We start from the raw sequence: 60652 nt of genomic DNA on the forward strand, positions 1-60652 counted from the left end.
TCTAGTTTACAAAATTATAAGGGAACATGAACATTGCCAGAGTTAGTTAGAGCCACTTGACCCCAGTAGGGAACATGAACATTACCAGAGTTAGTTAGAGCCACTTGACCCCAGTAGGGAACATGAACATTACCAGAGTCAGTTGGAGCCACTTGACCCTAGTAATCTCTAACAAAGAAAAACTTGCTCTTCCAGCTGTTACCAAAAATCGGGAGATCAATTATGAGTTTCTTCTTTTGTGCTTGCAAAAAATAATACCAACTTGTGTCTTTAAGGCTACACTTTAGCTGGTGTAGATGCTTCACCTTATGAACAATAGGTTTTGCTCATATCTATACCTTAAACCGTATTAGCTAGCAAGTATTCTCCACCTGCTAGGATCGAGCTGACCAAGAGCTAAGTGTAAACTATCCAATATCCAAACAAAAAAGGGTTACTGGTGGGAGCGAGACTTAATGTGTGTATGTTAGCAAGGTACACAATAAAGGAAGGTAGGGGATAACATACAAAGAGCTGAGGAATGTCTAGTACTTCTGCTAGTTAGTAACAGGGAGATTTTTCACATATTTTGTAGTTTTTAGTCTTTCTTCATTACATTCTCAACACTATAAATTATGAGAGTGGTGTTTAGGTGATAAAATAAGGCAATTACATTCAGGCTTTCCTGGAAATTTGACTATGCTTGCCTCACAGTATATCACTACTAGAAGATAACTAATGAGTAAGATTTTGTCAAAGAGCCGACTAAACTGAGTCAACCCGAAAGGAGACTCAATCAAGACCACTTCTCCTATCCTCTCTGAAAAATTAAGGATTAAACCCTATCTCCATTATGCTGTGATCCAAAAGAGAGAGGATTTTGATCCCTATAAAATTCCTAAGAGTCCAAGAAGTAAGGAGCTTCAGAGATTTTTATCCACCTAACTACCTATATTATCTTATTTTATTTGAATTAATTTGAATTCTTCTTCTTCTTCTTCTTTATTCACCTTTATCTCTCTCTCTCTCTCATTTTTTTGCTTATTTAAAGCAAGAAATGTTCTTCTTATGTTTTTTTTTTCTTCTTTCATTTTTACATAAAATCAAACATGATATTTTTTCTAATAAATCTGTTATACTGACTTGAGCCTCTGAGAGTTAATACTAAAAAAACTTTGAGTGCCCTTAAATGTTTCTGTGGTTGTATGTGCTTACTAGAATTCAATTCATGTTCGCCAATTTCTAGTTAGACTGTGAGACAAAGGGGAAACCATTTTCCTACATAAAAAAATCAAATGTTACATTAGGATTTGGTTGATAACCTACACACTAACTCAACTAGATTTTGGCATAAACATAAATGTACCTAGGGAACATATCTGTCTCCACAAATAATCTAGAAGAAATCAAAGAAACCTCAAATTATTAGCAAATATCATGATAATCAAGAGAAGATAAAGTTAAGAAAATGTTATTATCAAGTTAATTGCTAATAATATAAAACTAAAGTAGTTTTTTTTTTTCCTTTCCTTTCCACCGTTGCTCATCTTGAAAGGGGGGGGGGGTCGTTCCCCCACAATCATTTGATTTTTTAATAAACTAGTTTTTTACTTTTAAATTGACTGAAAATAACGAATAATTCTAAAAATGAACGAAAAGTAGTAGAAGACAAATTTCAAAAGGACTTTTTTACAATATTTGTTAATTTTCTCCTCCAACTGCTTTTAAATATTCCCGAGGGGGCCAAAATAAATTTGGATTAACAAAATTCGAACATATAAAAACAAAATAATCAAAGTTCTAGTATAATATTTGTCACTCAGTCAAAAAATACCAATGCAGTGATGTACAAAACGACATTATATTATGAGATGCCATAAATATGAGGTAAGAAAAGAAATTTTAACTTTGAATTATTCTACTAAATTTAATATGACATGTTACATTAGTTTCACGAACCACAAATATAAAATAAGAAAAGAAATTTTGCTTTAACATATCACATTAAATTTTTCTTTACATTTTTCATATTTATTATTGCAACAACCCAAATAATTTTTCAAGTTTGTCATTGCATTTTCACACACAAGTACGTCTAAAATCTTAAAAACTATTGATCACATAAAAACTTGGTGTTTATGATTTCTCATGAATATACAACGTTAAAATATTTTCATTTACATATACTTTCATAAACGATTTCTCATGAATTTTCTAAGTGATGCTTCCAATAAATTTTACAAAATTTTATCAATGTTGTTGATTAATTATGGGAATTTTGATGATGAGTTCTAAAATTTTCAAGTGAAATTTCTAGAAAATTTAAAACCAATGAAGTATATTTATATATGGTTTAACCAGACTTTACGAAGCCAATGAACTCGTAACAAATCGGTAACTTATGCTCTTAAGAGAGATAAATATGATAAACAAATCACTTGCCTTCCTATTCTAAAACTAAAGGATGACAAGTAGGCTACTTAGAATGGCTTCAATTGACTTGTCATCTGCACGAGCGAATCCTCAGTGACTGCTTTGCCTTTTCACCCTCAACCTAAAAATGCTTCCACCCGTGAACAAAAATAACAAGCTTGCATGCCTTTCGATCACTTTACTAACTTAGCAACGACAGTGAAAGCAATGGGTTCAAATACTCATGAAAGTTAAAAAGTGTATTCATTTGGGTAATGACTGCCTTGCAGATCCACATTTGTATTCATGTTTTTAACAAAAGCTTGAAACTTTTTACAATGCACTAACAATACTAACTGGGTATTTATAAACAGGGTATGAAGCTATACAGTACTTATAGTCAGCCAAATGTAAATGAAGACGAATTCGTTCGTAATCTGCCCTTTTTTTCGCCATGGGTACTCTTCAAAACTTGAGCAAATTTCAACAGATTAGCATCCTGATCAGGTTGCTTTCCAAAATCAATAGAACTTTCTCTACTCAAAGAAAACCTCTTGTATGCATCAGAAGATACCAAATCACTATTACTCCGACGACTTTTCACATTCCTAATTTCATCCTCATTTACACTTCTCAATCTTTGGATATCTAGAGAATGTCTATATGAACTCCGAGGCGAAACTGGATTCATTACCGTCGAAGTACCCGAACTGTACCACGGTGAATCGCCATCTTCAAAGGACCCTATTTTATCCACAGATGAACTACGTTTAAGAGGACTAACATCTTTCCCTCGTACAAGTTTCCTTAACTTATGGAAGAATTTGGTTTTGTTTGAAGAACTGATCTTGGTAGAAAATGATTTATCAGCAGAAGAGTCATCATGGTGATTTTTAGAGTCTGTGATACACGATGCTTGAGAGGTCAACCAGTGGTCAGAGTCGATATTCATAATGTTTCCATGCCCTTCAGTATGTGCATATTCAAGTATTAACTGCTTGGCTTTCTCTTCGGAATTGGGACTCAAAGTTTTGCTAAGGTCTCTTGCAACTGTCTTACCGGCTGGGGGCTGATAATTCCGCAGCTCATACCGTAAGCAAGCATTTATCCACTTCAGATAAACCAACTCCTCAACACCAGCACATTTATCTGCATGTAGTTTCTCAACTTCCTTAGACAGACTTGTGTTTTCTTCCCTCAAACGTTGGCTCATTTCGTTCAGAGCTTCTCTCTGCAAGAGAATGTACGGATAGGAGGAAAATAATTCAAGAAAAAGCAGTGGTATAAAGAAGAAAATGAAGAAATTACCACAAATTGACGGATTACCTCTCCATCTTCCAACACAGAAATTTCAAGCATTTGGGTGGACTCCAACCTCCGAGCCAATTGCGAATTTTCCAGTTGCAATTTCATGTTAGACTTCCTCAAATCTTCCGCTTCAGCCTCTAAAACCTTTAGCCTTTGCAATCTTGATTGCGTATCTGGATCTATTGCAGCAGCTTTGTGTGCTTGTTCTTGCAACTTAGTGACCCTTTCCTGAACGGCTAAGATTTGTTCCCTGTTCTGCTCAGCTTCAGTCCTCAATTTCTTCTTGAGCAGTTTAATTTTTGTTTTTGCAGCTTCAAGCTCACTAACAGTTTTTGCATGATCAGCCACCTGTGCTTCTAGTCTGCGATTATCTGCCTGTAAAGATTCAATCTTGAGATTAAGAAGTCTACCCTCCATATTGTTTAGCTTTAATCGGTTTTGGAGCTCCATCACAATGGTTTCTTGCTCTTTGAGGCCATAATATTCAAGTAACTCGACCTCAAGATTCTTCTCCCGGTCCTGAAGCATTTGAACCATGTTTTTCAGGTTCTTGACTTCTTGCTCACAATCATCCTTCTCTGAACCTCTGCATGGTCGGGGATTTTCGACATCTGACTTAGGTGTCACAATGACTTTCTTTGGATGATAACCAACATTGGGGCCACCAAAGTCTATTTCCTTCACTAGTTCATTGAACTCTGGCAGGAGGTAACTGTTATTATCTCTACTATGTCTACTACTAGGTGAAAGACCAACCATGGAATTGTCAACTACCACCTTCTCCATATAAGACTCTTCCTGCAATAAAGAAAGCAACAAATGATAGGTTTGCTGAAGTAATTCCCAGAGTAAGCTCATGAAAATGGGCACGATAGCAAGTAGTAATCGACATCATTCTCGATTCTAAACCAATTATATGTTTTTATTCTTCGAAACTCTCGGGTATGTCATTCAATCAATTCATAAATCAATTTGCAAAATTCATTTGAGCCTCAAGCCTAGCATTCAACTCATTGAAGTGTGTCACGGACACCAATTTCAATTGGAATAAAACTTCAATGTGTTAGGAACAAAAATTGAAATCGGACTAAACTTACATATCTTTGGCTAGCAACTGAAACAACACTGCAGGAACTAGGCACTGACTTTAAGTTGGGGACTTCGTCTTCATGTTGGGCCCTTACTCCTAATTCAAATTCACTTCCATGATCTGAAAAGAAAAAAATAAATAAACAAAACATTATCGATACAAGTACAGAAAAAGCCAAATTCATAAACAAGAGAATAAAATAACAAAGCGGCAACTCAAACCTGAAAAACCCGATGATGGAGGAGGCAAGGAAGGTTTACTTCCTTTTTTTCTAAGGCGCACAACAAAAATCCCTGCTAAAGAGAAAACAAAAGCCACCCCAAATTTCACAAGAAGAGGTTTCATGTCTTTCCTCTCTCCCAGCTTCATCATTCTGAAACACTAATTATAGCTTAATCACCGATCAACATAAAAAGAGGTATCATAGTTCTTCTTCTTCATCATCCATCTACACAGCCAACATCAACAAAATAAACAATTAGATGAATATTACCAAATAAAACAACACATGATTAACCAGACATTAAATTAATTACACATCCACAGACCAAAACTAACATGATCAATATAACTATAGCATATGCCCAAAATTTCATATGATCCATCACAGAACAAATTAGAAGGCACATTTAAAATAAATATATAAATCAACTTATGCTGATTACAAGGAAAACACACACAAAATCAAAAGAAAACAAAACATTTTATGCTAACTACATATAAAGGAAGTAATTCATACTTGCTCAGAAACAGAAACATCAAAAACAAAAACTAAGCAATACCCATTTCAATAAACAAGCCAAATAAACAACGAAGATCATGAGAATCATATAACCCGCATCAAATCAGTCAAAAGGTGCAACAAAAGCAAAACCCACATGAGTTTTAATAAAGACGGGCATAGAAACAGAGCACTCACTTTAAAGAGAGGATTGATTCCGAAGCACCTTGTGTTAAAATAGGGAATCAAACAGAGCAGCAACAGTAACAGCTTTGTCCTTTGATTTTATTTGTTTTATATATTCAAGTTTGAAATGTGATTTTTTAACTGGGTGTATGTTTTTGTCTCTTTTAAAAACACAAAACAAGTTGACAAAATTCAATGAATTAAGAAGTCTTCAAACAGCAATAATGACAAAGACGGACACTAGTTGTTGTTGGGTTCTCTGTTTTAAGGTCATGTTAAGTTGCCAGATGGGGTAAAGATTTTGTCCCATGAAGATTCTGATTCCAAGTCTAGACCAAGAAGAAATGGACTATGAATTTTGGATTTTTTAAGATTTTCAGATTTTTAAGATGATTTATGTATTTTTATAATAATCAAAGAGTTTTTTTAATTTTAGATATTAGATAAAGCTTGGCTGGAAATAATGGAAGGCCTTATTATGCGCCTTTTCTTTTGTACATTTTATCTCCATTGCCAAACTAATCGTTGCTGGGCAACAAACAATTGAATATTGACACCTGCTTTAGGTCTCGGGTTCGGATTCAACCCAACTAATTTTCCTTTTCTTTATATGTTTTTGCCTCTTCTAAAATAATGCTTTTAGAATCATCTTCAAAATCAGAAGAATTAAAAAGAAAAAAAGTATTTTCATTTTTTGCGTTTTTTTATTATTCTAATATACAAAATTGAACCGAAAACCATGAAGCCACGTAGAGGCATTTAATTGAACCGGTGTGAACAAAAGAAAGTTCACGTAGAAAAGCCCCCGTTTAAGCTTGATACACGTCAATAATTCCCACCAACCTTTTTCACTCCCACGCATTAAAGAACAAAAAACTTCCACGTATTTTCTAGAGAAGAAAAGATTAGAAAACAAATAATAATAGGAGAATAAAAACTAAAAAGACACAATAGTATTATTAGATTCTCAGGAACATGTCTTAAGATTTGGAAACCACGTAAATATCAAAAATTAATATAAGAGTAATTTAATCTTACTTAATATAAATATCTACGACTGCCAAAGTCACCAACTTGTGTGACTAATAAAGATATGAATTTGACATCATTAATAACTTTGACCTTCCGTGTCTTGAAGTCGGATCACCATCCTTAAATACTTGATCAAGATGTTTCTGAAGTAGTTGATGGTTTGAAGCTTGACACGTCCAATAATTTTACATCACTCAATCTCGCCATACAAATCAATTTTGGAATTGAATTCTTATTACTCAACCAAACATGTGGAAGTTAAAATCAAGGACAACGTAAAGGGTGATAGCATGCTGAGATTTGCCAACCTTTTACATTTTCACTTTTTCCTTAAAAGTGTGTTTGGGTGTTGGGTAAAATGCTTAGATTGGATTAATTTCGTAAAGTCTAAATCTAATCTCATGTTTGGTTATTAAAAATAAATAAATCAGGATAGTTTATCCTGAGCTCACACTTTTTCGAAAAATCATTCAAATTGATCGAATCAAGACTCAAAACATGTAAATCGGATAGTAGTCTGTCTCATGAATAGTTTTTGTTACCCCAGTTTACTGGCAAATCAATGTTAGTTACAGATGATCCACTAGGTCTCGTCAATATGTCCCCTTCATTCTCTTTCTCTCAAAACATTTTTAATCATTAGGCCGTCACTGAATCTCTCTGTTTTCACTTGCTGATGGTTAGCTCAGCGGCAATATTAATGGGGAACGCAGAGTAATGATTTCTTATTATGCGGAAGTAAAGCCCACATTCCTGAATCTTCTCCACTAATTGCTTCAACGCATTCTGCATACTTTTCATCTCATACTTAACAAAACCACCTTGTCGACGTGACTCAAACAACAAGTAGGATGGAGAAGATATCTCGAAGCATGCACAAAAACAAGTAGAGAGAGGGACACTAAAAAAATTAAAAAAAAAAAAAAAAAAAAAAAAAACTCAAAATTTTGTGGCTGCTCAGCTCAGGCTCATCAATTGTTTAATATTTTTGGTGCATGGTTGAACAATTGGGTATCTGGTTTTCCCTCCTCTTTGCTTTGCTTGACCTTTTTCGGGTCCAAGAAGCTAGGTTGGTTTGTTGAAGATAGAAGCCTTGCCCACATCCTGTCTGTTATCACAACCCTGTTCTGCCTTTCAGTAATTCGCTGCAAACCATGTAAGAAACATAGAGAAATCGAGTAAGAGCTCTACTTCTAACTCGCTAAGTATGGTATTTCCTATTGAAATAACTCATCAAGAGACATTCATCTCTATTACTTTTAGACAAATTGGTCAAACCAAGTTGCCAAAGGAAAAGATTAAGACTGGCCACTTTCCAGTCATCATAGGATGATCTGGAATAATAGCGTGAGCCTAGAAGCACAAATTCAGCATCACTTTACACTGAATATTTGGTTTTATAAGATACTAAGAATAGCATATAAGCCAGTAGAAGCATGAATATTTGCGTAAGCAACAAAGTACAAAAGAAAAGAAGATGATTGCTTCTAGCAAGGGAAGAACTTACGTAGAATGGTATGTAAGCATGTCTCCCATTAACAGGACCAACTGTGAAGCCCGTGTACCCTGCCATTGCACCATGAATGGCACTGTGAGCAAGAAGTGTGCAGTACACATTATCAGACGCATTGCTTGGAACAGCGCGGATCATGTAGGTGGGATCTGCCAGGCAAGAGAATTGTTAGTCGGTTACATTTTCGTTAAAATGGCTATATAAACTTTAACGGAGGAATGGAAAATATGAAGGCAGAATTCAACCAACTCACCTATATATTTGAGATTTATAGTCATCTTTCGCTTTTTACCGAAGTGATCCTGCAACAGCAAAAATTAAACGGGTTAAATGACAGGGCAAGAGATCTCTAACTACCATAAATTTCTTGAAGCAGCACCCAGTGTTTCTGAGACATGAGAAACACCACAATTCAAAATAAACTAATTTATTCAAGTATCCGTACCCTTATCTTTTGAGATATCCACAACCCAACATCTTGAAGCAATTTGTTTCCCGAAGCATCTTGCTGGTCCATGGTGTGCATAATTTCGGAAAGAAGCTCTTGCCCTGCGCCTTCAGCTATTACAATGACCATGTGTCCATTTTCTTTTAATCTTTTCTCAATGTATTCAAAAAGTCCACCAGGTCCTTCAAGATAAAATGGTGATTCTGGAATCAAGCAGCAATCCACATCTCGGCTGGCAATAGTAGCATACATTGCAATGAATCCTGTATTGAGTGTATAGTGTTAGATTCTAACAAGAATTTGGCAGAGTGAGTTCAAGTACAATAACACTGATAGCTGATAATCTTGCAAACCGATCTTATAGATTAGTTGTCTTGCATGACACTCAAGACTAAAAAACTTCAAAATACAATACAAATGCCTGCAACTTACCACTGTAGCGGCCCATTAACTTGACAACACCAATACCATTCTCAAAGCTTTCTGCTTCGACATGAGCTGCACTAATAGCTCGTTGAGCCTCTTCAACAGCAGTGTCAAAACCAAAGGACTTGTCTATAATCTGAACCAGGAAATGAATGGTTTTCATTACAAGAAGTCCTTACACAGTAAAATGCTAGTTTTGAACCATAAAATGAAGTGAAGTGAAACTCAAAACTCCAGAAGTTGAACATAACAAGAGTAATACCGGAATGTCATTATCAATGGTCTTAGGAATTCCAGCTACTGCAACTTTGAGGCCCCGCCTTCTAATTTCCTGAAAAGAAGAAAAATCATGTGAATAAATTAACAACATAAATAAACTAAAAACATTAAGTAGATAACTCCATAGATTATGCATTCTGCAAAAGATGAGGCCCTTTTCTCAATCAAAAATATTACCTCAAAAATTGCAGAAGCCCCTTTCTGAGTTCCATCTCCTCCAAGTACATAAACCTGATAGACATAAGTGTTAGACTTCTTGAATCCATTTACCAGAGCTAGTTGCTGGGGCAGAGGAAACTCGGCAAGCTCTACTATTTAAATCCTATTACGTGAATTACAAATGGCAGGCAATATACACCTGATTAATGCCACGGTCCTGTATGCTATCAACAATCTTTGAAGTATCATGACCCCCACGAGATGTCCCAAGGATGGTGCCACCACGCTTATGGATGCCGTTCACTATTTTTGGTGTTAAAGGAATTGTATTTCTAGCGTAAAAGCCTCTGTATCCTCCCTGCAAGCACAAAATGACCTCTTCAACTGATTCTCCATATCTACATATACTGTTTATGAGCAGGAATCGCAGAACCCAACATATAAATTGTGATTTGAACACGCACGAAACAAGAATGTGCTTACCTCTATTCCAAGAACTTTATGGACTCCATACATATAATATAAGCCGCATACTATTTCCCTAATCACTGTATTTAGACCAGGGCAAAGACCACCGCATGTTACAATACATGCATGCACATCATCTGATTCAAAATAAACCTGAAAAACCACACACAGTAAAGCATGTTATACTCGTAATCAGCAAACATGCCGAAACAAGAAAATTGCGGAATCCAGAAAGGGAGTTCAAACCTTCTCTCGAGGTCCAACTCGTCTAAAATGTCTCCCTCTTGGACTATCCTGGTGAACAACAATCTACAAAAAGGAACAGAAAAAAAAAAGAAAAAAGAATGGGAACTGCAGTGATCAGTCTCTCAATGCCATCACGTCATAAAACTAATAATTTCTCCCCTTCAAATGCATAAGCAATTATGTCAAGAAAGCCTTATACCACTAGTTTTCAGCAGAATTTTCACCAACTATTTTGCAAAATTAAAAGAATTGACAAACGGTGAAAAGCAAAAACTAACTTACGTTTTGGGCAACAGAGTCATCGACATCAACAAAATGCTGCCTGTCAATAAAGAAAAACCCGTTTTTTTAATCAGATCATTAGCTTTCTGAATATCATCACAACTCATTATCATCAATCAAATACAGGCAAGTCTCCAGATTCAAGTAAAGCAAAACTTACTTTACAACTGAATATGAAGGATTGTCTTGCAATGGATTAGGATGCGTCTGCACCAAAACGTGAAGATAAACAAATCAATTAATTTATCAACAGTTATTCACCAATATTTTGTGATTCTGTATAATTAATTGCGTCCAAACAGAGCCTTGCGTAAAGAAAGACATGCGCACTAACAATCACATAAATAAATATATATATGCTAACCCAAATTTTCTTCTTCTTTTTTCCTTTCCAGAATCTCAAAATATATATATATAATAATGATAAATCATAAATAGCGGGAAAAGGTTAAATTGAAGAAAACTAACAGAATAAACTAAGGAAATTAACAGAACTAGTTAGTTTTTTAAAATTTTGTTGTTGTTATTATTATTATTATTCTCATTAAGATTTTTGCTCTCAAACAAAATAATTAAACACTGATGGCAGTCCAACAGCGGCAAATGAAAACATTCGCCAAATAGGAATTAATCTCAACATATAATTATACAATTAAATCAAAATTTGGCTATTCAAATAATAACTTTAAAACACTTAATAAGTAACTCAACATAATCAGATTAACTGATTTTAAGGAAAACAGTTTCTAAAAGAAAGTTTCAAATTTCACTTTCTTTCATTTCTTCGGTTTTTCTTTCTTTCATTTTCTCAGCAGCCAAACCGGCAGAAACGTACCGGAAGATCGGAAATATAATCCGAAAAATGTGGAACATCCTCAAGAACATATCCAGCTTCTCCGGTGATGATTTTGCGTTCAGAATTCACCGAAGTCGCCATGCTGCCGTTGGAGTTTGTAGCACACGGAGTGAGACTACGGGACGAGGTAACAAAAGAACGTCTGTGATTGGGGGTCGCAGAGTAAGCGGACGTAGGATCGAAGCACCGGAACTTGAGAGTCACGAAAGAAGCAGCAGTGCTAGAAATGGAGGAGGAGTCCATTGAGCGTGGGGTTGGTGGTGAGAGTTGTGGAACTCTGAGAAAGACACAGCATATTTGTAGCCGTTGATCAGAGAGAGATATAAAATTGGAATTATTTTTATTTTTATTTTAATTATTTGTTCGCCATTGGTCACTGTGGCGGGTTCTAGAGTCAAGGGAAGAAGGAAGGTGCATGAAGAAGAAAGGAAAGCGAGGTGGTTACTTTGGTCTTCGGTTGACGCCTTGGCGGTTACGGTTAGGCACTTGAATGACAATTTTGGATTTGTTTCGGGGTAACAGTGTCCCCATAAAGTTTGAAATAATTTACTATTAAAGTAAATAGGATAAAAAAATTTTCATTTTTAATAAACAGAAAATTCGCCGACTAAACATTAATTTTTTTTTTCAATTATTCGAACCAAGTAGTTACTGCTAATCGTACCATGGTCAAGTTGAATACAATAATATTTACGAGTATAAAGATTTTTATCATTTTATACAATTAATTAATTTTAAAAAAAAACCTCAAATTGAAATGAGTTGATCTTATGGCAAACAAATCAAGCATGAGAAAAGTCATCACTTTGAAGTGGCACGCCAACCTTGAAACGGGTCCGAATCAGAATTTAGAAAAGGCGGAGAGTAGTTTTAACTTTCCTGAAAAGTTTGGTATAATATAATAATAGCACGACATAAAATAAAAAATTAAATTACAAAAAAAAAAAAAGAGAGAGTACGTAACAGTTCGTGCCTCAATCTTTGGAAAATATTTTGTTCTAAATTAAGTGCGTCAGCGTGCATGTGCGCGTCCACAATCTTTGGACCGGCTGCTGAGTGCTGACCAAGTGACCATTGAGTCCCACAGCGGCATGCCTGAGTGACGTAATACGGCACCGTTTTCATTTTAAATTTTTGGACGTATTATTGTATCGTGTTAGTCGAGAAATGAGCACACATTTTAAATGCGATTTTTGGTCTTGAAAGTCTTACTGACAATAAGAACAGTAGTACATCAAAATTGAATACATAATATGAATAAGTAGTACGTCAAAATTGAATACATCTGAGACGTTCATATGATTTTCTTTAATATATATATTTTGTTCATTGTCATATAAATTAGTATAATTTATACATAAGGCAAAGCCAACTGAGCTAAGAGTTTGCATGACAATTATTTTTTCTGTGTGTATATTTGGTTCGATTTGATCCTACAATTTGTTAAGCTTTCTCTCAATTTATTTTTTGATGTTTCACCAAATAATTTTACTAACTTTGTGTTAAGTATTCTAACTAACTAGATAATATTCTAGTACCATGGGTTAATTACCACATATACTTTTTGATTTTTTTTTAGGGGGATTGATTTGTTCCTATAGTTCCATAATTTTTTTTGGTTTCATGGTTCCCCAGTTCTACCTAATTATTTTGCTACTTTTTATTTGGTATTTAACTAAATGGGTAATATTTCAATCTTCTAGTTTAGATATCAAACATGATTTATAGATTCTTGATTAGTTCCTACAATTCACTAAGCTTTTTCAATTTATAATTTTGACATTTCACCTAAAAGTTTTACTAGGTTTGTGTTGAGTGTTCTGATTAATTAGTTAATACTCCAATACTATGGGTAAATATTACATATGCTTTTTAGGTTCCTTTTTTTTTTTTTTTGGTTTGTTCCTATATTTCATTAGGCTTTCTCATTTCAGGGTTATGTTATTCCACCTAATAATTTCACAACTTTTATTTTATGTATTACTGCTAACTAGGTCAAATTTCAATACTTTGTGTTAGATACCAAATATGATCCATAAATTTTTTTTATTTTTTTTTTTTTGTTCCTACAATTCGTTAAGTTCATTCAATTTATGGTTTTGATGACTAATAGTTGCAGTAGGTTAATGTTGAGTGTTCCAACTAACAACTTAATATTTCAGTACAATGGGTTAGATATCGCATACGCTTTTTAGGTTCTATTTTTTTTTTTTTCCATTTGATTTGTTCCTATATTTCATTAAAAAAATTTGTTCTATAGTTCTCTTGTTCCACCTAATAGTTTCAATAGTTTGTGTTGAGTATTTCGACAAATTGGTTAATATTCCATTATTATAGGTTATATTCCATATATGATTTATAGATCTTTTTTTCTTTAATTTGTTCCTACAATTCATTAAACTTTCTGAATTTATTGTTATAATGTTTCACCTAATAGTTTCACTCGTTTTCTGTTGAGTGTTCCGACTAACTAAGTAATATTCCAATTCAATGGGTTAAATGCCACAAATGCTTTTTAGTTTTTATTTTTCGTTTTCTGTGTTCCTATATTTTCTTCAACTTTCTCATTTCAATGTTATCATGTTCCACCTAATCATTTCACTACTTCTGTGTTTTCCATCCCAACTAGCTAGTTTATGTTTTGATATTGTGGGTTATATAGCAAATATGATTTATAGATTCTCTTTTTCAGTTGATTTATTCCTATATTTCATTAAAATTTTCACTTAATGGTTCTCATATCTCACCTAATAGTTTCACTACGTTTGTGTTCAGTATTCCAACTAAATAAGTAAATTCCAATATTTTGGGTTAGCTACTGAATACGATTTATAGATTTTGTTTTTGGATTTATTTGTTTCGATAATTCATTAAACTTTCTCAATGTATGGCTATTATGTTTCACCTAGTTTTGTGTTGAGTATTCTTAATATTTAGGTAATATTTCAATACCAAATATGTTTCATTTAATTTTTTTTATTGATTCCAATATTTCATTAAATTTTCTCATTTCATAGTTTTCATGTTCCGCCTAATAGTTTCATTAATTTTGTGTTGCATATTCCAATTTACTTTATAACATTCCAATATTATTGATTAGATACCGAAAATGATTTATAGGATTTTTTTTGTTTGATTTGTTCTTACAATTCTATAAACTTTCTCGCTTACGGCTATGATATCCCAGCTATAGTTTCATTAGTTTTGTATTAAGTATTTTTTTGGGTTTCAATTAGTTTGAATCCAACAATTTGAAATACAAATATGCAACCCAAGAGGGGGGGTGAATTGGGATTCTAAAATATTATTCAATTTATTAAAGAAAAACTTAATGCAATTATAAATCAAATTCAAAGCAATAACAATTAAGATGATCACAATATAAAAAGATAAGGGAAAAGGGATTCAAACACCGAGATTTTTACGTGGTTCGGCCAACCTCGCCTACGTCCACGCCTCTAAGCTTTCTAGGCTTGAGGATTCCACTAAGCAAGCCTCCAAGGCTTCAAATACTTACACTTGACTTCCAAGGTGTCAATGGACCTTTACAACAAGAGATTATCCTCAATCTCTTAACCCAAGTGTATCCCAACACTTACAATCACTCAAAGTAAAAGATTACAAATTGTTTTGCCTCTCACAACATATAAGATTACACAATGATGCTTAATATGTGAATAGATGAAGCAAGAATGTGTTTTAAGCTCTATGAAGATTGTATTCTCGAATATTAGCTCAAATGGTCGTGTTGTGATCAGCCTTCTTTGAATTTGAATGAGCTTATTTATATCTGGAGCTGAAAATCTAACCGTTACAAACTGTCGGACAGAAAACGGTTCGCCGTTAACCCTAAACGGTTAACCGTTTCGGTTGGTCAAAGTTACCGTTGGGCCAGATTTCTAATAAACGGTTTGCCGTTTATGATTAACCTTTAGCCGTTAACTACCAGAGACCTGCAAGATGAGCATTTGTTATCCGTTTACGCTAAACGGTTAAGGACTTGCGTGAAGTAACGTTTCTGAATATTATCGGTTATCCGTTTGAAATAAACGGTTCGCCGTTTGTCTCCAGTAACCTGCAAAACAATTTAGCCTTATCAGTTTTCGTTAATCAGTGCCAGAGGAGGACAACCTTCAATTCTGGACGTTATCGGTTAACCGTTTAAAATAAACGGTTCACCGTTAAGTTCCAGTAGCCTTTCCATTCTTGGTGATTTCCGTTTTTCATAAACGGTTAGAGCTTTAGGTATTATGTCACTCTCTGGTGTTAATCGGTTAACCGTTTAAAATAAACGGTTCACTGTTAAGTTCCAGTAACCTTCCCATCTTTTGTGTTTTCCATTTTTCATAAACAGTTAGAGGTTTAGGAAATATGTTGCTTTCTGCCTTTAATCGGTTAACCGTTTTAAATAAACGGTTCACCGTTTATAACCAGAATTGCAATTTTAAACTAGTTTTTGCAGAGAATCTCTTTCTAATTTGAAAGTCCATCTTTTATGAGGAAAGAATGCAATGATTATTAAGGCTTTCGTTTATTAAGAAATAGCTCCAATATTTTTGTCAAAAAACCATTTAAAATTTGTTATCATCAAAATTAATATTATTAACATATTCATGTTAACACAATTTATCCTATTGTTGGCATGGTGCAGGCTTAAACGTGGGTAATTGACTCCTGTAGCATAAGCTCGAAAATGGAGGCAGGCAATAATAATTTTATTTTGGCTGTGGAAATTTAAATTGATGGCCACATTTTATTTTTTAAAATATATATCAACCTCAAAATTTTAATTAAAATATTATTACAACAATAACTTAAATACAGTTTACCAGCAAAGATAATTTCGTTTAAGTAAAGGAAATATTATTATTCTAATAAAGAGATATAAACTATTTAATCGACAATGATACATTAACTAACCACCAATCGAAATGAAAATCAATGAATGCTAATAAATGGCATGTTTACCTACTCAAGAGATAGAATTGGAATCAAAGTGATGGGTCTCATCCAAACTTGCGAACGATTAATGGAGCTCTTATTCTCGTGGAGAATGTGAGAATGGGAAACGCTTGTTATCTTAAGTGACAATTCTACCCCAACTCAATTTTTTAAATTCTCATTTTGTCTTTCTTTATATTTTGTTAATTATTGCTAACAATAATTTTTTAATAATAAATATTTTGTTAATTATTGCTAACAACAATTTTTTAATAATAAATATTTCAATAATAATATTCACAATTATCATAACAAATAATAATAATGATAATATTAGACTAAAGGTATTGTAGTAATTTATAGTAGTCAATTCCTATTATAAGACAAAATAAACATATTAACAATAATATAATTCATTCCAATTATGTTTCCGTTAGCTCAAGTAAATATTTTTATTTTGTTTGTCATTCCTCATTCATGTTGCATCCCTTTCTGATTCTATTTTATTCTAATTTTAGTCCATTTCGATTACTTATTAGTAAAACACCAAAATTTTAATAAAAAATAAAATTCACATTAGAGAGAGTGTGGAAGGTAAACTTTTTGTAGGGTGTGCATATGATATTGTAGGAATTTGAAAATTCACAAAAAGCAAATTCTCTTATTTATACAAATAGCTTTATAATTCAAATTTTTACTTTTTATTTATAAGTTTTGTTGTATTTCGGTTACACTTTATTGTATAACAAATTAAAGGTCCGGCTACCTTGCAGCCATGACTTTGTATCCCTATTTTTTTTTTCTTTTTGTGATCAACGTAAATAATTTAGATTGCCATTTTTTTTGTTTAAGCAATTATAATACATGACTCATGCCCTATCCATGAGAGCCATGGCCCCTTAAAATACAAAATAAAGCCTACAATTATTCCCTAACTTTGGCAAGACAAATCCATTGATTTATTTCACAAATACATCAATATTCCATGATTTCTCAATTATTGCCATCAATTCCCAAATATCCAAGAGCATGTTTGCAAAAAGACAAAAAAGAGGGGTAAACTAATAACAAAGGTAATATAGCTATGACCAAGAAATTATTTCACATTAGCAAATTAAAAGAACTAATAAATGCAAAATAGATCACTTTTGAAATGTGTTATTATTGTGTAAATTTTATTATACTTGTAAGTACACAAATCTATTGCAGAATAAATTTATGGTGATAAGTGTCGATCCCACGAGAAAGTAGATTTAATTATGTGTAAGGTTAATTTTTTTAGTGTACATGTGAGTTAGTTTGAAGTGATTTTTTTTATCTTAAGATTTAAAATAAAATAGCAAGAATGAATTATAGATAAAACAATGCAAATGAAGTGTTTGAGTCTCACACTTAACATTTCATCACGAGCTTAATATTTCTTTTTTACTTCCAATTAATTTATGAGGGGTATTTCTACTCCTTATAATCTTCATTATAATAAATATGGTATCAAGCGTTCGGTGTGCCTGAGTATAACAATCTTCCACTAAATGTGGTGTCAAGAGTACGTTGTGCCAAATGATAATAATTTTTTTTTACCAATAATACAATAAGACCGCCTACTAAATAGTTTAAATGCATTGTCTATCAATATTGAGTCAAGACAAACCACAAAATATTAGAAGGAAATTTCTTTCTAATAAATATAGTGTAAAGTGCTCACTGTTTTAGACAATAAGCCGATATATTGTACAAAATCTAGATAAGATATACTGTCTGTCGACAATGACTTAAAACAACCATGTAAATTAGAGAGGAAAAAAAAAACTTACCAAAGCTTGAAACTAAATACTATAATAAGCTCGTTTAATAAGCCAATTTCATAAGCTTATATAAAGTTCAATTTCATAAGCCTATGGGCCTCAAATGCTGTAATAAGCTCATATAAAGTTGTAGACACGAGCTCCTCTAGACCTCGTGAGAAAGCTCATCATTTGACGACGGCGATTGCTACAAATGGAAGCCGTGAGCAGCTGAATAAAATAAACACACAAATAAGAGAAAAAAAATATATAATCAAAATGAATTCAACTTCAAAACAAAAACTTAAACTAGTATAGTATAAGTTGTTGTATACCTGAAATCCGCAGTTAGATTAGTATAAAATTGTTGCTACTCCGTATAATCTTTTTATTCTTGTTTTAATTATAAATAGGATAACAAATTAACGCAGACCTGAACTCTGTCCGCCCCAGGCCCCAGTCCCCAGTCCCGACTCCCGACATTCGCCATTTAGGTCCATTTTGCATCAAATATAAAAACTATGTTATTATTTGATAAAAGATAAACCTTCAGGGAGCTAAATATTATTAACCCTCATTCCAGTTCCTTGCTATTTGACACAAGCCCATCTTTTTGTTTAGCTCTCTCTCGTATTAACAGAAAATAGCACAGAAAGGAACAATCGTCGGGGTTTCTGTATCAAACTGGAGAAGCAGTCACTATGTACAGAGCCACAGTTTCAAGACTTGGATCTCTGAAGGTCAGTATTGGTTCAACCCTTTAAGCAAAAACCCTAACTTTCAGCTTGTTTCTCCATGCAATGCAGGAGCTGGCAACTGGAAAAAACGAAATTTATTGCTTTTGATGACTGGGTTTCACTGAAATGTTAATTTAAATTTATTAAACGATGAAAAAGAAAAAAAATGAAAAAAATCCTTTTCCCTTTTTTGGCATTTTCGTGGGTTCAATCTAGGATATTGAACTGGGTTATATGTGCGCTTTTCAATTTCTCTATTATGCATGTAACTTTTTTATTTTTTGGGGATTATAAATGTCATGCTTGTTTATGATGCTTAAATATCTTATGCATTTTTTTTGGTTTTGTGGGGGTGGGGGGGGGGGGGGCGCTTTGAGGTCTTGGTACTGTAGTTTCAAGCTTGCATTTTTCCCTTTTGGCTTCCTGGGTGGGGCATTATTTGTTGGCTACCTTTTAAAATCTTTCAAGTTATAATGGTCTTTTAAGTTAATTTTGCTTCTGACGTGAGGATCTCATTATAACTTTTTCTCCGAATAGGGCCGTCTTGGCAATTTCCAAGCCATGCGGTATGCAACTTCAGGTGCAGCTGCTGTTAGGCCATCCTCGCCAGGATTCTTTAGCTGGTTGACTGGAGAACAGTCTAGTTCTCTTCCTTCTTTGGACACACCGCTTGAGGGTGTTTCTTTTCCACCTTCACTTCCTGATTTTGTTGAACCAGGCAAAGTTAAGGTCATGACTCTTGAAAATGGCATCAGAATAGCATCAGAAACTTCAGTTGTATGTATTATTTGAACTCCTAATTCACATGGGGAAGTTATCCACTATTGTTGTTGTTAATTGTTCTAATGGATTTTTTTGGCTAATTGGTCAGAGTCCAGCTGCCTCCATAGGGCTATATCTGGATTTTGGTTCTGTCTACGAGACACCATCGTCATGTGGAGCTTCAAACTTGCTGGAAAAGATGGCATTCAAGAGCACAAAGAACCGGAGCCACTTGCGCATTGTAAGGGAAGTGGAGGCTATAGGAGGTAGCATATTAGCTTCTGCCTCTCGGGAGCAGATGGGGTACTCCTTTGATGCTCTGAAGACTTATGTTCCTGAAATGGTAGAGTTGCTTGTTGACTGTGTGAGGAATCCCGTGTTTTTGGATTGGGAAGTCAATGAGGAGGTAATCGTAACATATATTTGCGTTCTTCAATAAAGTTAAAATGGTCTGTGATAATTTAGATATTTTCTCTATTCAGTACACTTGCCTGTAAAAAGGCAAAATTCACTTTTGGTGTTCATTGTGGATTATCATTGCGTGATGACCCTTTTATCCTTATTGAGGAAGTCCATGTCAAATGCTCTGATATGTTTGATGCCCCATGTCTTTGCACAGCTGCGTAAGTTGAAATCCGAGCTTGGAGAACTTCATAATAATCCTCAAGGTCTACTCTTGGAGGCAATTCATTCTACTGGTTATGCTGGTGCTTTGGGCAATCCTCTTTTAGCTCCCGAATCAGCGCTGAACAGATTGGATGGCACTATATTGGAGGAAATTGTTGCTGTAAGAGCAAGAAACCTTTTGATTGTAGCTTATATATTACATAAATGAGGCATAAAATGCACATATGCACATACATGTGCATACATATATTTTGATTTCCAAAATTCTTATCTGATTCTTTGTTTTGACTCTTGTCTATGTTTTTGTTTTGTCAAATCGGGTTGATGTGAGAATTTCAGGAGAATTTCACTGCTCCTCGTATGGTGTTGGCAGCATCTGGGGTTGATCTTGATGAGCTTTTACCAATTGCGGAGCCGCTTCTCTCAGACCTTCCAAGACTACCTCCTCCAACAGAACCAAAATCTGTGTACATTGGAGGGGATTATCGTCAACAAGCTGATTCACCGGTTTGAATTACTAGCTGCCTTTATGAAATGAGTTTGCATTGCCTCGGACAAAGAAAGGAAAAAAAAGAAAAAGAAAAAAAAAATAGCTTCTTCTCTTTTCAGCTACAGTTGTTCATAGGTTCATTGACTATGTTATAAATTTCAGGAAACACATATTGCTCTTGCTTTCGAAGTGCCTGGTGGCTGGCTTAAAGATAAAGAAGCTATAATTTTGACTGTTCTTCAGGTGATGCATTATCATATTTTCTTCTTAAAAGAATTTAATGCACTTACAATCATATACATCCCCTCTAATTTTGTGGTGCTATTTTGAACTGTAGGATTGGTCTCCTGCTGGTTTTTCTGCATCTGTTGTTTAATTTTTTAACGTGGCTTTGTTTTTCTGTCTTCATATCATACCCAATTATCTTGTGTTAAAATGACAATTCACTAGTTCTGTGTTAAACCAAAAAAAAAAAACTATTTGATTGTTCTGCAGGTGCTTATGGGAGGAGGTGGCTCCTTTTCAGCAGGAGGCCCCGGAAAAGGGATGCATACACGTCTCTGTAAGTTTTGCTTATTGGTGCATTAGTATCTTTTTCCACCACTTTTCTTTTTATTTGATTTTATTTTGGTCATGGTTATAGGTTTTATTTGCATATGAAACTTAATATACCAATTACTTAAGTTCTGCCGAGTTTGGTGTATATATGATGCTGAATTCTTCTAAAGTTTGAACTGTTCTTTTTCTTACATTTTGAACGCAGATCTCCGTGTCTTAAATGAATATCAGCAGATTCAATCTTTCTCCGCATTCAACAGCATCTTCAACAATACTGGATTATTTGGCATCTATGCTTGCACTGTAATGCATCTATTGTTTCTTTTTCTTTTGTGTTTTGGTTTTAAGCAGATTCCAAACATCTAATGATTTTAGTGGAATTCTTAGTTAAATGTTTGTATGTGAAGAATAGTTGCCAAATATTTAATGATGAAGTAGACCAATAAACCTATATTCACTTTGCAATTTGATTTACAGGCATAAATTGATTAGTGATAGGGATACAAACTTTTTGCGTACAAACTGATGTGTCAATATACTATTGGTTTGATAAAAATAAAAAGTTCAGCGTAATTAATGAAGTGGGCCCATATGAAAATCATCCAACCAATGATTTGATGACACAAAAAATTTCTACAAGAGTTCGTATCTCCATTATTATTGTAAATTAATTATTTTGCAAATAATGTCATCTCTTTACATTTGTAAGAAATGTTTGTTTGTTTCCTGTTCTGGTACACTAACCTCGAGTATGTTCAAAATTTTGGATTCAGGGTTCAGATTTTGTGTCTAAAGCAGTCGATTTAGTTGTACGAGAGTTAATTTTAATTGCAACACCTAAACAAGGTTTGTTTGCAGCTACCTGATTTTCCGTGTTTTCATCAGAGATAAAATTTCTTCTGTAGCAAGTCTTGACATTAGTTTCTTTTCAATTTTGCAAATTTTACTCTTGTTTGTCAGTTACCCAGGTACAGCTTAATCGTGCCAAAGAGGCCACAAAATCTGCAGTTTTGATGAATCTGGAATCTAGAGTATGATCTCCTCTCACCATACATTACTATTATTGTGGTTCTTTCATTTATTAGTATTTGCTTTTCATTTTTGGTTTGCTATCACGAGCATAATTATTTTGTGGCTTTGATATGAAGGTGATTGTTTCAGAAGATATAGGGAGGCAGATTTTGACATATGGAGAGAGGTAGGTCTGGAGTATATTCCTCTAGTGTTGTCTGCATATATTCCTACTAAGCTCAAACAAAATTTTTACTTTCTAGCATTTGTAATATTTGCTTCAATGCATGAATAAGAATTTTGTTTCTCATAGCATGATTTTTTTCATTTACCAGGAAGTCTGTGGATCAATTCTTAAGCGTTCTCGAACACATCACTTTGGATGACATTACCAACATTGCCCAGAAAATTATTTCTTCACCTCTAACAATGGCATCTTATGGTGATGGTACAGTCCTGCATTTTCAAGTTGCTCTCTTTTCCTAATTTTCATTGCATCTGGATTTTTATAAACTTATAATTGTTTTCTTGGCAGTGATTAATGTTCCTGGCTACGAATCTGTTAGCAGCAAGTTTCATGCAAAATGATTACTGCCATTGCGATTCAAACTACGTGGTTGCTCATCCCTTCACAATCACCCTGGCAATTTTCCAGCCCTCTCCATCTTAACAGCAGCTAAATAGAATAAAATACGAGGGAATTTTGGCTCGGATTGACCAGGAAAATGATCCATGCATAGCTTTTTGGATTTGTTTTGTGTTTTTCCTATTCGCTTAGGGGGGGAGTTGGAACATGGTTGCATACTTGCATGTCCATTTCACGATCATGTCATGAAAAATTTTGCCATTCTTGCCTTTCTTATGTTTTATGTTTCTTCAAAGGAAAATGAGCCTAGGAACGAGTCTTTTTTTCGAAGATAGTTCAGTATATTATTACTTGTTTACTAAAAGCCTTGGCACTAACAACTTATCATACGATAACAATTCTGGGATGGTTAGCATTATTCATTCAATTACTGAATATTACAAGTTAATGCCTTAGTGGTATCATTAGTTCATTACTACCCCTTTCATTTCATATGGATTCAAGTTACATTTTAAAATGAAAAAAAAAATCTTAAAATAAAAGATCATTTTCACCAATGTTTTGTATTATTAATACAAAGATTTTATTTCTTTCTCAATTTTCAATACATCAATTTTCAATACATCCTTAAAAATTAATTAAAATTTCTTTCATATTTAGCATAAAAAATATTATGGAAAAAAAAACTCGCAGAATAAAACCTTTTCACATTTAGTATTTATGCGTCTTTAGTGAGTCTTTAATGCCACCAACTTCGACAAAATAATATTTAGCAAAGTTGAGAGCTGCCACAGCAGCCTGCAGCCATGCACCGCCGCCGCCGCTACAACAACATCATGTGCGTCACCGTCAGGCGCCGCCATTACGCGACTAAGTACATAGCCAAGATCACCTCAACATCCCCTACAGGTCGTTCCGTCACAGCCGAGGTGACCCCACCGCAGCCAATCCCATCCGACACGCGCGGCTACCCTATACCGCGCCGCCACGTCATCTGCAAAGCCACCAACCTCCTCCTCCAGTCCCGCCCCTCCGGGTCATCCATCTCCGACTTCTTCTCCTCCCTCTCGCCGCCCCTCACTCCCTCCGAGGCCTCCGAGATCCTCAAATCCCTAAACTGCCCCCGCCTCGCCTACAATTTCTTCCACTTTTGCCCCTCGTTCTCCCCCGCCTTTCACCACGACGCCTTCACTTACAATCGCCTCATACTAGTCCTCTCCAAATCCAACCTTCCGGACAGATTCGACCTCGTCGGCACCCTCCTCGACGATATGGAGAGGTCCATGACACGTGGTACGATCTCCACCGTCAATATTCTCATCGGATTCTTCGGCTGTTCCAATGACCTCAAAAGATGTATTGGGTTGGTTAAGAAATGGGATTTGAAGATGAACTGCTACACGTACAAGTGTTTGCTGCAAGCGCACTTGAGGTCACGTGACGTGCACGAGGCGTTTAGGGTTTATGGCGAGATGAGAGCGAAAGGGTACAAGTTGGATATCTTTGGCTACAATATGTTGCTGGATGCCTTGGCCAAAAATGAAAAGGTTTCTTCTTTTCCTTTTTGGGAATTTCATTTTTCTCAAGTTTTAATTTTTTGAATAATTCCTGCAATTGTTAATCTTTAATGGTTATTATGCTGGGTTTTTGCTATTATTAGTTTTTGACAAATTTTAGAAAATAGGATAATTGGCATGTTTGGGTAATTGGCTTGATGGTGATATTGCAGTGTATAGATATTACTGGAAATGATGTGGTGTATGTACAAAAAAAATTTATATATTTGTCAATACAACTTGTTTGTGATCGATTGATGGTACCATTGTGTTATTATGCTAAACTTATTAGAATAGTCAATTGCGCCAGAGGGTAGTTATCACTAAGAAAAACAGCTTGGCTGGTGATAATATGGAATGACCAAATCAATTGCGTGCTTTCTACAAATTGAACAGACTTGCAAGTAGCATTGTTACATATATTGTAGATGGGTTATACAACTGACGAGAAATTTGAAAAGAAATATATATCAGCAATAAAACTTCCATGGAGCAAATATTTTCATCAAAATTCTTAAAGAAAATAGCCAGGTTTTTACTTTTCCTGATATTTGATAAAGATTGCTGTGCTGTAGTGCTCTAACCAATTGCTTATTCAGCTGGTTGTTAACTTCGCATATCAATCCCATGGATCCTTATTATCTGATCTGCAGTATTTTGACAGGTTGATCAAGCTTACAAGGTTTTTGAAGACATGAAGAGAAAGCACCGTGAACCTGATGAGTACACATATACAATTATGATCAGAATGACAGGAAAGATTGGTAAACCCGATGAATCACTGATACTTTTTAATGAGATGATAACGAGGGACTGCAATCCTAATTTGATTGCTTATAATACTATGATCCAGGCACTTGCCAATGGCCGGATGGTTGACAAGGTCATTCTTCTCTTCTCTAAAATGGTAGAGAGAGATTGTCGGCCTAATGAATTTACTTATAGTGTTATTCTGAATGTTCTGGCTGCAGAAGGGCAGCTTGGCAAACTAGATGAGATTATGGAATTGTCGAAGAAATACATGAATAAATCAATATATGCATACCTTGTAAGGACTCTAAGCAAACTGGGCCACACAAGTGAAGCGCACAGGTTATTTTGCAATATGTGGAGCTTTCATGAAAGAGGAGATAGGGATGCTTGTATGTCCATGTTAGAGACTCTGTGCAGCAAAGGTAAGACAGCAGAGGCTATGGACCTGCTTGATAAGATTCATGAAAAAGGAATAGACCCCAATACAGTCATGTATAACACAGTATTTTCAGCTCTTGGCAAGTTGAAGCAAATATCACATCTGCATGATCTTTACCAAAAAATGAAGCAAGATGGCCCTTCTCCAGATGTATTTACCTACAATATCCTGATTGCAAGCTTTGGTAGGGCAGGAAAGGTTAATGAGGCCATTAAAGTTTTTGAAGAACTAGAGAATAGCAATTGTAAACCTGATATTATCTCATATAATTCATTGATCAATTGTCTTGGGAAGAATGGTAATCTTGATGAAGCTCACATGAGGTTTAAAGAGATGCAGGAGAAAGGGTTCAGTCCTGATGTTGTTACATATAGTACGCTAATTGAATGCTTTGGCAAGACGGACAAAGTTGAGATGGCATGTAGATTGTTTGACAAGATGCTTGCTGAAGGATGCGCCCCCAACATTGTGACATACAATATCTTACTTGACTGTCTTGAAAGAAGTGGGAGAACTGCCGAAGCAGTGGATCTTTATGCAAAACTTAAGCAACAGGGGTTAACACCTGATTCAATCACATATGCAGTGCTTGAACGGTTGCAGAGTGGTTCACATAGGAAAGTCAGAACTCGCAGGCAGAATCCAATTACAGGTTGGGTTCAGGGATTATGTCTTCATCCGGTTGCTGCCGCAGGTACCTGAGCTGCCTTACCCGACAGGTTTTATTTTGCTTAGAAAAATGAAGGCAGTTACATCTAAATTTGAACCCCCAGACCAAATTCTCTTCCCAAGCTGCCTAAAATTGGATACTTTTGCCAAACCCAGCAATAGCTCCATCGCTTAGGATATGTTTGTGTTGGGTTTTGCATGCTGCTTCCTGCTTACTGCTTAGTCCAGCAAGAAGCATTGAAAGGTTCCCATCAAAATTTACGGAACGTTAAAAACCAGTTCTTGGATGCTTTTCTTGTTCATACGACCCCTTTATATTCACGTTCATTGGCCCTGAGTCGTTTGATAAATTGTTGCTGTGATGCACAGTAGGGTTTTGTGCTATTATAATGGTCGTTGTATAAGCTGTCCACAGAGATTGCATATTAGAAGCAATTACACCTCAAAGCTTGTCCGAGTTCACACCTCACAGTGTAGACGTTGTGCTTATGTTTTAAACGGGCATTATATCAACCTTTGTGTTGTGAAATTAACGGGAATATTTTAACTGCGACTGGTAGTGTTGTGTAATTGATCAACTAAGCATGAAGAATCTGGCGTTACTCAATTTTTAGGGGTTGCGCAAAAAGAACTAATGGCCCATGACCCAAACCCAACCCAAACTGAACAAGTTGGATTAGTTTCGAAAAAGTTTGGGCTAGGTTGGCTTATAAAACCTCAACCGACAGAATCCAATCCAAACTGTAAATAACCGTCGTGTCTTCATTTCCTTTTTATTTTTCAAACAATGGCCTGCCACCATCCTGCCGCCCTTTAAAGCAATTAAATAGGCGAGTTTCTAACCCAACTAGATTTTTGTTGGGTTGGATTGCTTCGAATATTAGGTTGGGTGGACTTAGAATTTTTTCAACCCAACCCATATCCACGGTAACTCATAAACATTATTACTATTATTTTTCACTTAAAAGTTAATTCGAACAAATTAACTAGGATCCACCTATGTTGCAACATACCACACTTTTTGTCTTTATTCTAAATTACCGTTGGATGTAAACTAAATGAATCTAATGGTTGAAATTAGAAAGTAGGTGAAGGTCTATGGTCGGTTGTTGAAAGAAATTATAAAAAAAATTATTAAATAAAGAAAGTGTATAAAAATATGTTAAATAAGGGGCCATGTATATACTGATTTTGACTTTGTTTTGGGAGGCCGTCGTTGAAAAATTTTTCACACCCTAGAATTTGAGATCATCAAAATCTTTTCAACCCCCAGAAAATCCGATCATCGAACAATTTTCCACCCCAGAATTTGCGATCAATTTCCCATAGAAAAAGCAATCGTCAAGTTTCATATGTAACTGATAGCATATTGCAGGAGACCTTTTTCTAGTGAGTATCCATCTGTAAAATGAGCCAAAGTTATCATCGACTCGAATACCGACCGTACAAAAGGTTACGGTTTTGTTAGATTTGGTGATGAAAATGAGAGGTCAAGGGCCATGATCGAAATGAATGGTGTGTATTGTTCAAGTAGGCCGATGAGCATAGATGTTGCAACCCCCAAAAAGGCTTCTGGATATCAACAACAGTGTTCTTCACAAGCTCTTGTATTGGCTGGTGGACCTGCGTCAAATGGTACTAGGGTCCAAGGATCTGATGGCGAGTCCAACAATGCGACTATATTTGTTGGGGCACTTGATTCTGATGTCAGTGATAAGGATCTCAGAGAGCCTTTTTCTCATTTTGGTGAGATTCTCTCTGTTAAAATACCTGTTGGTAAAGGATGTGGGTTTGTGCAATTTGCAAACAGAAAGGATGCTGAGGTTGCATTGCAGAAGTTACAAGGGACCGCTATAGGCAAGCAAACAGTCCGTCTTTCTTCGGGTCACAATCCTGGGAACAAACAGTGGAGAGGAGATCACATTAACCTTATCGCCCTAGCCCAAGATGCAACATACGTGAATAATCGAAATTTTTTCCCCAAGAAATTGTGACAAATTTCGTTCGATTTAGTTGTCTCCAGATTGATTCTCAACCACGATCCATCAAAACCTAATTTCTAGTTTTCATACATAAAACATAACTAGTTTAATCGGATGAATTCTGAGCAACCGGCATCAACAGTTCCCGATGTATACCTCATTTATCAACCATCTAATTCAACCTTTCGATTCATTTAATTTATATCCAACGGTAGTTTAGAATGAAGACAAAAGTTGTGGTATGTTGCAACTGTTGCAACATAGGTGAGTCCAATTAACTAAAGCCTTGCAGAGAAATAAAAAAAAGTTCATACTGCTGTAAGAAATTATAAAAAAAAATAATGGCATGAAAAATATGGTTTGATAATATGGTAGATAATAAAAGACTAATACTAAATTATATATATATATAACTTACAATCTTTTATATGAATACTAAATAGTATGGATCCACTCACCTTGCATATAACTTAAGAAATCCATAATAAAATGATATTATGTTCAGAACTCTGTACGTAACATAACAAATGAGGAGCATCCACGCATTGCAGGAGAGAGAAAGCTGTAGGAACTCAGCTGATACAAGGCCAGTTTGCACTGAGCTGTTACATATGGAGTCTGCAACGCAGCCTTGTCCTTATGTTCAGCTTTTTATGGCCTCTATCAATTATTTACTGTTTCAGCAGGATATGGCCGAGTAAAGGACAAAGGCGGGGCCCAAAGAGCAAGCGCCAAGGGGAGATGGGTCAGGGTCCCAACGTTGAAAACGTGTAGAAAATGGCCGTAAAAGTTGTGAAAAAATATGTGGTTAGAAACCAATTAATATTTTACTCTCGAGAGTCCAGACGGTGAATATTCGATGAAATTTGTCAGGGTAATGCTTGATGATTAGCTGATTGCTTGAAATTTCATTCATCTTCTTATGATAAGGTCAAATTCCAGCTGTCGGTATATGAAGGGTCCCTTTAACTTCAATACATAATTAGATTCAATAGAGTTTGGACCTTTCTACAGTTTTGGTCGTTTTCAAAATCAGCTGGATCTTGTAAAAAAAAAATAAAAATTCTACATTTCAATTACATGATCCGTAATGACATTATTGCTTGCCTCATGCATGCATGTTCATTGACTTATTAATTAATTATTTTCATGAACAGTTCAATCTTTTAAATGTTGGTAAAAGGCACAGAACCAGTCTTGAATTTATCTCTATTTATGCTTGCATTTAATTAGATTATCATTTTGAAAGATTTTCTTTAATTTCCGCTGACGATTGAAAATTGAAGTTAAATGTTGGCTGGTGGCAGGAACAACTTCTGAAAAGGGTCGCAGTAATCTAGTGAAAAATGCATGGTTATTACTGTGGGTGCTGGAGTTTCATTTAAATCAATGAAAGGCTACGATTATGTTGAAATTTATTTACAATAAAATACGAATTTTAATCGCACACATGAAATAGTAAATAATAAAAAAATTTATTATAATTTATAATTTATTATTTTATATGTATAATTAAAATTTGTGTTCCACCGTTACCGAACCCTCGATGAAATAACGTTCCTTCAATCATCGAAAAGTACCCATTCATGTATTTTCTTTTTCATGCGCGGTACATTTAAGCATGTGAAGGGGAACGCACAATCGACTCCTTTAATGAAATTATTGTACTCCTTTAATGAAATTATATAAGTTGTAAGGGAATCAATATAAAAATATTAGTATTTAGATTTTTTAAGTTAAAAAATAAATAATATTAAATTTAGTGATTCAGACAAAAAAAATATATATATCATTCATATTCAACATTTAGTGTTATTCAGAATGTAAACTAATTCAGGTCTATTTAGATTTCAGACAAAAAAAAAATGCCACATTAGTAATCTCTTAATATTTTTTAAATTTCTCAATCACATTTGTGTGAGCTTTAGTGTGATCTAATTGGGCACTAATTAATCTCTGATGGCACGATTCGAATCATTCAAATGCTTTCACTCATAGTCCTTTTATGAATCTACACTTAATACGTTTCAATATTTTACACACATAGAACATATTTTTAGTTAATTATTTATTTATTTTTTGAGAAAGAATTAATAAACATAATCAAATCCAAATTGCAATTGTTGAAAGAAAATTTACTAGTACATAGTTAATTCAAAAGGAATTTTATACCTTTTAAGGGATTTAGTAAAGTAGAATATTTTAATTCATGTAGAGTAATGCTACACATCCTAACTTGAGTTCCAATTGCTATTCATCATTCATCGATTAAATAATAAATTTTATAACTTATAAAACTACTTACCCTCTAATAAATGGTTGTCACATGATTTGAGACTAGACTAGCATTAGTCATTTATATACCAGACATTAGTTTATTGCACGAATTAGACAATAAAGACAAGCATCAACTCATAAGTTCTTCCAATATGAACTAATTACAAACGAAGAATTACTTGCATAGTTGGAATGAATAATTTATATCATAACTAATGCGGTACTCGACATATCACTTAATAGAATAGTAAAATTAGCGCGTTAATGATGGATAATAAAGAAAAGCACCAACTAATAAGTTCTTCCAATATGAACTAATTAAAACGAAGTATTATTTGCATAGATAGGATGAATAATTTATATCAAATATATATGTGGTACTTGGCATATCACTCATTAATAGAATAGTAAAATTAGCGCGTTAATGATGGATAATAAAATCAATAAATAAGTATATGAAAACTAATGATAAGTAAAATATCACTGAAAAACAAATTATATATTTCAACTATACAAATTATACTGATTACAGACTATGCACAATCAATATATACCGAACTTAGTTAAGAAGTGATACTTTGGTCCCTCTTAAAACTTGTTTTTACCACTTTATTCCATATAATAGATTTTTATTACTCATTAACCCCCCCCCCCCCCATTTCATTATTGTTCAAATAGCGACAAAAGAAAACATAAAGCGTTGACGTGTAAAAGTTACCCTATAAGTGATAATAGATTAATTAAATCTTAATTTGCGAATGTCTCGAATAGAATTAGTAAAAGTAAGCTCTACGAGGGACTAATTATGGTATCAATCTCACTACGAACAACAAGGAGAAAGTGACAAATAAAACGCCAAACTTTTCTTTCTTTAATTTGTAGGATGGTACTACATAATTTTGGAATTTCTCACGGTTCACATCAAGCTAGCGATCACATGTGATCAGTATAACAATGTGTGAATATGATTCTTTTAACATGCATTATGATTTTCCTTTTAAAAAAAAATAAAAATAAAAACTTGCCCTTTAATTTGATAGAACTATGAGGTCATTTTACAAGACTGGATCTTTATAAATTAAATTTCATCAACAAGTTTTTATCGTGAGGAAAAACAATATTACAGTTGTAATGAGCATGGGAGGGGTGTCACTGCCATTATTATTCTTTTTTCTGGCTACCATATCAGCAACATCCCATGGATTTAGCATGGACATCCGCCATCTTTTTCTGGCTACCATACCAGCAACATCCCATGGATTTAGCATGGACATCCCCCATCAGATTCATCTTCTCCGACCGAAAGCCGGTTCCCGGAACAACGATGTGCCCGGCTTGTCCTGCCTGAGTTGGCGACTCGGAGTGGAAACTAATAACGTTATAGGATGGGCGACTGTTCCCGAAAAATGTGCAGACTACGTGGGGCATTACATGTTAGGCCAGCAGTACCGCCTGGACTCTGAAGTGGTTGCTAATGAGGCCATTCTCCATGCTCAGAGCCTCACGCTTGCTGGCGACGGCAAGGACATTTGGGTTTTCGACATAGATGAAACCTCGCTATGTAATTTGCCATATTATGCTAAGAATGGATTCGGGTACGTCCGTGACCGTAAATTAACTTAAATTTCACTTTGTCGCCTATATAATTTGGACTTGAGATATATGCCATGATATGTATATTTTTTAATTTTTTGTTTCAGGGTGAAGCCGTACAACCCTACTATGTTTAATGAATGGGTTAACACCGGAAAAGCACCACCGCTGCCAGAGAGCCTTAAGCTTTACAAAAAATTATTATTGCTTGGAATTAAGATTGTATTCCTCACGGGAAGACCAGAAGATCAGAGAAATGTTACAGAAGCTAATTTAAAGCATGCTGGATTCAACACTTGGGAGAAGCTCATCCTCAAGTAATTAATGATGCGTGTTTTCATCACGTTTATTTTAATGTTTATATGTCAACTAATTAATAACAAGTAAAGATTTAATAAATTGGCTGCAGGGGATCATCTCATTCAGGAGAAACAGCAGTGGTGTACAAATCAAGTGAAAGAAAGAAGCTTGAGATGAAAGGGTACAGAATTATTGGAAACATAGGTGATCAATGGAGCGATCTCCTGGGCACCAACGCCGGCAATCGGACGTTCAAGCTGCCTGACCCAATGTATTACATTGGCTAATTAATAAATAATGTTTACTTGGGATTTTGAATAAATAATCGAAGGGCCTTCATTTGTGCACCAAATTTGCTTAACTTTCAAGCTGTCTGATCCATTGTACTGCATTAGCTAATTAATATAATTAGGATTTTCAATAAATGCAAGTGCATAACTAGTATTTTTCGACAACTAAATTTGAGGAAGTCTATCAAGATTAATGAACTCAAAGGAAGAAGTGAATTGCATATTTGAAAACTATTGAATCCTTTTTTTGTTATTTTCCCCTTTTCATTATGAATGAATTTAAAAATTTTCATGTTACTTATGGAATAACAAATTTCTTATGCTACATGTGGTGTCTTTTCTTCTATCTCATATCATGTTTTGTGATATTGGATACGCAAATTTCTTTTCTTATATTTATTTTTTTTCTCAACAATCTAATCAATTGATTCAATATACATTTAGAGGAATGACTAATTCAAATTGGATAAGAAAAGTGGATAAATAGTTCAAACTGAATTAGAAAAAAGGACGCACGGGCTCTCTCATCTTTGGTCACCAATTTACTTTCTTTTATTGTTCTATATTAATTGTTGTGAAATAGCAACCTCACATTGCAATTTCACAACAATTAGTTGTCATGGAAATCAATCTACTTTATTTCATTGTCTTTTAGCATTAGGAAATCTTCATTAGATGAGCGAAAATTTTTCTTTAAGATAGTGTCTCTTAACGCGACTTGATGAAGTTATGGTTCTTTAAAAAGTTGTGATTATAGGACTAGTCATTGTTATTGTTGATTGTCATTATCACTATTCATGGTACTGTTCATAGTCGCTGCACTCACTGGCCTTGATCACTGTTTATGCTGGTTGTTGTCTTTGTCCTTGCCAGTTTGATTTAGAAGGCTGCTGTTTTGAATCATATTCCAATAACTATTGTTAATATTAAGCTCATTTACTTCTTGGAAATTAAGCTCAATCAAGATACATTCATGACTAGCTAGTATGTTAAACTCCAATTTGCCTTCTATTTGTTTTACAATATTTGCGACCAAATGAAAAAGAACTGCGACCACATAATAGAGTATCGATTCACAAAATATTCTCTTAAAAAGAAAAGTCAAAAAGCATGTTACAATATGTGCTCTTTAATTAATCGTATCACTTTATGTTAATTATTAGATGCTTTAAGAGCTTCCGGAATATTACCTAAAAACAACTGTAGAAATAGTGAGCTGTGTTGCCTTAAAACATAGTCATATACTTATTTGATGTAATCCATCAAATATGGACAGTTGTTAGATGTTCTTTGTTTGGTTTATTGGAATAATTCTTAAACAGGAAATTCCAAAATTGGTTTGCTTTTGTGTCATCTAGGGCCAAATTTTGGGTCAATAATGAATTGGAGCGTTTTCCATTTTCTTTTATTCAAGTTTAAATAGGTTGAATTTATACGGGCACGTGAAAGATCAGAAGAAAAGCAAAGAATATATGTGCAGTAATTTCTGGAATTCACTTCTCATTTAATAAAAAAAAAAAAAGAGGAGGCTGATTTTGGTAGCATGCCTATAATTCATCCTATGAATTTTTAGGAGAATATATCCGATGATCATTAATCTTATCTATCTTAAATATGCACAAACTGATGGACAATTAACAAATTAAACACTCAAAAAATACACTATTTTATTTCTTCAGCAACACTGCTCACCAATTACAACTCTTATTTTTCACTCTTTATAATTTAGAGATTTTGTTACTTCACTTAATGCATAATCAAATGACACAAGGGGTATTTATAGTACATGAAAAGATATATAAACCATTCAAATAAGAAATTACAAAAAATTAATAATCATTCATCTTTACCTACCACACCTAACACGAATAATTCAAACCTCACCAACCATACCTATTTATGGAACCTTCCATGAGTTGGGCTTGAATTTATTCATCTTAGATCAAATTTATGATCCTAACATAAACTGCATGCTGCTTCCCGTTTAGTCCAGCAAGAGGCATTGAGAGGTTCCCGTCAAAATTTACAGGATGTCAAATACCAGTTCTTGGATGCTTTTCTTGTTCACACAACGCCTTACACATTCACATTCATTAACTCCGAGTCGTTGGATAAACCGTTGATGCGATATACAGCAGAGTTTTGTTCTATTATGATGGTGGTGGTATTATTTATCTACAGAGATTGCATATTAGAAGCAATCACACCTCAAAATTTGTCCGAGTTCACACTTCATAATGCAAACGATGTGCTTATGTTTAAAACGGTCCATATATCAAGCTTTGTATTGTGAAATTAGAAGGAATTTTTGAACTGATTGACTGCTAGTATTGCATAATTGATCTACGAAGCTTGGTGAAGCTGGCGTTGCTCTAATTTAGGGGTGCCCACAAAAACTAACAGCCCATGACCCAAACCTGACCCATTTTTGAACAGGTTGGATTTAGTTTTGAATAAGTTTGGGCTAGGTTGGCTTAGAAAATCTCAATTGATAGATTCCAATCCCAACTCTCAAAAACCGTCATGTCTTCTTATTTCCGTCTTATGTTAAAACATTATTCTACTGCCCGTCCTGCCACCCTTTAAACCGAGCAAGTTTCTAAGTTCGTCCATAGTAAATGTTTACTTTTTTTTGCCCCTTTCAATAACGCAGCCCAACCCAACAAGATTTTTGTTGGGTTGGATTACTCAATGTTTTGGGTTGGGTGGCTTATAATTTGTTAAACCCAACCCGCACCTATCGCAACTCATAAACATTTATTATTATTTCACTCGATAGTTAATTCTATAACAAGTTAACTGAAGCTTTACAGAAAAATAGAAAAAAATTCATATTACTGAAAGAAAATATTAAAAAAATGGCCGATTAAAAAAATGGCATGAAAAATATGGTTTGATCTGATAGATAATAAAACTACTTTTTGTTCAGCATTTTATCATTTCCGTCAGTTTGGCTGGATATGGCCGAGTAAAGCAAAAAGACGGGGCTCAATGTGAATGGGCCCAGGGGAGATGAGAGATGGGTCACGGTCCCACATTGAAAACGGGTAGAATTGGCACAAATAAGTTGTGAAAACTGTGGTTAGAAATCAATTCGTGATTTTAGAATTTGGTGGAATATTTTATCTTAACTAATGTACGATACAACTCAACAATAATTCTTCTTTAGAAATCTCCCCGTCTCTTTACTTTTGCATGATACACCTAAGTTGTTCTATCACTAATATATTCCGTCTTTGATACTATTTGTTGGGGAGGCTTGGCATAGAATTTCTAAGTATTCAACTCAAAAAACTAACTTATTAGATAAAATAACTTAGGAGTTTTTTATCTTACATGATGGTGTAAGAAACATGACTCTTTCACAGCCGTTTGATGAAAATCCAACAGTTATGGGAATATAAGGTAATAAACTTATATTATTTCCACAACCGTTGGATTTTCATCAAACGACTGTGGAAGAATTATGTTTTTTACATCATCATGTAAGATAATTAGAGTCAGTAATTTATTCACTTATAAAACTAACTCCCCTTTATTAGTAAACGTATGACACAACTCAACAAGTAAAATTATAGCAGCTGGTATATGAAAGATCCGTTCAAGCTTTAATACGTAATTAAATTCCATAGAGTTTGGACCTTTCTATAGATTTAGGTGGCGTTTGTTTTTTAACTTAATGACTTAAAGTGACTTAACTTAATTAATTAAGTTAATTAGAGGTATTTGTTTTTATAATTTAATGAAACTTTTTAGATAATTTTGACTTAATAAAATAAGCTAATTTTTTTGGCTTTTTACTTAATGGAGAAATCTGAATTAAGTCAATTACTTGCTAATGTCAAAAATATCTTTGTTTTATAATTTATTTTTCATGTCTATCCCAAAACTCACCCATAGATATTTACCCCATATAAAAATATCCATATTTTTTCTTTCTTATATTATATACGATAAAATTTGAAATTTATGGTATTTTATATATTAAAATTCTAAAATAATTATGTATTCGCTTGAATATAGTTTTACTTATAAATATTAAAATATTGTGGTATTTAATATATTATTTATTTGACATTCAAATTTAATAAGGATACAAATGTAAAAGTACATATTTTCAGCTTTTTAAGTTGAAAAAAACAAACAACTTAATACTTATTTTTCGAGATTCAGACGAAAAAATAAATATATTATTCAGATTCAGATATTCAGACCTATTCAGAATTCAGACTAATTCAGGTCTATTCAGATTTCAGACAAAAAAAAAAAAAAACGCCACCTTAGTCGTTTTCAAAATCAGCTGGATCTTGTTAAAATCTATGCTTCAATCACATGGTTAGCAATTACATTATTACCTCATGCACGCATGTTTATTGAATTATTAATTATTTTCATGAACAGTTCTGTCTTATACATGCTGTTCAATGATAGCTGCAACACAAGACACAAAATCGGTCTTGAATTCATCTCTATTTATGCTTGCGTTTAATTAGATTATCTATATGTAAGAAGATTTTCTTTAATTTCCATTGACCATTGAATTGAAATTAAATATTAGTTGGTGGTCGGTGAAACTTCTGTAAATGGTCACAGCACAGCAGTGGACATACAAACTTCTGACCCATGCATGCATTTTCTTTTTCGTGCGTGGGACATTTGAGCATGCGAAGAAGCATGTACATTCGACTCCTTTAATGAAATTTATTGTACCATGCTAAAGTTGGTAAAAATGAAATGGCCTGTGTTTTAATTTCCCTGATCCCTGCGGCAGCTTCTTTTTTACCTTATACTCGACATATATTATAATACGACAGTTAAGAAATCGACTTCCGCTAATATTTGAAAAAATATCTACTCCTACGCGAAGAAGAAGGATGGATGGATAACTGGCTACCATACATTATAGGCAGATTCTACAAATTCTCCGAAAAGAAGGTCAAAGCCCACACATATACAATTCTGCAGCTTGATGTTAATATATCTCTCGTGTCATATTGTTTAGATGCTCTTATCAGAATGCATTAAAGCCTGCCTGAAAACAACGATCGAAATAGTGACACGGGTGCTGGCTCAAAGAAGTAATATCTAATCAAGCTGGCTTTTATTTGCTTTTATTTGCAAATGCCTAGTTGCTAAATGTTTTTAAAACAGTTACAAGAAAATGACATCCTGACGAAATCAACTTTTGGAAAACCAATGTGATCCATCAAATGTGGATTGTTGTTTAGATGCTCTTTAATTGCTTCCTTGGAACCCGATAAATAAACAAATAATTAAATTAAAATCCCTGTTTTAATTTCTTGAGTGTCCATGTCTTAAGGGGTGGGCAAAATTGGGTTCGGATCACCCAATTGGGTTTTGGGTTGTTCGGATTGGACAAAAATCAATCCAAATAAAATCTGAATTGTTGACCTGACCCTATTTGATCCGAATTATATTCAGATCGAATTGGGTTAACAATTCAGGTTAAATTCAGGAAGGATCGGGTTTGGATTTGAAACAAGTCGGATTGAGTTCGGGTAATTTCAGGTCAGTTCGGGTCTAATCGGGTCGATTGAAATCGGGTTAAATCGGGTCGGGTCAAATCCGGTTAATGCAAGTTTGAGCTCTTTTTTTTTCCTATTTTTGCAATTTTTAGGGTGGTTTTAAGACATTTTTCTTAATTGTAGTCATTTTTACTAATTTTCAACCAAAAAAAAAAGAAAAAGAAAAGAAAATGCTATGAAATCAAATGAATAAAGTTAAAATGGTATAATAAGATTATTTGCCTATTGCCTTGGAGGGTAGGACTAAGATTATTATTTACTCAACTAACAAAGTCCAAACTTAATAAAAGTTAAAATTAATACAAACTTACAAAGGCCCCGTTTGGGATTGAGGTTGAAGCTCAATAAGCTGCTTATTTTATAATATTTTATAAAAATAATATTTGGTAAATTTTGTAAAAAAAAACTTATTTTTCATAATTTTCTCTATTTCGTTAGCAACTTTTAAAAGCAGGTAGAGGGTTGCTTTCATAAGTATCTTATTCAATAAGTTATTACGTCTTTTTAAGATACCTATTATAACCTTAATATTTTGATAAAAAGACAATTATATCGTACTTATCCATAAATCATAATATGTAAATCATTAGATATTATATTACTGTCACAATTTTATTGCAAAAAAATTTATTGTGAATGTAATACATATTACTTTTTATTTTATTTAGATTACGTAAAAGTATAAATTTTTATTATATTTTATGTAATAAATTATGAAGTTCTTCAGATTTTTCTTAATTGAGTTTTTTTAATTAATTTTACATATTTAAGAAAAAAAATATGTCTAAACAATTTATTAAACATAAAATAAAAAACAATTAAAACGTATCTCCACTGTGGTCATTATATAATACAACAGCACTTTCGTAATAAGATTTACCAAACGCATGTACTCTACTTTTTAAACTCACAGCAATTGCAACATCACAGTTTACTAAATACCAAGCTACTTTTTTAATCACCAACTTATTTCATCTGCACAGCACAAGCAACTTATTTTATCAGCCTCCGCAATCCCAAACTGGCTCAAAGTCCAAAGTTAATAGGCTATTAGTCTCCATTCAAAGCACAATTTCCAAATACTAGTTTTTGAAAGTTTGAAATACAAACTCACAAAGTCCCAAAATTTAAACATAATTAAATTGTTCGGAAACACAAATCACAAAGTTCAAAGATAAAAACTAAATAAGCTTCATTGGTTCATCGCTCCACGCAAGCACTTTGACAAGTTCTAAATTCAAATTCTTGTACTCCAAGTTCAAGCGCCAATTGCCTAGAGACTGATTGAAGAAATGTAGAATAACTATTTTCTTTAAGCCACGTTGCAAATGAATAAACTTAATTCATATAAAAAAAATTGAGCAAATGAATATACTCAATTCATCACGTCTATTTTAATATTTATTTATTTAGACGTGAACTAATTAAAAAACAAGTAGCACCTAATAAATCGGTTGCAGGGGATCATCTTATTAAGGAGAAACAGCAGTAGTGCACAAATCAAGTGAAAGAAAAAAGCTTACGATGAAAGGATACATAATTATTGGAAACATAGGTGATCAATGGAGCGATCTCTTGGGCACCAACACCGGCAATCGGACATTCAAGCTGCTTGAACCAATGTACTACATTAGCTAATTTGATGCAAGGGCCTTCATTTATGCACCAAATTTGCATAACTTTTAAGATGCCTGATCCATTGTACCACACAAGCTAATTAGTATAATTAGAGTTTTGAATAAATGCAAGTGCATACCTAGTATTTTCGACATTTAAATTTGCGGAAGTGTATCAAATATCAAGATTAATGAACTCAAAAGAAGAAGTGAATTGCATATTTGAAGGCTAATATTGAACTTCAAAAAAATTGTTGGCAGCTGACTTTAACCAACAAATATATGGATGGATTAATTAACAATTTTATCTCATCGATCCCGAGTACTATTGAAACATTTTTTTGTTATTTTTTCTTATTCGTCATGAATTAACTTAAAATTTTCCATATCACTTATTGAATAATAAATTTCTTAGGTTACGTGTAGCCTCTTTTCTTCTAACTCATACCATGTTTTCTGATTTTGGATGCACATGCATCTTTTCTTTTTCTTTTTTTCTTCCCAACAATCTCATCAATATATTCAAAATACATTAAGAGGAATTACTAATTCAAATTAGATAAGAAAAGTGGATAAATAGTTCAAATTGAATTAGGAAAATGGATAAGTTCTCTCATCTTTCTTAACCAATTTACTTTCTTTTGCTGTTCTATATTAATTTTTGTGAGCAACCTCAGATTGGAATTTCACAATAATATCATTATGTTATGGAAGTCATGTTGGCGAAAAATTAGTTTTTTAAATATTTTGTAAAAACTTTTAGGATCGCTCTCATACAATATATAAGAATTTGTAATTTAGAAATCGTACCTTGAAAATTCGATTTGGCTTTTTCCGCTGCGGTGATTTAGGCTCCCAGATCACGATCCGTCACCACCACTTATGTTAGATCACAATCCGCCACCAAATAATCTTCTAGGCCATGACTCAAGTTTGATATGCACTTGACATGTGGGCGCCTTTATCACCACTAAAGCAACTAGCACGAGAAAATTTTTCTCTCAACAATAGAGAGAAAAATACTTTTCTTTGATCTCTATAAAGTGGTTGTTCTACTCCTTTTAGGAGAAAATAAGTCCTTTTATATTTCTATCTCGTGGGAACCCTAGGCTCCATTTTTTATATTATTTAATTCTATTAAATTAAGTTTGATTTAAATTAAAAATAATAAACCAAAAGTATTGTTACTTGTTTCTTGTCATAGGGGTCCACCTTGTAAAATAACACAAAGTCTCTTAGACACAAGTACATTACATGGAGCCTCCCACTAAATAATATATTTAAGCTTTTAACCTAAATAGCTAGTTATCTTGCTTATTAATCCAGTAGTGGCGCAATCAATTAAATGAGTTAACCCGGTGATCATTTGAGAATATACAATAGTGGCTATAATAATTAGGTATGTAATTAAACTATCCTAATTATTTAATTCCAAATCTACTCCACTAAAAGTTTGGAACTAACCTCCATAATTGTATACTCGAATAATAATTCGTCCTAAGCTACATTGATTTCTTTACTGCACAATCTTTTGTACCACATCGTTAATTAAATTGATAGCTCAATTGTCCAATCAATTTAATAACATCTTATTCCTTGATACTTACTGGTTTTCTCTAATGATCATTTTCAACATACTAAATATGTTGACACACTCTGGCCAGAGAATTTTATGATCAAGTGCTGAAAACTCATCAAGAGATTGAAATACAAGTATGCAACCCAAGAGGGGGGGTGAATTGGAATTAAAAAAAATTATTTAATTTATTAATGAAAAACTTGATGCAATTATAAATCAAATTCAAAGCAATAGCAATTAAGATGATCACAATATAAAAAGATAAGGGAATAGGGATTCAAACACCGAGATTTTTACGTGGTTCGGCCAATCTCGCCTATGTCCACGCCTCCAAGCTTTCCGGGCTAGAGGATTCCACTAAGCAAGCCTCCAAGGTTTCAAATGCTTACACTTGACTTCCAAGGTGTCAATGGACCTTTACAACAAGAGATTATCCCCAATCTCTTAGCCCAAGTGTATCCCAACACTTACAATCATTCAAAGTAAAAGATTACAAATTGTTTTGCCTCTCACAATATATATAAGATTACACAATGATGCTTAATATGTGAATAGATGAAGCAAGAATGTGTTCTAAGCTCTATGAAGATTGTATTCTCGAATATTAGCTCAAAATGGTCGTGTTGTGATCAATCTTCTTTGAATTTGAATGAGCTTATTTATATCTGGAGCTGAAAATCTAGCCGTTACAAACTGTTGAACAGAAAATGGTTCGCCGTTAACTATAAACGATTAACCGTTTCGGTTGGTCAAAGTTACCGTTGGGCCAGATTTCAAATAAACGGTTAGCCGTTTAGGATTGCCCTTTCGCCGTTAACTTCCAGAGACCTGCAAGATGAGCATTTGTTATCCGTTTACGCTAAACGGTTAAGGACTTGCATGAAGTAACGTTTCTGGATATTATCGGTTAACCATTTGCAATAAACGGTTACCCGTTTGTCTCCAGTAACCTGCAAAATGAACATCAGTTAATCCGTTTTCATTTAGCGGTTAAGGGATTGCATAAAGTGGCTTCTCTGGGTATTATCGGTTGACCGTTTAAAATAAACAGTTTGCCGTTTGGCTCCAGTAACCTGCACAATAATTTAGCCTTATCAGTTTTCGTTAATCAATGCTAGAGGAGGACAACCTTCAATTCTGGACGTTATCGGTTAACCGTTTAAAAGAAACGGTTTGCCGTTAGGTTCCAGTAGCCTTCCCATCTTTGGTGTTTTCCGTTAAACATAAACGGCTAGAGCTTAGGCAATATGTTGCTCTCTGGTGCTAATCGGTTAACCGTTTTAAAAGAAAAACGGTTTACCGTTAATTTCCAGTAACCTCCCCATCTTTTGTGTTTTCCGTTTTTCATAAACGGTTAGAGGTTTAGGAAATGTGTTGCTCTCTGCCTTTAATTGGTTAACCGTTTTAAATAAACGGTTCACCGTTTATAACCATAATTGCAATTTTAAACGAGTTTTTGCAGAGAATCTCTTCCTAATTTGAAAATCCATCTTTTATGACGAAATAAGGCAATGATTAAAAGAGCTTTCGTTTATTAAGAAATAGCTCCAATATTTTTGTCAAAATACATTTAAAATTTGTTATCATCAAAATCAATATTATTAACATATTAATGTTAACAATCTCCCCCTTTTTGATGATGACAAATTTCATTCAATGTTAAGCTCCCTCTTAATATGTGCTCCCCCTACATGTATGGCCAAATTGAGAAATGTGAATAAAAGGATTTTTGCTTTAAATCTCCCCATTTAAAAAACCATCTTAAAAACCATAATATCCCCCTTCATCATAAAAAAGAAAAGAGGAAATAAGAAATACGCAAATCCATTAAAGAGGTTGCCCGGCTTGGGCGAGCGAAAATTTTGGCAGAGTTTCCCCTTAAAAATGAGCAAAACCACTTATACAAAATGAGATAGAACACTTCCAAAAATAGATTGACACCAACTTCTTCTTTCAACAAGCCAACAACTCCATGATCAAAACATAATAACACTTCAATATCCAACAAGCAGTCAATCAGAAATCATCAATCATCTAATCATCAAGAACATCATACACATATGCATCAAAAACAAAAAAAAAATAAAAATGCTAGCAACCAAAATGTAAAAATGTACGTGCGAAAACAAAGCTCAGAAACTATGGAGGTGGTGAAGATGTGCTCCCCAGATCATAGCCAAAATAGCCGAGAATAGTGCGCTGTCCAGCGATAAGCTCAAGCTGCTGATCAAGGCTCTGCTGCTGGAAGATCTGAAAGTCAGAACGCAGCTGCTGGTGGTCACGGGAAATAGTGTCCAACCGATCAAGAATCAGCTGCTGGCGCTTCGAAATCCGCTGAACATCAGTGATCAGCTGCTGCACTGCGTCTGAAGCAGGAGGCTGAACTGGAGCTGGAGGCGGCATAGAGGCAGATGGCTGCTCGGGAACAGCAGAAGGCTCAGGAGCAGAAGGCAGCTCGGAAGAGGAGGGGATGTCAGTGTCTATCGCATGCTCCTCAGGGTCTGAATCAGCAAGAGGCCGAGGTACAAAATGGCGACGCGGAGGATGAGGAAGAGCTCCTAATCTAAAATCAGGAAGCTGATCGGGAGGATAGATATCATTGAGCATCTGATCGTCCTCTGCAGCAATCAAGGTATCCCGGTTTTTGGAGTTGTTGGTCTTTATCCACACTCCATTCTTCCTAGAGAATCCGATACTGGTCATGGCCTCGGGACCAATCCGTCGAGTCTCCATATGTCCAGTATCAAGAAGTGGCACCTCAAAGCGTCGCAGTATTTTAATGATGATACTGCCATAAGGAAGCAAGCGGTGGTTGACCGCTGGAGTACTCAGCATATGTCGCACAATAATATACCCGAGGTTAATGGGACGGTCTGTAAGAAGGCTATCCAATAGGGCAACGTCCAGCCTCGTAACCTCATCCGAGTGACCCTTCCTAGGAGTCACTATGTGCTGTAAAATAGAGTGAAGAATACGGACTTGGAGAGGTAAAAGTTGAGACCGAAACGAAAGCATACAAATCTCATCCGATAAGTCTCTACGACGACATATATTACGGACGCCATGAATATGAGAAAAAGTATCAAAGGAGAGGGCTTTCCTAGAGGTGTAAATGTCAAGCCCCTCACAAGAGATACCTAGAAAGTCAGCTAAGTCCGCATCATCAAATTCTATGGGTACACGGCCGACTTGAGTGACTATCCTATTTGGGCGAGTATCGGAGATTTCCATATTAGAGTAAAAGACTTGCACTAAATTTGGATAGGCCCAGTCATCAAGGTCAATGGCAGCCTCCCAAGGCTGAAGCATATCCCTAATGCTTCTACCACATACAACTAAGTTGCGGAAATCATCAATATCAATAAAAAAAGGATCAAGTACCTTTCGTCCATCAAAGCGATCTTCGAACCGCTTAGCCAAAGCAGGTGTGGGGAAGTGAATCCTTGAAAATTCAGAGACCTCTCGAGGTGGTATGGGATTCCTTGGAGGCACAGATTTACGCCTGGGATTTCTCCGAGAGGGTTCAGCCATGGAAACACGTAATGGGACGAAAGTAAATCGATAAAAGGTTTAAGAAAGAGTAGAGGATGTGAGTAGGATGTTTAATTTGGTTGAAGAAATGTGGAAATCGGATTAAGAACGAAGAAACCCGACCCGCGACAGTTAGGGTTTAGATTTGGGATTTTTGAATTTTGGGCTCGATTTGAAGTTTTGAATCGGTAGAAATGTTCTAAAGGTGATAAGAAATGATTTTGAGGGTTTGATTTGGCACGAAAAGCAAGAAAAATGAGGATTTGAGGACTAAGAGACCTTCGGCTGCGCAACAATGGAGGAAACGGTGAGAGGGTAACTAGAGAAGGAGAAGAAAACCTTTGAACAGTTTTTATACTTTGCGAAAACGGTTAACCGTTTATTGAAACGGTTAAAGGGTAACTTTCAGGGACTAAGAAAAAAGGTAACGATGAAGGCTTAAACACATAACGGCTAGGGACTAACTGTTAGAGAACTCTCTGTTGAAAAACGGTTCACCGATTGTGGCAAACGGTGAAAGGGTAACTGGACAGACACATAATCTCGTTTCTGGAATTAAACGGTGATCCGTTTATAGGAAACGGCTAACCGTTTATTTTATCTGTAATTTCGCACATTTGATTTAATTTTTGGCCAGCAAATAATATATTCCAAGATCATTTAATTGATCTGAAAATATTTTATGAGCCAATTTAATGCATGATTCATGGACATGTTTTCAACCAATCAATTCATATAATCAAGTGTTATCAATGCAAATTCATCATTTGTCTACCAAGCTCAAGCATTTCATAAATAGTAATCAATCAATTCAGTACACTCAATAGCATGAGTAGAGATGTTAATGCAAAAATTTCATCATCCCAAGTTCATGCCGAATTTTTGAAAATTGTTCTTCGCAAAGCGGTTTTGTGAAAATATCGGCAAGTTGTTTTTCCGTAGAAATAAACTCTAATGCAATATCTCCCTTTTGAACATGATCTCTCAAGAAATGATGTCTTATTTCTATATGCTTGGTTCGAGAATGTTGAATGGGATTCTTTGAAAGGTTTATAGCACTAGTATTATCACACTTAATAGGAATTTGTTCAAGATTAATGCCATAATCTCTAAGTGTTTGTTTCATCCAAAGTGCTTGTGCACAACAACTTCCGGCAGCTATATATTCAGCCTCGGTAGTTGAAAGTGCGACAGAATTTTGTTTCTTGCTAAACCATGAGACAAGAGAGTGTCCTAGAATATAGCAAGTTCCACTAGTGCTCTTCCTATCCACTTTATAACCAGCAAAATCCGCATCCAAAAAACATGTTAAATCTATATGAGTTCCCCTAGGACACCAAAGGCCAGTATCTATGGTTCCACTCAAATAATGAAAAATTCTTTTAACAGCGAGCAAATGAGATTCCTTGGGACATGACTGAAATCTTGCACATAAACATACACTAAACATGATATCGGGTCTACTTGCAGTCAAATAAAGTAGGGATCCGATCATACCTCGATACATTTTGATATCCACTTTTTTACCTTTTTCATCTTTGTCCAGCTTGGTTGTTGTGCTCATTGGTGTATTCTTGGTCTTTGAATCATCAATGCCGAATCGTTTGAGTAGATCCTTTACGTACTTGGCTTGATTTATGAAAATTCCTTCCTCATTTTGTTTGATTTGAAGTCCAAGGAAGTATTTCAACTCTCCCATCATACTCATCTCAAATTCTTTGCTCATACACGATGAAAATTCTTTACACAACAACTCATTAGTAGAACCAAAAATAATATCATCAACATAAATTTGAACAATAAGTATGTCTTGGTTTTTATGCTTAACAAATAAAGTAGTATCCGCTTTACCCATTGAAAAATCATTTTCCAACAGAAAATTCTTAAGTCTATCATACCATGCTCTAGGTGCTTGTTTTAAACCATACAAGGCTTTAAGCAACTTATAAACGTGATTTGGAAATTTTTCATTTTCAAAACCAGGGGGTTGTTTTACATACACTTCTTCCATAATATACCCATTTAGGAAAGCACTTTTCACATCCATTTGAAATAAAATAAAATCTTTATGACATGCATATGCTAACAACATCCTAATGGATTCTAACCTTGTTACAGGAGCAAAGGTTTCATCAAAATCAATTCCTTCTTCTTGGTTGTAACCTTGAGCCACTAATCTAACTTTGTTTCTTACAATCACGCCGGATTCATCCATCTTATTTCTAAACACCCATTTAGTACCTATTACAGATTGATGTTCAGGTTTAGGAACTAATTCCCACACATTGTTTCTTTCAAATTGATTTAACTCCTCTTGTATTGCCATAATCCAAGATTCATCATTTTCTGCATCCTCAAAGGATTTTGGTTCAATTTGAGAGATGAATGCATTATGCTCACAAGTATTTCTAAGTGATGATCTAGTTGTAATACCTCGTGAGGGATCTCCTAAAATTACATCTTTAGGGTGAGAAGAGACATACCTCCACTCCTTGGGGAGTGTTTGAGAAGTACCTTCATTTTGCTCCACATTTGGTTCTTCATGATGTTCCTCTTGAATTCCATGTGGTGCATCCTCTTGATTGTCATTTGATGCTTCTTCTTCTTGTTCTTCTTCTCCTACATCATCATCAACAACGACTTTCTCCGTAGAGGAGGGGTTAGACTCATCAAACGTGACATGCATAGATTCCTCCACAACTAAAGTTCTTTTGTTATAGACTCTATAAGCTTTGCTGGAATTTGAATAACCAAGAAAAATACCAACATCAGATTTTGGATCAAATTTACCAAGATTATCTTTTGTGTTCAAAACAAAACATTTGCATCCAAAAACTTTAAAATAGCCAATGTTGGGTTTTCTATCTTTCCAAAGCTCATATGGAGTTTTATTAAGATTAGGTCTAATCAACACCCGATTTAAAACATAACAAGCGGTGTTGACGGCTTCAGCCCAAAAATATTTTGGTAATGCATTTTCATTTAACATGGTCTTAGCCATTTCTTGAATAGATCTATTTTTTCTCTCAACAACTCCATTTTGTTGTGGGGTTCTAGGTGATGAAAATTGATGCTCAATGCCTAGATTATTACAAAAACTCTCAAATGCATGATTTTCAAATTCTCCTCCATGATCACTCCTAATGCATACAATACTATGCCCTTTTTCATTTTGTAATTTCTTACAAAGTACTTTAAAAGCATCAAGAGCATCGTCCTTATTGGCTAAGAATAATACCCATGTATATCTAGAGTAATCATCCACTATCACAAATGCATAATATTTGCCATTTAGACTTGCATATCTAGATGGCCCAAAAATATCTATGTGAAGAAGTTCAAGTGGTTTTGAAGTAGAAATATGGTTTTTATTCTTGAAAGAAATTTTAATTTGTTTTCCAAATTGACAAGCTTCACAAATCTTATCCTTTTGAAAACCAATTTTCGGAAGACCTTTAACTAAATCATCTTTCGAAATTTTTGAAATCAAATCCATACTTGCATGTCTTAACCTTCTATGCCATAACCAACAATCATCATGTAATGCCGAAAAACATTTATCAAGAGTAGATGCACATTCTATGTCAATGATATAAACATTACCACATCTATTTCCAACAAATAAGGTTTTGCCATCACATGAGTTCTCAATAACACAACTAAGTTTATCAAAGATAACTTTATAACCTTTGTCACATAATTGACTAATGCTAATTAAGTTGTGTTTCAAGTTTTCAACCAAACATACATTCTCAATTAGAGTTGAAGAGACTTTACCAACATTTCCAATTCCAAGAATTTTTCCTTTTGAGTTGTCTCTAAAAGATACGTCTCCACCATTTTCAATTTTGGTGAAGCTTGAGAACCATGCATAGTTTCCGGTCATGTGCCTTGAACAACCGCTGTCCAAGTACCATTTATTTTTCTTCTTCTTCAAGCCCTACAAGAAAAAAAAAGTCTCAAGTTTTAGGTACCCAAAGCTTTTTGGGTCCTTGAGAGTTAGCAACGGTTCCTTTTGGAACCCAAATGCATTTGACACCATAATATGCATTCCTTTTCACGGGACATTTAAATTTCATTTGACCATTTTGATTACAATAATGACATACAATCTTATGATCATTTGTGGAGGTAGCTTTGACAAAATAATTCTTATAATACTTTTGCTTCAAGTTAGGCTTATATCCAAGTCCTCCTTTATCAAAAACACATTTTTGTGAGTTAAGCATATTATCCAACATCTTTTGCCCATTTGTAAATTTCAAAACAATTTCATTCAATTCATTATTCTTTTTCTTGAGCAATTCGTTCTCATTTTTCAACTCATCTATGTGTGATTTCAAATGCTCATGTAAGATGCTAGGTTTCTCATTTGATAATGCAATTTCATCATGCAATGTTTTGTTTCCTACTTCTAGGCATACAATTCTTGCATTTAGAGATTCATTTTTATTTTTAAGCTTTGCCATTTCCTTTTTAAGACATACATTCTTTTTACCAATTTTCATCAACTCATTATGCAAATCTTGAAAAGCATCATATAATTCATCATAGGTAGGATCACTTACCTCATTGAGATCATCATCCCTTCCTATTGCCATGAGTGCTAGGTTTGATACTTCTTGCGATCCTTCTTCATCATTTGATTCTTCCTCACTATCATCCCAAGTTGCAACCATTGCTTTCTTCTTGAGTTTGTTGATAAGTGGGCACTCCGATCTTATATGTCCAGGCTTCTTGCATTCATAGCAAGTGATTGCCTCCTTCTTCTCCCTATAGTTCTTGAAGTTTCTGAAATTTCTTCGCTCTCCAGTTTTCTTAAAGAATTTTCTGAACCTCCTTGCTAGCATGGCTAGCTCTTCATCATCCGGTTCACTCTTCCCATCACTCTCATATTTTGAAGCTTTGAGAGCAATGCTTTTCTTCTTCTCCTCATGTCCTTTTTCTGCAGCTAAATCCTCTTCATACGAAATAAGAGAACCAATTAAATCATCAAGAGGTAAAGTATTTAAATCTTTGGCCTCTTCAATGGCGGTTCTTTTAGGTCTCCATTCTTTTGGAAGTGACCTAATGATTTTCTTAACTTTCTCACTATTTGAGAAGGTTTTCCCTAAGGCACCTAGGGTGTTCACTATGTCCGTGAATCTAGTGTACATATAATACACATTTTCATTTTGTTCCATTTGGAACAACTCATATTAACGAGTGTATCTACTGATTTTAGACTCTTTCACTTGATTTGTCCCTTCATAGACAACTTCAAGTTTGTTCCATGTCTCTTGTGCACTTTCACAACTAGATACTCTATGGAATTCTTTCTTATCAATGGCACAAAACAAAGCATTCATAGCCTTAGAGTTTAGAGACATCTTTCTCTTTTCTAACTCACTCCATTGACTCGATGGTTTAGGAATATCATCTCCTACTTCATCTTTGAACGTAGGCATGAATGGACCATCACAAACAACTTCTCAAATTTCATAATCTAAGGCTTGCAAATAGATTCTCATTCTAGTTTTCCAATAAGCATAGTCATTACCATCGAAAAACGGTGGTCTAGTTGTGGATTGCCATTCTCTAAAGGTTGAGTCATTTAGGGTTGCCATAGATCTTTTACTTTAGACGATTAAGTCTTAACAAGAGAACGAGGCTCTGATACCAATTGAAATACAAGTATGCAACCCAAGAGGGGGGGTGAATTGGAATTAAAAAAAATTATTTAATTTATTAATGAAAAACTTGATGCAATTATAAATCAAATTCAAAGCAATAGCAATTAAGATGATCACAATATAAAAAGATAAGGGAATAGGGATTCAAACACCGAGATTTTTACGTGGTTCGGCCAACCTCGCCTACGTCCACGCCTCCAAGCTTTCCAGGCTTGAGGATTCCACTAAGCAAGCCTCCAAGGCTTCAAATGCATACACTTGACTTCCAAGGTGTCAATAGACCTTTACAACAAGAGATTATCCCCAATCTCTTAACCCAAGTGTATCTCAACACTTACAATCACTCAAAGTAAAAGATTACAAACTGTTTTGCCTCTCACAATATATATAAGATTACACAATGATGCTTAATATGTGAATAGATGAAGCAAGAATGTGTTCTAAGCTCTATGAAGATTGTATTCTCGAATATTAGTTCAAAATGGTCGTGTTGTGATCAATCTTCTTTGAATTTGAATGAGCTTATTTATATCTGGAGCTGAAAATCTAGCCGTTACAAACTGTTGAACAGAAAACGGTTCGCCGTTAACTATAAACGATTAACCGTTTCGGTTGGTCAAAGTTACCGTTGGGCCAGATTTCAAATAAACGGTTAGCCGTTTAGGATTGCCCTTTCGCCGTTAACTTCCAGAGACCTGCAAGATGAGCATTTGTTATCCGTTTACGCTAAACGGTTAAGGACTTGCATGAAGTAACGTTTCTGGATATTATCGGTTAACCGTTTGCAATAAACGGTTACCCGTTTGTCTCCAGTAACCTGCAAAATGAACATCAGTTAATCTGTTTTCATTTAGCGGTTAAGGGATTGCATAAAGTGGCTTCTCTGGGTATTATCGGTTGACCGTTTAAAATAAACGGTTTGCCGTTTGGCTCCAGTAACCTGCACAACAATTTAGCCTTATCAGTTTTCGTTAATCAATGTCAGAGGAGGACAACCTTCAATTCTGAACGTTATCGGTTAACCGTTTAAAATAAACGGTTCACCGTTAGGTTCCAGTAGCCTTCCCATCTTTGGTGTTTTCTGTTAAACATAAATGGCTAGAGCTTAGGCAATATGTTGCTCTCTGGTGCTAATCGGTTAACCGTTTTAAAAGAAAAACGGTTTACCGTTAATTTCCAGTAACCTCCCCATCTTTTGTGTTTTCCGTTTTTCATAAACGGTTAGAGGTTTAGGAAATGTGTTGCTCTCTGCCTTTAATCGGTTAACCGTTTTAAATAAACGGTTCACCGTTTATAACCAGAATTGCAATTTTAAACGAGTTTTTGCAGAGAATCTCTTCCTAATTTGAAAATCCATCTTTTATGACGAAATAAGGCAATGATTAAAAGGGCTTTCGTTTATTAAGAAATAGCTCCAATATTTTTGTCAAAATACATTTAAAATTTGTTATCATCAAAATCAATATTATTAACATATTAATGTTAACAGAGATGTGTTATACAAATTTTATATTGTTAATCTATAACTCCAATACTCATAATTGCTCCCAGCAAGATACCGGGTAATCTTGACTACAAGTATGTGTCGTGTCTATTGGTAACTCAAATGAAATAACAATTACAATTATGAAATCATAATTAACTCAAGATTAAGATTACAGTCAAATCAATGCCTATGAGATTTACTAAGTCTGACAGTTATTACAAAATTAATTAAATCCCACATGTGATCTTGTTCAATGTAGTCGTACTACATCAATAAATTCATACATGATTAAGACAAATCATTCAATGAATTCATTACAGTCTATACCTAAATAAAGTGCTCAACTTTATTTATCAACTGCGAACTAAATTTATTTAATCATAAGATAACTTGTATTTATGTTTTCTGTGAATCCACATGGTGATCACATAAATACATATAATATGATTAAATGGATTTTAATCAAAATATTAATGCAATTAAGATATTTGAATAAAATACCTCATTTATTTTATTAATCAGAAAAATTATTTATTACAATTAAATAAACACATATGCTTTTAAAGAGCATATTTTCTCAACAAGTCAATCTTCTATATTTCATTGTCTTTTTGCATTAGAAGACCTTCATTAGATAAGCAAAAGTTGTTCTTTAAGATGATGCTTATAGAAGTTATTATTTATAGGACTATTCATTGTTACTGTTGGGGATGGCAATTGGATCGCTCCATAATGGATATCCACAATATCCATCCAATTGCATCGGATAATATCAATCCAAAAATTTTTGGATCTTAAAATGTATATTTTAAAATTATATCCAGATGGATATGGATAATTATTTTTACCCAATGGATATCCGTTTAACCCAACACAAGTTTAAAAAGTTTTAATTTTATAAAATTAAAAATAAAAATATAATAAACAAACAATTGTAAAAATATTATATTAACTAGTGAAAATTTTAAATTCCTCTTATATTAAAAACTAAAGTTTTCAAAATTACCCTTTAATTTTTTAACTTATTTAATACTATTAATAATTATTATTTTATTTTATTAATTTAATATTATAAATGGACCTCCACCGGAAAGTCGCCGGATCTCGCCGGAAGGTTGCCGGACCACTGTCGGCTTCGCCAGACCTCTGCCGGAATTCACCAAAAAGTTGTCGGACCGCCGCCACCGACCACCGGACCGCCATTTTATTATATATATATATATATATATATATTACTAATATAAATAGTTTAATAGTCAAATTTGATATTGAAATTTTAACTATTTTATATTATTATTTTTATATAATAAAAATAAAATATCCATGGATATCCATAGCTATATGGATAAAATCCATATCCATGTCTAATATTAAATACTGGATATGGATATGGATATATCCAATTATTCATTATGGATAATTATGGATTTGTGTTTGGATGGATATTATCCATCCATAATTAGATATTTGCCATCCCTAGTTACTATTGATTGTCATTGTCACTATTCAGGGTGCTGTTCTTAGTCACTGTACTCAGTAGACTTGATCAATGTTTATGCTAGTTGTTGTCTTTGTTCTTGCCAGTTTGATTCAGAAGGCTGTTGTTTTGAATCATATTCCAATAATTATTGTTAAAATTAAGCTCATTTACTTCTTGGAAATTAAGCTCGATCAAGATACATTCATGACGTACTAGTACGTTAGAGTGAAACTCCAATTTGCCTTCTTTTTTCTTTTTAGAATATTTGCAACCAAATAAAACAAAACTACTACCACATAATGGAGCATCGATTAACAAAATATTCTCTTAAAAAGAAAAGTCAAAAGCATGTTACAATATGTGATCTTTAATTGATCATATCACATTGTGTTAATTCTTAGATGCTTTGAGAACTGCAAGAATATTGCCTAAAAACAACTGTAGAAATAGTGAACTGTGCTGCCTTAAACAGTGTCATATACTTATTTGATGTAATCTATCAAATATGGATCGTTGTTAGATGCTCTTTGTTTGGTTCCTTGGAATTCTTTAACAAAAAATCCAAAATTTGTTTCTTTTTTTGTCATTTAAGGCCAAATTCTGGGTCAATAATGAAAAAATGTTTTCCATTTCTTTTATTCAAGTTTAAATAGGAACGTGAAAGAATAGAAAGAAGAAAGGCAAAGAATAGTTATGCAATACCATAATTTTTGGAATTCACTTCCCATTTAATTTTTAAAAAAGGGCTGATTTTGGTGGCATGCCTATAATTCATCCAATAAACTTTGAGGAGAATATATCTAATGATCATTGATTTATTTATCTCAAATATGCATAAATCGAGTATTAATTAATATATGACGGAGCTACTTAAACCTATAGTTTTTCTCTCTACGCTCATTTATTTAACAAACTTATACCATAAATTGTAAAACATAGAGTTTTACTCCATAAATCCTCTTAAAATTAAAAAATAATCCTACTTTGTTTACAATTACCTACAACTAGTCTTCTTTTTTCCTTCTTTTGGTGTACTTTTCTTTCCTTCCTCTTATGCAATGTTTGAATAGTTCAAATTGGAGAGACTGGATTGGGGGTTGACCATCTTTGACATCGTTTTTGGCTGGCTAAATCCATAAAAGAGTTTAGAGATTAATTCCTTGAAATAGTGCGATTCAAGGAATTTATCCTTTTGATTGTGGATTGTTTGTTCTGAACCGAATTTATCCTTTTGATTGTTTTCGCCATAATTTTCAAGAGGATTTAACAAGCCATAATTTATGCAGAAATTTTGTTCACTTTTTTGTTTTTCCAAAAGAAAAGTCTTAAAAGCAATTTTGTTATAAGTTATTTTAGTAATAAAGTTTTATATAAATTAATTGGTGCGGAGAGTGCTTTTGTGGATTCAATAGCCCCACTCTTAATATGTAGCTCACTATTAATTTAAGAATGGGGATATTTAAACCCACCAAATTCATCTCTACACCTATTTTAAAAAATAATTTTATTATTAAAATTTTAATTCTCAAAATCTCAAAATTATAATCCACTAATCTCTTTCTCTTTCTCTACCTCACAATTGCCTGGTCTCACTATACTTTTATATTCTACAAACTAAACTCTCAATTTTATTCTCTTTTGGATTCTTTTTTTTTCCTTCTTAGTATAAAAAAAAAAAAAAAAACTGATGTTATTTTTAAATGATGTATTTTGATTCTCTTAGTTTATGATAGCGTACAACAACATAACTTATTTTTGGTTTACAGTTAAAAGAAAATATGTAAAGAAATTGATGAGAGAAAGAGAGGAAATATACAAACCAAATTTATTAATAAATTAATTGGAAATACATAAAGAAAATATATAAAGCAAATTTATTAATAAATTAAATCAAAATTAATTACCTCAAAATCTTTAAAAGAATTTAGAGAAAGCCGAGAATATTCTAACTTTTCTGAAAAGTTTCAAATAATGTAATAATTGCACCCATAAAATAAAAAGTAAAATTAAGGAACAGTTCATGCCTCAATCTTTGGAAAAATATTTTGTAGCACTTTAAAGCAAAATTAATTTACCAAACGTTTGAATTTCAAGTCTCAAATCTCAAGCATGAATTGAGACATTAGGCACCTACTGACGGTGTTCCAATCTAACTAATTAAGTACACTTGATGCTCAAACGGTTTCCTTTAATAAGTGTTTTTCAGTTCAATCGGAAATTTTTTCTTATGTTAAAATAATTTGATTCTATTTATCTTGATAAATTCAAATTATTTAGTTAAAACCATAGTTATTGTTATCTTTTTTTATTATTAACAAAATATTCTCTTTGAGAAAGTTCATCTTTAGCTTTCCATGAAATCCTGATATGTCAAAAGATTGTAGCTTAACGTACCATCAAATTAATTTTCACATATCTAATTTGGTAAAATTCTGATGTCATTAGTCATTACCTTTGAATTTTATTCTTCTTTTTACTACCACCACCATTTGAGAAACAAATATAAAATAAATCTCTTAAATCTTCAAGTAAACAAATTATCAACTAAATTAATTGCAAGTGGTCCCTGTAGAGATCATCAAAATCATTTAGCTATGAAAGAAAAATATTTTAATCCATCATGAATCATCAATCACGTTTAAAGTGGACAAATTAACCATACCTACCATAGATGATTAATCATCTCAATATATAAGATTAACTAATTAAATATTGTTTTGGCTCAATAAGCTCACTCTCTTAATTAACTATGAGAAGGTGAACCCAATAATTCTTTAGTTGAGTTGGTCACTATTTTCTTCACTAATATTTAGATTGAAGAGTTTAAACTAATTTGACACGTGATTACGTGAATGTACAAATTTTCTTATACAATCTGAAAGTGATTTTGATCATTTTAAAATTATTTTTTATATTAAAATACATGAAGGTGATTTGTTTTTTTCGCATAGATATCTATTCATCGGCTTATCAACGATTAGAATTTCGATTTGAACTTAATTAAGAACTCAATTTAGTTGAGAGATCGTTTTCATTATTATTGAGGGAATCGACGTCAGAGTTATACTACTACAAGTGTCAAAAATTCATTTTCACGTTGTTACATTAAACCATATTATATAGTATCAGAAAGTATCGATGAAATATTGGATGCTTGGTCAGGCAACTTTTGACGACAGCTTATATAAAGGAGGCAAATTGGAGAACTCAGAGCATCTGACTCTTCATTTTAATTCGTCCAAAAACAAAATATAGCAGCTCGCATGGGACTTGAGCCATTTTCATTCTTCTTATTTCTAGCTACACTAGCACTTGTAGCGGCAACATCCCGGGGCACATACTTGGAGATCCCCCATCAGATTCACCTTCTCCGGCCAAAATCCGGTGCCCGGACCAATGATTTTCCCGACTTGTCATGCCTGAGTTGGCGACTTGCTGTGGAAACAAATAACATTATCGGATGGAAAACTACTCCGGAGAAGTGTGAAGGCTACTTGGGGCATTACATGTTAGGCCAGCAATACCGAGAAGACTCGGAAGCTGTTGCCTATGAGGCTATTGTCTATGCTCAAAGCCTCGAGCTTGCCGGTGACGGCAGGGAGATATGGATTTTCGACATAGATGAAACCTCGCTATCTAATTTGCCATATTATGCTAAGCATGGATTCGGGTATGTAACACTACAAATTAAGTTTAACCTATTAATTAACTAGGCATTAAGAACAAGGATCCTCCGTGATTTAAAGAAATTTAGTTTCGATTCTATTTTATTAATAATTGATTGCCAACTTGTATTTATTCGGGTAAAAGCTTAGGTTAAAAGAATATTTGAGTTAAAAATATAATTCTCTAAAAGGTGAAGAGTGGATAAAGCCTAAATCAATCACAAAATTCATGATTAAAACATTTTTTTTCTTTGTTACAAAATTAGAATTACGGCCTATTTGGAGTCTAAATTCATATAAATATAATATAATCAGAGACGTGTCTACTCTAATTAGTGAGAAAATTTCAGGGTGGAACCATTTAACTCAACGCTATTCAATGAATGGGTCAACAAAGGCGAAGCACCATCATTGCCAGAGTCCCTTAAGCTCTACAAGAAATTACTGTCGCTTGGAATCAAGATTGTGTTCCTCACGGGAAGGCCAGAAGATCAGAGGAGTGTTACTGAAAATAATTTAAAGAACGTTGGATTCTACACTTGGGAAAATCTCATCCTCAAGTAAATAAGCAATAATAATAACATAAATAATTTTAAAGTTTATTTTATTTGGGTTTAATTGTCTTAGTAACACTACTTTTTGGCTGCAGGGGATCATCTTATTCAGGAGAAACAGCAGTGGTGTACAAATCAAGTGAAAGAAAAAGGCTTGAGAAGAAAGGATACAGAATCATTGGAAACATCGGCGATCAGTGGAGCGATCTCTTGGGCACCAACGCCGGCAATCGGACGTTCAAGCTGCCTGATCCAATGTATTACATTAGCTGATTAATAAATAATGTTTACTTAGGATTTTGAATAAATAATGCAAGAGCCCCCATTTGTGCACCAAATTTGTACGCAGGTTATGTTATAATCTGCAACGTTAGAATAGCAATGGTGGAAAGAACAAATATGGGCTTCCAAGTCCCAACTCGGCCAAAATTGTCAAATCCCAAAACCTGGCCTAAATGCCAGACCAAAACCATAATCCTGATTCTAATTATGTTTCCAGATGAGAGAGAACCCGAGAAATCCTTTGTTGAGAGATGGTATTCAAGTAACTCTTTGATCTTCTCTCGGAAATAAATGAGAATTTTATTAAGGATAAAAAAAGCTTAAAATTTCAAGCCAGATTTTTTGTAATTTCTTGCAAAAATAGATTCAGAATTGATTAAGGAAATCAAAGTCCACGCCATTTGAACCTAAAGGAAGGTGAGAAATTTCAGTTATTAAATTAATATCAATCTTTACCTCTTATTAGTACTCAAATTTTAAGAATAGTAGAAGCAAAACACATTTACAATCAGTCAAACTGTATCCACCAGATGAAACTCGATTCAATCATCCAAAGTCCACTAAGTTAAGGCAGATGCCTTAACAAGAAAATTTATTCGAAATTTTTAGTACTCTTACAAGAGGCACTTTCTATTTCAATGTGTCATGATACTTAATTTACATCATAATTGATGTGCCACCCACCCATCATTTATTAATAATTATCAATCAGAACTTTTGTATGAAAATGAAATAAAGAAAATAAAACGAAAGCTTTATCTTTTTCAGCACCCACCTTGAACATCTAAACCCAATCCTTCTTGTTCGCTTTCTATCTTTTTCAGCACCCACCTTCTTCCACTGTGCCAAAAAACCCATTCATAAGCATCATTACAAACAAATTAACTTGATACTGTCCTCCAATTGATTAACATGGGAGCGTTTTCATCAATAATATTATTGGTTTATGTAGCAGCTACAGTTTTATCAATATCCGAGGGTAGCGAGCGCATCCACAGTCTCATTCGACAACCCGTCGCCGGGACCGTGAGTGCTGAGTCCGATCCAGCCGGCTTCTCATGCCTCAGTTGGCGATTTGGTGTAGAAACAAAAAATATTAGAGATTTGCCAACTGTTCCAAAAGTGTGCCAACACTACGTGGCTGATTACATGTTGAGCGACCAGTTCTTGCAAGACTCGAAAGTCGTCACGGAGGAGGCTTTCAAGTATGCTAAGACAGTCAAACTCGCCGGAGACGGCAAGGACATTTGGATCCTTGACGTTGATGATTCTCTAATCACCCACGTCGACTTTTATGCTCAGAATGGATTCGGGTAATCTGTCTTTAATCTTACTCCGTTTACTTTTGATAATGGTAGCGTCAATTTTGGCAATACATGTCTGATTGGGCAGCAGTACCATGATCTTTAAACCAATATTTTGGCTTCCTGTGATATGATCTTCATTTGATTCCTATCAATGCTCTCAAAACAGATATTTAAGTTAAGTTTGACTTCTTGATGTGACACATTTTATCAGGACTGAGATATTTGATGTTACCGCGCTGATTAATTATTTGGCCCAAGGCATATCGCCGGCGTTGCCTGAGAGTCTAAAGTTATACAGAAGGTTATTGCGTCTCGGGTTTAAGATTGTTCTTCTGACAGGAAGAATGGAACCCTCAAGAAATTTTACAGAAAGCAATCTAAAGAATGTTGGATACCATTCTTGGGAAAAGCTTATACTCAGGTAAATAAAGCAAGCTTGTCTTAATCATTTTATAAATAACAACTAATTATTGATAAGCCCCTTTTATTAATTATTGAGTTTGTGCGTAGCAGGGAAACAGGGGAATGGAATGATACAACACAAAGGGCGCACAAATCAGCTGAAAGAAGAAAGCTTGTGGAGAGTGGATATAGGATTATTGGAAACATGGGTGATCAATGGTGTGATCTCCTTGGGGATTATCCTGGCCACCGTACTTTCAAGCTACCTAATCCTGTCTTCTACACTGAATAGTTACAATGTGCGTAATAGGAGTTCGGATTCGAGCAACTAATTGATCAAATATGGGATCCGTTGAATGAAATTGAAATCTTAGTATGAGTAACATTTGAAGATTTGAAATAACAAAATTAGGGAAGTGATTTAGGTAGCGGATTATTAGCTTTACTCCACTGAAAATGTTTTTCAGGGGTTGGTAAAAGCTGAAGGAGATGTTGCAAAACTCTTCAAAATTCTGAATAAATATTGAATCCGATTCTGCCTTTAAATTGATCACGCTTTTCATTAAAAAAAAAAAAAGAATGTAGAAAATCTGAGGGGAGTTAAGTGATAATTGCTCCATTTATAGGGCTGAGACATCTTTTTAATGAGGGAGAAGGCACAATACATATTCAAGTGGCAAAACGCTAGAGGCATTTGCGATTTTCTTTGCAAGTCAGAACTTAACAGTTTACACATAACATGGCATTAGGCAGCTTGCAAGTCTGATTGTCA

General features: G+C 34.1%; 7 protein-coding genes across 10 annotated transcripts; 5 read left to right on the forward strand and 2 right to left on the reverse strand.

Annotated features, from left to right (window-relative positions):
* Positions 1-2633: 2633 nt before the first annotated feature.
* On the reverse strand, positions 2634-6099 carry LOC102616619 (protein CHUP1, chloroplastic). 3 transcript variants are annotated; one of them, XM_015531567.3, is made up of 5 exons: positions 5668-6099; positions 5011-5237; positions 4797-4909; positions 3718-4497; positions 2634-3622 (listed from the first exon to the last, which is right to left on the reverse strand). In XM_015531567.3, exons 2-5 carry the CDS (start codon positions 5159-5161, stop codon positions 2792-2794), a joined length of 1875 nt encoding a protein of 624 aa, XP_015387053.2. In that variant the 5' UTR covers positions 5162-5237; positions 5668-6099; the 3' UTR covers positions 2634-2791. The 3 variants fall into 3 exon arrangements, with proteins under 3 accessions (XP_015387053.2, XP_006465715.2, XP_006465716.2); XM_006465652.4 differs by having other exon boundaries at positions 5709-6098; XM_006465653.4 differs by having other exon boundaries at positions 5572-5700.
* A 1130-nt stretch (positions 6100-7229) lies between these two features.
* Positions 7230-11822, reverse strand: LOC102616327 (ATP-dependent 6-phosphofructokinase 6-like). The gene is made up of 13 exons (XM_006465651.4): positions 11385-11822; positions 10710-10756; positions 10550-10589; positions 10268-10330; positions 10037-10174; positions 9753-9911; positions 9572-9625; positions 9378-9446; positions 9122-9251; positions 8687-8952; positions 8495-8543; positions 8236-8390; positions 7230-7873 (listed from the first exon to the last, which is right to left on the reverse strand). The coding sequence occupies exons 1-13, from the start codon at positions 11646-11648 to the stop codon at positions 7700-7702; spliced, it is 1608 nt and encodes a 535-aa protein (XP_006465714.2). The 5' UTR covers positions 11649-11822; the 3' UTR covers positions 7230-7699.
* Positions 11823-18703: 6881 nt separating this feature from the next.
* LOC102616050 (mitochondrial-processing peptidase subunit alpha) lies at positions 18704-23376 on the forward strand. The gene is made up of 13 exons (XM_006465650.4): positions 18704-18870; positions 19405-19644; positions 19739-20035; positions 20249-20416; positions 20596-20763; positions 20909-20989; positions 21242-21308; positions 21510-21607; positions 22078-22150; positions 22265-22335; positions 22453-22502; positions 22651-22763; positions 22851-23376. The coding sequence occupies exons 1-13, from the start codon at positions 18832-18834 to the stop codon at positions 22901-22903; spliced, it is 1518 nt and encodes a 505-aa protein (XP_006465713.2). The 5' UTR covers positions 18704-18831; the 3' UTR covers positions 22904-23376.
* A 145-nt stretch (positions 23377-23521) lies between these two features.
* Positions 23522-26782, forward strand: LOC102615541 (pentatricopeptide repeat-containing protein At1g51965, mitochondrial). 2 transcript variants are annotated; one of them, XM_006465649.4, is made up of 3 exons: positions 23522-24448; positions 25122-25221; positions 25429-26782. In XM_006465649.4, exons 1-3 carry the CDS (start codon positions 23708-23710, stop codon positions 26349-26351), a joined length of 1764 nt encoding a protein of 587 aa, XP_006465712.2. In that variant the 5' UTR covers positions 23522-23707; the 3' UTR covers positions 26352-26782. The 2 variants fall into 2 exon arrangements, with proteins under 2 accessions (XP_006465712.2, XP_006465711.2); XM_006465648.4 differs by having other exon boundaries at positions 25122-26782.
* Positions 26783-31602: 4820 nt separating this feature from the next.
* On the forward strand, positions 31603-32829 carry LOC102615259 (acid phosphatase 1). Its single transcript, XM_006465647.3, has 3 exons — positions 31603-32172; positions 32278-32487; positions 32580-32829. The coding sequence occupies exons 1-3, from the start codon at positions 31709-31711 to the stop codon at positions 32755-32757; spliced, it is 852 nt and encodes a 283-aa protein (XP_006465710.2). The 5' UTR covers positions 31603-31708; the 3' UTR covers positions 32758-32829.
* Positions 32830-56862: 24033 nt separating this feature from the next.
* Positions 56863-58402, forward strand: LOC102626130 (acid phosphatase 1-like). The gene is made up of 3 exons (XM_006465681.3): positions 56863-57340; positions 57686-57895; positions 57985-58402. Exons 1-3 carry the CDS (start codon positions 56934-56936, stop codon positions 58160-58162), a joined length of 795 nt encoding a protein of 264 aa, XP_006465744.2. The 5' UTR covers positions 56863-56933; the 3' UTR covers positions 58163-58402.
* A 483-nt stretch (positions 58403-58885) lies between these two features.
* Positions 58886-60426, forward strand: LOC102614965 (acid phosphatase 1-like). The gene is made up of 3 exons (XM_006465646.4): positions 58886-59484; positions 59690-59899; positions 59992-60426. The coding sequence occupies exons 1-3, from the start codon at positions 59084-59086 to the stop codon at positions 60170-60172; spliced, it is 792 nt and encodes a 263-aa protein (XP_006465709.2). The 5' UTR covers positions 58886-59083; the 3' UTR covers positions 60173-60426.
* Positions 60427-60652: the final 226 nt, after the last annotated feature.

Source organism: Citrus sinensis, chromosome 7 (genome assembly GCF_022201045.2).
Source record: "Citrus sinensis cultivar Valencia sweet orange chromosome 7, DVS_A1.0, whole genome shotgun sequence".
In the NCBI taxonomy this organism is placed as follows: Eukaryota; Viridiplantae; Streptophyta; class Magnoliopsida; order Sapindales; family Rutaceae; genus Citrus; species Citrus sinensis.

Excerpts from the sequence above, each read along its gene's own strand:
- LOC102616619 (XM_015531567.3), bottom strand. The coding sequence starts at position 5,161 with ATGATGAAGCTGGGAGAGAGGAAAGACATGAAACCTCTTCTTGTGAAA. Across the intron at positions 4,910-5,010 it reads TCCATCATCGGGTTTTTCAG|ATCATGGAAGTGAATTTGAA; the intron begins GTTTGAGTTGCC and ends TTTTCTTTTCAG. Across the intron at positions 4,498-4,796 it reads CAGTTGCTAGCCAAAGATAT|GAAGAGTCTTATATGGAGAA; the intron begins GTAAGTTTAGTC and ends TCTTTATTGCAG.
- LOC102616050 (XM_006465650.4), top strand. The coding sequence starts at position 18,832 with ATGTACAGAGCCACAGTTTCAAGACTTGGATCTCTGAAG. Across the intron at positions 22,151-22,264 it reads AATTGCAACACCTAAACAAG|TTACCCAGGTACAGCTTAAT; the intron begins GTTTGTTTGCAG and ends CTTGTTTGTCAG. Across the intron at positions 22,503-22,650 it reads ATTTTGACATATGGAGAGAG|GAAGTCTGTGGATCAATTCT; the intron begins GTAGGTCTGGAG and ends TTCATTTACCAG.
- LOC102615259 (XM_006465647.3), top strand. The coding sequence starts at position 31,709 with ATGAGCATGGGAGGGGTGTCACTGCCATTATTATTCTTTTTTCTGGCT. Across the intron at positions 32,173-32,277 it reads TATGCTAAGAATGGATTCGG|GGTGAAGCCGTACAACCCTA; the intron begins GTACGTCCGTGA and ends TTTTTGTTTCAG. Across the intron at positions 32,488-32,579 it reads TGGGAGAAGCTCATCCTCAA|GGGATCATCTCATTCAGGAG; the intron begins GTAATTAATGAT and ends AATTGGCTGCAG.
- LOC102615541 (XM_006465648.4), top strand. The coding sequence starts at position 23,708 with ATGCACCGCCGCCGCCGCTACAACAACATCATGTGCGTCACCGTCAGG. Across the intron at positions 24,449-25,121 it reads CCTTGGCCAAAAATGAAAAG|GTTGATCAAGCTTACAAGGT; the intron begins GTTTCTTCTTTT and ends GTATTTTGACAG.
- LOC102616327 (XM_006465651.4), bottom strand. The coding sequence starts at position 11,648 with ATGGACTCCTCCTCCATTTCTAGCACTGCTGCTTCTTTCGTGACTCTC. Across the intron at positions 8,544-8,686 it reads GGATATCTCAAAAGATAAGG|GATCACTTCGGTAAAAAGCG; the intron begins GTACGGATACTT and ends TTGCTGTTGCAG. Across the intron at positions 8,391-8,494 it reads TATAAATCTCAAATATATAG|ATCCCACCTACATGATCCGC; the intron begins GTGAGTTGGTTG and ends CTTGCCTGGCAG.
- LOC102626130 (XM_006465681.3), top strand. The coding sequence starts at position 56,934 with ATGGGACTTGAGCCATTTTCATTCTTCTTATTTCTAGCTACACTAGCA. Across the intron at positions 57,341-57,685 it reads TATGCTAAGCATGGATTCGG|GGTGGAACCATTTAACTCAA; the intron begins GTATGTAACACT and ends AGAAAATTTCAG. Across the intron at positions 57,896-57,984 it reads TGGGAAAATCTCATCCTCAA|GGGATCATCTTATTCAGGAG; the intron begins GTAAATAAGCAA and ends TTTTGGCTGCAG.
- LOC102614965 (XM_006465646.4), top strand. The coding sequence starts at position 59,084 with ATGGGAGCGTTTTCATCAATAATATTATTGGTTTATGTAGCAGCTACA. Across the intron at positions 59,485-59,689 it reads TATGCTCAGAATGGATTCGG|GACTGAGATATTTGATGTTA; the intron begins GTAATCTGTCTT and ends ACATTTTATCAG. Across the intron at positions 59,900-59,991 it reads TGGGAAAAGCTTATACTCAG|GGAAACAGGGGAATGGAATG; the intron begins GTAAATAAAGCA and ends TGTGCGTAGCAG.